The sequence below is a fragment of the Ylistrum balloti genome, unplaced genomic scaffold, assembly GCF_031769215.1.
Source record: "Ylistrum balloti isolate Yb309-2 unplaced genomic scaffold, AGI_CSIRO_Ybal_v1 Utg369562, whole genome shotgun sequence".
In the NCBI taxonomy this organism is placed as follows: domain Eukaryota; kingdom Metazoa; phylum Mollusca; class Bivalvia; order Pectinida; family Pectinidae; genus Ylistrum; species Ylistrum balloti.
The window spans coordinates 1,112,640-1,184,728 of NW_026781862.1; the positions used below are offsets into that span (position 1 = coordinate 1,112,640).

Here is a 72,089-nt window from a genome sequence, read left to right on the forward strand (position 1 = left end):
ACTAATATGACTACAGTTCTAATATCACTAAACTGAACAAAAATATGTCTCAAACATCAAACATAGATGTGTTGATGTTATGATTGTAAATAGGCTGTGATAATTACAAAGTGATTGTGTAAGTTAGATAAAGCACTGGGGTTATATTTGGTTGATATCCTTCTGTGGGCTGGCGAGCTTTAACATCATGACACTACATATTTAAGGTATCATCAACATTTGTGAGTTAAAGCCAGTGGTATCAAAGTCATATTAACAGTTATCATGTTAAAAAAAAAAACTCATCGAAGATAAACTTTGTCAATCTTCTTGATAATTCACAACACGACATAAAAAAAAAAACAAACATGAAAATTAGCACCTACAATTTTTTACAGTACTTATCCAGCATATACCCATAATATCATTCAGCAGAATTATATATTTTAATTCACTGTTCAGTAATAAGCCCATGCCCTAACTTTGAATAAGAAGTATCAAACTGTTGATCCCTAGGCTTAATGCACGATAACTACAGTGATTTGTGGATTTCTATCGAATTGGATAGAAAATTTAACTTAATCAAAAAGATCTGTATAAAATTGAATTTGCTGTTTTGAACAATACCGGTGAATTAAGACTTCAATTATTCATTTTTCTGATATACCCTTGATATAAGTAATGAATTCCAAACAGAAGATATGCCTTAGGTTTTTACAGAAACATTTTCAACATATTCAGGATTTTCAGTTTTAAATGATTCTGAAGTAGGAGTTCAAATTTTGATGGTAAAATTTTAACAGAGAAATCCTTCAAAACAGAACCAACATGTGTATGTAACATTGGTGCCAAATATAACTGGCAATTTGTTAATCCAGTGGCAATGTTGATATCATTATAATGTTGATTCTATTGAAATGTTCATCCTATTACAATATTGATCCGATGTAGATGGTATTGTGAATCGGCGTCAAAATACATGTACCACAGTGGTGAAGTGAACTGCAGGTCATGGCCATGGTAAAGTGAAGCCCCCTGCCTCACCCTGAATTTCCCTACCCAACACATATATTTTTGTTATTTGTGTGTTTTTATGATAGAATCAGGGCATTTAGAAAAAGAATTGGTGCCAAAAATTTAACTAGTAAGAAAATAGTGTAATGCTTCACTTTACCATGGTCATGGTGAATGAACCCCCTATAATGGTGAAATGAACAGCGTTTACTTCACCATGGGCTTCACGTTATCATACTACATCAGCTGCAACATTGATCATGTTATAATGTTGTTCATATTAAAATAATGTTCATCATGTGTGTGATCCTATGACAATCTCTATAAATAGACATTGCTTTAATGATACCATGAAAAACTCACATGTTTATATGTTAAAACCTGAGACACATTAAATAATGAAAACTTAATATCAAATACAGTATCTGATAACAACATCCAGCTTTGACATTTTATCTATACTTTATCTTCTAATATTACATCTTTTAAATGTTAAAATATTTTTCTTTTTATCTTTTTTGCTCATAACGTAGCCATGTATGTTTTAAATTTTCAACATTTTTTCCACAGCTTGATTTTAATCTGCATAAGCAAGCTGTGAAAGAAGTAAACAAATATTGGAATTTTCTAAAAGATTTCCCTACATCTATCTACAATTAAATGGCAACTTCATAAGAATAAATAGAAGCATATTGATATAAGGGATTTGATTTAGCTTTTCTTTTCCCCTCGGAGAAGGTAGATATTGTGGCTGCTGCCAATGGCAATCTTTGGGTGATGACCCTGTCGGTCATTGTCCATACAGTATACACCCTGGGGAAGCTCCACAAACTGACCAGTTGTCTGAAAGGATAAAAAAGTCAAGGTCAAGAACAAATACATACATTTCATGGTCAAACATTGACAATAAGTAATGAGGTTATATATCAAATATAAAAAAAAAATCAATTTTCTATTTATAGTAATGTGACATTGGCCTTTGACATTCCTATATGAATAGCAACCCCCAGCAAAACACTCAGTGGGAGCAATGTTTCAGTTTGGTGGACTCAAGGCCTTCAAGTTATTGTAGAAACTAATTTTCAATTAATTGATTTTATAGTAATAGTAACTGTGACATTTTTACTTGAAAGTCAATTCCAAACTTTGATGTATTCACATTATGGCATGTAAACCTGTTTGGATGACAACACATCAAACAGCTAACCTGACTACAGACAAAGAGATAACTACATACATATCACCTTTTCATGTGACATAAAAACCTCTGAAGGTCAAATATATCAAGGTCAAACAGAAGGGAAATGTTTAAAGGGAGGTAATGCCATATTCAAACAGTTCATTAAAACTTTAAAATTAAGAATAAAGGCTGTGGTTGTAAATAATAAACCTTCACTTTATAATATTTTAACCTTACTTACATTAAGTGTCCCACGGTCAATCACTCGGGCCATATGCATGTAGGAACCACCAGCAATAATACTGTCCTTTCCTAGCCATTGACAGCAGTATACCTGTAACAATAGTCAAGTATCATTAAAAAGCAGTTAGCTGTGAAAAAACCCAGAGGGCTAGATTAATATGTTGATCCTTAAACAGATTAACATGTTGACACTTAAATAAATTAACATGTTGACACTTAAACAGATTAACACATTCATACTTAAATAGATTAACATGTTGACACTTAACTAGATTAACATGTTGTCACTTGACTAGATTAACATGTTGACACTTAACTAGATTAACATGTTGACACCTGACTAGATTAACATGTTGTCACTTGACTAGATTAACATGTTGACACTTAACTAGATTTACAAGTTTGCACTTAATTAAATTAACACATTGTCACTTAAATAGACAATCATGTTGACACTTAAATAGATTAACATGTTAACACCTAACTTATATTATTATATTGATGCTTACCAGACTAGCATTTAATGGTTCTGGAGGCACATCTTTGATAAGCAGTCCTGAAGAGAAGTCCCAAATCTGAAATTCATCAAATGTTTGTTTTTGGTGGATTAAAAACTACCAGCCCTTAATTGGCGAAAGATAATTCAAATTTCTTACACACTTGTTATGAAAGTTTTAAAACAGTTTAAGAAAAGAAATGTGTCAATCCTGACAGAGAAATACATGTAATTTAACATTAACACACAAGATGGTATTGCTGGAAGGCCAATCTCAAGTGCATTTCAATGATAAAGATAGTTTAATGTACTGAACCAAAACACTTTACAATAACTGAGACGAAATTATTTCTTTCAATCTAACTTATTTTGCATCACTGAGGCAAAATAAATCTAACAGAAGAAAGGAACAGGGAACAAAGGAACAATTATCTCTTATTCGTCTAGACGTCTGGATCCTGTAAAATTTTACACTGCAAAGTACTCAGCCATAATTTTGCTCCCTAGCTGATGATACAACCAACTTCATAATGGAGATTTATCATCCTGGATACTGTCATGAATAAAATTAAAATTCCTGGATGAATGTACAGGTACATCTTATAATGTAAGATATTTTGTCCTGTATTAGGCCCAGATTTAGGGCCAACACATAACCTATGAGTCAAAGTGAAGGGGTGGGCTTATTCTGATAAACAAATTGTTGATGATTCTACTTATCAGCCATACATTCTGGTCACCAAGTATTTGCTTATTGTTGGATGATAAGGTACATATAATTATATACACACCTGTAAAACTTTATCATTCCGCCAGGATCCTGTAAGGATGTGATTGTGTTCGGTGTCAATTTCAAGGGAATCCCCACAAATATGTGGGCCATGGAAATGTCTGTAAACAACAAATATTCTAAGCTTTAGTCTCTGTAAATTAGGTTTGATAAATTTAACATTTTTTGGTGTTTTCTTTTTTATAAATGCCTTTATTTGATCCCAAATTTTCAGCTCACAACAGCAAATGCTTCCCTGACTGATATAAACCCAATATTACCTACCCTAATCTACAGACACGCACCTGATTGATATTAACCCAATATTACTTACCCTAATCTATAGACACCTGATTAATATTTACCTGGTGTTACCTGGCCTTATTTCACTTACCTGACAGCATGCCTTTCCCTATCATCCCAGAACTGTAGAAAAGAAGGAAAAAAGTGAGTACATCTACCAATACTATTTTCATTACAAGAGGCTCAAGGGGTCTAATTATTGCTTTCCTGGCATTCAAAGCCATTTACAAATACATTAACATCTCACATTATCGATATTCAAAGTGGGCAATTTATCCAATTAGTTTAAACTAACTTTGAAACCTGGTAGGCTGAACATTATTTCAACTTTGATTCATTTTTGGCAGAAAAGTTTCAAGCTTTTGATCTTAATTTGGTAAAGGTCATTTCTATTTTTAAAATGGATTCATCACAGAAGCATTCAAAGTTTTTGATAAATTTGATTCTAGTAACCTTGAATATAAATATGTATCAAGATCATTTCCATGTCAAAACTATATTCAGATTCATCCTAGTAAACTACTAGCCAAATATCATGTTGCTTGGATTTTGGATTAATCAGAAATATTTTGAAGTTTTCAGCTAATTTAACTTCTGTGACCTTTAATATTGGCCAAAGTAACTTCTTTTAGCAAAATATGTATGACTTTATCTCAGGAATCAACCAGCCATTATAAAAACAAAGTGACTCTTCCTGATGATTATTGAGAAGAAATCATTTCAGTAGAAAAATTGAAGCCGGATGGATGCTATGTGCTGCACCATGGCATGAGCTTATTTGATGCCCTTTTGGTCCAGGTAAGCTAAACTTTCAACACCTCCTGGTATATGGTGTACGTTAAAATACCAGAGTGAAAATATTGTACTGCTTTCTCAGCCCCCAATGAGAGATACAGTATTATCTACCTGTATCATTTTCTCAGACTCCAGGTGACAGATACAGTAATATTTTCCTGTACTGTGACACCTAAGCCCCAAGTGAGAGATACAGTGATATTTATCTGTATCACTTTCTCTAAAACCCTTGTTGATAGATACAGAAATATTTACCTGTACTCGTCCCAGCCCCCAGTGACAGATACAGAAATATTTACCTGTACTGTAGTGATAGATACAGAAATATTTACCTGTACTGTGTCGTCCCAGCCCCCAGTGATAGATACAGCAATATTTACCTGTACTGTGTCGTCCCAGCCCCCAATGATAGATACAGAAATATTTACCTGTACTGTGTCGTCCCAGCCCCCAGTGATAGATATAGAAATATTTACCTGTACTGTGTCGTCCCAGCCCCCAGTGATAGATACAGAAACATTTACCTGTACTGTGTCGTCCCAGCCCCCAGTGATAAATACAGAAATATTTACCTGTACTGTGTCGTCCCAGCCCCCAGTGATAAATATGTTAGGTTTTGTTGGGTGGTATTGGGCTGCGTATACACGTTGACGATGTCCATCCATGATATCTCTTGAGTCACTGTTGTGATAAAAAAAGAAAAATAATGAAAATTTCCATGCCCTGATGGGGGGTTTCTGGTGACATACTCTAGCTTGGCTAACCATGTAAATATATGTATATGTTTTTTTCCTGGATAATTTTACAAAACCTACACTTATGTATTGATTTTGTTTGGCCCACAAACTCATGCACTCCATTAATGCTCTGTCCTTCTCATTATGTTATGTATAATCATTCTCTAGTACAATCTTTAATCTCTTCAGACCATTTGAGAAATATGTAGGCAAAAAACAACTGACACAGACCAATCATCACTTTTCATTGTAATATTTTGGGGATTTTTTTGTTTTTGTTTTAGCTGGATCCATCAACAGTCAGGGTCACTTGGAGGAGATGCCTCCTTGTGGTCACTGGTGACTCCTCAATGAACAACATACAGGAGATCTGTTGCATGCCATCAAGAGGAATAAGGTTGTGGCATTTTACAGATATAAAGACAGTGCACATGACAAAACAGAATAACACCAGGTTTAATATACACTGTACCTATCTTTTTAGAACATATATCATCATAAACTGGTATTTTTTTCAGCACTTTGATCACAGCACACAGTCTGGTTTTCCTACCTTGGTTCTAGGGTGTTGATTTTCATCTTTGTCTCCTCATCATACACATGGACCTGCTGATCGCTACCGGCTGTAACAAATTTCTGTCCAAGTGGATTGACGGCAAGGGCTAGAGTTTGTCGCACCTCGTGTATGGTATGGAGGCATGCTTGAGAGGTGAAGTGCCAGATTTTCACAAGGCCAGAGGCATCTGAATCACAAAAGACAGAATACTGAATAGTACATAAGTCAATGATTAATATAAAAATCCTTAGTTATGTAGAACGACTTATCAGTTTCATTATAATGGCTTTGTCAAAGATAACAGAGACAAAAATTAACGACTGGACACAGCAGTCTGGCTTATAAACTATCAGCCACATGATCAAATGACTGTTGAAGGCTGACAATCATCACTGATCATCACCAAATTGATGAAGGGAGATTATGATATTTCGAAATATCTCCGGGTATACCTGTCATTACATTCTCAGTTAAAATATTTAATTTATTATTATATTTTAATTCTTTCCTCCCCATCTTTTAAATAATGACAGTCCTATCTTTACAATAATTTTGTAGAATTTGATGTTTTATAGTTCAGGTGAGTACAAACACTAACCATTGGAGCTGAATATTGTTTTTCAATATCAATATCGCTCATAGAACCACTGTTTATCAATAGATAATTGTAGGTTTTATTGAGTAGGCCTGGGGCTCCCCACAGGGTAATTTTGTGCTTGGTTGCTCTGTTTGTATTGACAGTCCTGATCGATGAACTGGTAAATGATTAACTATACACCTTGACAATGCTAAATTAAAGGCATACATAGAGCAGTATACTTGTACCTACAGGTAGCTATGAGCATATTCTGATATTCCACTTTGTCCATGTCTCCAAATATTCTGAATCGTATTTGCGTGACAGGGAGACGCATTCGTTGTGTATCCTCGTCCGAAAGGCTATGTAACAGTCTAACATGTACAGCGTCATAGATCTGGAACAGGTCAGAGAATTGACATTTAAATATCATCATTGTTTGTGTACATTATATAAAGGACAGCTATAAATGTGTGTTATATGATGAACTGATAAATGTATGAGCCATCATCATAGTTGTTCAATCACTCTAAAACTGACCTTTAAACCGAGTATCTTTGTTTGCTTTGTCTCAGTTTTAATTCCAAAATATTCATGTTTTGTTTAATTTTTATTATGTTGTTTAATTGTTCAACTGTTTAATCAAAGGATAAGATATTAAAACATCTGGTCCAAGATTACTGACTGATCCAAGATATGCTGTAGCTACTTACTTTGATGGAGCCATCCACAAGACCAACGGCTAGCAGTGAACCGTCGTGATTTAAGCGACAACAGAGTACATCATTGGCACAGTCACTGTAATTGACAAGTACATCAAGCATTTCATATTACTTTGTCTTTATGATGCTGCAGGGTGTTTGTTGTTTATGAGATGTATTTGATGGTCGGATTTTATGTTACTCTGAAACTTTAGACTGTAATTTTTGAAACAGTTTAGTAGCAGTTGAATGGAGGGAAAATGTAAATAATGGTAAAAACACTTGTACTGCTGGCAAAACTGTTTTTGGATCAGATTAAAAAATGAACATACATTATTGAAAGAAAATGAGTAACAATATAGAAATGTACATACATCAATATCCAATCACGCCAAGATTTAGCACAAACTTGAAATTTTATATTAGAAAAGACAAAGTTTCATAAAAATTGGTTAAAATTCAATGGATTTGTTTGTTTGCTGGAGCTATTGACTCGACACCGGTCAGTGTAATTTTCCAGACAGGGAATCATTGTAGTAGCTAGTGGCTACCTCACTGAACAACACAGGTCTGTCATTCATTGCATATGGCTGGTGTAAAGTGTCTTACCCAAGGACAACAATCTTGAATACAGACCAATCTGTTTTTCAACTTCCTGAGAAACATATACCACTATCGGTAGGGAACAATGAACAATATCTCAGATCTTCACCAGTACAGCTGCTTAGTCTGAAGATCTATCACATCATCTAACACAAGAGAGCTCATTGTGACTGTGCCAAGATTAAAATACTCAAACACAATAAAGGGTTATGACGAAATCAGTCTGACAAACCTACATGTCATCGTCATGCCTACCAAGATTTCAACAGATCATATCATAACTATAAAGCCCAACAAGTTTCAAAGAGATTGGTCAAAAACTGAGAGGATCTTTGCTGTAAAAAGGGAAACAACTCTCCTACAATTTGTTACATGAGAATATTGTTTTGGTAAACTCAACTTCCTGTCAAGTAGAAATAAAGCCTTCTTATTTCTAGGTGTGAAGAAATTAGTCAAAAACTGAGTGGGGAAATTTATGGGAAAAAATAAAAAGCTAAAAGATACAAAAGGCAATAACACTTTCAGAAATTGTTGAATCAAAATGCCATAAAAAACCAGCATGTCATTTTGTACATGCAATCTAGGCTTTAAGTATGAAAAAAACACAGAAAAAAAAAATAAAATTAAGAACAAAATATAAAAGGCAATATAACTCTTCCAGAAATTGTTGAATGATGATGTTCAGGAAACAATCTCATATTGTGGTGATAACTTAAATTTCAAAGAGTTTAGTTAAAACCAGAGGTCATTTGGGAGAGGAGAACTCTGCAAAGGTAAATATTTATTACAGACAGATTACAGCACCATACTTCATTAAGTTCTGTCAAATATTGATAAAAAATGCTCATGCAGAGACATATACAAACTTGTTAAAAAATGAGGCAGTTACACATTCTTGATACCTGCCTCAACAGGAATTAAACCTGGGTCTCTGGTGTAATAATCCATGACTCTAAAAACTGAGCTAAAGAAACATGATTTACTTAAAATTATCTTACCAAAATCTTGGTTATCCCTTTCAAAAAAATATTTCAACAAAATTCAATTATTAATTCAACAACAAGGGGCAGTAATTCTTCCCAAATACAGTCAAATCAAACTGCAATTCAGGAAAACAAAACTTCACGTTATAGTGATTAAGCCCACCAAATTTGCTAAAAAAATAGGCTGAAAACTGTGGTAGGAGATCTCTGGACAATTAAAAGTTTATGGTGGTCAGACAGATGGACAATGCCATAACGTAATATGTCCTGTCAAAATGTTTGATATTTGGCATATAAAAGTACTAATAACTGGGTAATTTTAGATAATATCACATTTTAAATCAGGTCACAATGACATTTAATCACTAGACCATATTGGAATTGAAAAATATGATCTCATTATTTATACAAACAAAACCAGTAAAATTAATTGTAAATGCAGATTCTGAAGAATGGTTTGTTTGCAGGTCTGGGGTTTATAGTCTAACTACACATAAAACTTTTGTAATGCAGATCAAGTTACTAAATGGAATAGCCTCGCAAAAGTCAATTTGTCTTACATGTCAACAAAGATTAGCTGATGTAAGATTCGGGTCAATACATCAATCAGTTAATTCAACAGTCAGCCTTCCTGTATGTTTACATATCCACCCAGTAAACTGACAGCTGGTGCTTTTAAACCATTTATAAATAATTATAAGGTAATCTGGGTGTTTGTTGTAGGTAATCAGGAGGTGGGAACACTGATAGTGTTTTGACTGTCATCTGAGGGGCACACAAATTTTTATTAATGATCAACCTTTAGGGTCCATGCTATAAACCTGTAACCAGACAATACATTACCAAGTAAAACAATAGATAAATATAGTTAACATTATTTACGGTTTATCCAATGAAGAAATATAAGCTTTAAATCGTGTGAAATAATAGGGATAAACGCACATTCCTGTCAAGTGGCCGCATCAGGAATCAAACCCAGGTCTCTAACATGATAATTGGCCAGCTCTTCCAACTGAGCCAAAGAAGTATGCCCTGTCACCTGAGTTACAGAGACCATACTTAACACTATATAAAGCCATACAAACCAGCTCCTTTTACACTACTCCCCTAGTTTTATCTTAGATTTCCAAAATCTCAACCCAAGGCACTAAGTACCACAATCCATGGGATTTTGTTTGGCGTCAATGTAAAAGAACTTGAAATATACACATTCCTTTCAAGGGCGTGATATTCAATTTTACCATCTATGTCAAAGAAGCATGAGCTGCCATCTGAGTGACCAAACCATATTTAACACTATGTACAAGTCACACTGACCCGCTTCTTTTACAGATAATTCACTTATAAATATATTTAATAAACAAAAAAAAAAATACAAAAAAATACTGTCGCTCCAAGGTCTCATATATGATATCATAAATGCCACTTAAGGAAAAGAAAAGTTCTGTTCCAACATTATCTAAAGAGACGGAGACATTTGGAAAGGAGTTCAAAGCTCTCCATCATGATGTCCCTTTTAAGTTATAAGTTTTGACTGTAACATATTTCAAGAACAAATATTTATCAAAGGGATGCCTTAATACAACATTCCATTGGGTTACTTAGTTTTTGTTCTCTTCTAATCACCATCTTTAAGATATAAATGTACTTTAGTTTGACATGGTCAAGAAATTCTTAAAGTTAATTTTAAATTCAGAACAGTTAGAATGCACTGATTAATAACCCTGACCCAACATGGTAGAACTCCTCTTTAGCTTGATTGGTTGACTGTAAGATTCCTTAAGCTAGAGGTCTAAATGACTTTTGTTACAATGGGGCTTATAAGTAGGGACTACAGAATAGCAGGTTGTGAACATCTTTGGTTTTTTAAGGTGTATTGGAACTCCAACACATCCTTTTATTACAGAGAACAAGAGCCCTTAGAACTGATGAATCAGGCAGAATGGTGTACGGGTAAGTTATGAAATAATTTGAGAGTAACCACAAAAAATCACATTATCACAATAAGTCTAGTAAATTATACACTACATGGTGTAATCCAATGGACAGCAAGAGTAATATCTTGCACAAGTTTGTGAACCTGTTTTTTTGGAATGTACACACGAGTGTTTTTTTTTCTTGCAAAAGAGTTCACTGTTATCAGTGGCAAGATTGAGTACCAGTGGTGTAAAATGTTGATGACATATCTTTGAAATTTCAATTTGGCAAATATAGTTCATCATGTGAATGAGAAAAATGCCATCTAGTCTGGTTATCTTTAAAAAGCACTTCATGACTTACTTTAATCAGTGCTGGGATTCCTCCTTGGGACCCATTTATCTCGAAAGTTTGACAATGTCATTTGTCAGACTCGTCAAATGTCAGATACGAGTCCCAAGGAGGAATCCCAAAAACGGGTTGGACTCATCTGGACATCAATGTGTCTGAGTTCAGAGGATTTCTCTCCTCTGTAATGAGTGGATACACATGAGTTCTAGGGCATATGTACTATCAACCTGAATAATATGTAGCATTACTTTCACAAGTGTCAGCATATTTGCTATAACACTTCGCAACAATCCTGAAGGGAAAAGTAATTATATAACATTGGTTTGACACCTACCAGACACAACAAAAAGCAAATAATGATAGATAATAAATAGATTAGTTAATGAAAACGGAATTATCATAAATAAAAATTACATTAATATTTAATTTCCACAAAAAAATTATTACTACATTTTCCAATTCCCCTTACCTCGACAGGACATTTAAATGAAACAAGCCAATCTAGTTGTGTTGTTTTTAAATCATGATGTTGATGACGTTACCGTAATTCAATCCGTCTGATAGTAGATCATATTTGTTTACATCGTCTGCTAGGTCATTTTATTATTGATATTTTTAACCATTTTCCTGTTTAGTTTTTTTTAAAAAATCTAAGTTCAATAATCTACAGCTGTTAAGACCTATACACTTCAGTATTTTCAGTTTGCTATTTATGAAAGCGTATCATATCCAAGTAAGACAAAACTCACATTGTGTCCAGCAACTTGAGATTGCCATCAAGGTAAGGTCCGCTTTTAGTGTGCTGGCTATGGTCTCCGTAACCTGAAGTTGTTGACATTCCGCTGCGCGGTCTTTCGACTCGTTGCATGTCTTCTTTTCAGTGTCGGTCAATGACCGCAAAAAATATAACAAACAACTTTCCACGTTACCACTTTCCGAAACTTCAGACACGCACAATATGGCCCAAACTTGCTTCAGAGTAAAACTAGCATCAACTCGTCACCTTGCCTGCATGTAAACGTTGAAGACTCGCACGTAATGACGGACAATGTTTTCATTGGATGAAAACTAACAAAGAGCTCTCGTATTGTGAAGGTAATTTATTCGTGAAAATGGCGGTACCCACGAAAAGAGCGTGTGAAGAAGCAGACAGCAGCAACATTTTATCGAAATTATCAACTGTTTCTAAAGATGAAACAAAATTACAGAACTTTCTGAGCTGGTCCGAAGAAAATGGTCTCTGGCTTTCTCCAAAGGTAGTGAATGACACGCTTGCAATACATAAGATGTGGGGCATTCAATTTCAATTGTGAACCATGGCCAGTCACGAAAGATAATCACTGGTTTCAGGCTAGGTCGTTTTCGGTAACAAGTCGTTTTAAGACAAAGGCGGAAGTCATTTCAGTACTTCATTTAGGCTGTTTCGGGATATATGAAAAAAGTCGTATTTGTACTTTAGTCAAAGGTGCCAAGAAAACAGCAAATATTAAATAAACACATATGTTGTTGATTTTAATTGCTGTGACTGACTCTACCAAAAATACATTTTTGAAAACAGGTACTTGTTGCAATAGATTAATATAAGTCAGACAGTTACTAAAAGGGACGAAGCTTATAAGCAACAATATCAATCTTGGTTGAAAATATCAAGAAAATAAAACACAAATCAATTTTTTGTGATGATGAAGTTATCTGCTGGTTTATGTTTCAAAATGATGTAAGTGTTACTGATATACATTTTATGTTCACATATTAGCATATGCTCAAAAAAAAAGTTTCATCATTTTGGAGAGAGAAAAAAAAAAGAAAAATTGCAAGCATAGGTATTTTGATACACCAATTTCTGATTTCTTTTAGGTTTGTGTCACTAAACAAGGTTCCTGTGCTCAGTATGGTATGCTAGCCACAGACAGTGTGGACTGTGGAGAATGTCTTTTTAAGGTTCCTAGGAAGTTACTGCTTCATCCTAAAACATCTGCTATATCTAAATTGTTGAGAAAAGGTAAATTGGTATAAAAATTATTATATTCTTTTGCTTTTATATGAAAGATGAAAATGATCACAACAGTAATTAAAAACAAATATTTTACATGTTAATAGATATTTGAAGAGTCAAGTTATAGCCTACTGCTATAAGTAAGAAGTTTAATGATACAGAATGGGAATCACTGTAGACAGGAAATATCTTACTTATGATAACTGAATACATAAATTATGGTACCATAAACTCATACTAGTAATTTGTACACTTTATACACTTGTATTGTTGAATAATATGTACATTATATTAAATGTCCTGTTGTAGAAGAAGCATCGTTGGTGAGTGAGAGTGGATGGGTGCCCCTTCTCTTGGCACTGATGTACGAACATAATAGTCCAGAATCTACATGGCGACCTTACCTTGACCTTGTTCCAGACTTCAAGGAACTTGACCTCCCGATGTTTTGGCCTGAGTAAGTTTGATTGTGACCATCTTGTGCCTAGTAAGCCATGTTTTGACCTAACTTTACCTTATGTTTGGACGTGTCCTCCTTATGTTTTGACCTTATTGAGTTTGAACTTGACCCCTCTCTGTTCAGATCTAAGTAAGTTTGAACTTGACCTCCCACTGTTTTGACCTTAGTAAGTTTGAACTTGACCTCCCACTGTTTTGACCTTAGTAAGTTTGAACTTGACCTCCCTCTGTTTTGACCTTAGTAAGTTTGAACTTGACCTCCCTCTGTTTTGATCTTAGTAAGTTTGAACTTGACCTCCCTCTGTTTTGATCTTAGTAAGTTTGAACTTGACCTACATATGCTTTGGCCTGACTATTATTGCATGTTAGCTGACTAGTGTAACGTGAAAGATACCTGTTTGTAGTAAATATTCCTACCTACTTTTCAGGTGTTAATTTATATTTGTGCAAGTAATGATAACATAAGAATACTAGTAGTACATATCTTAGATGAGTTTGATAAAATGATTGATGTACTCCCCTTTATATTTCACTACAGGTCTGAAAGAGCATCTCTGCTTGACTCGGCAAATGGCATCCTGAAATGTGTGGAAAGAGATATAAAATCATTGACAGCAGAATTCACAACAATTGTTTTACCTTTTGTACAGAAGCACAAAGATGTTTTTGGGTAATCTTTTCAAGTGATGTACTTGTATTTAACAGTATAAATGAAGTATAATGAGATTTTTCTAAATTCAAGATGTTAAAACTCTCTGAGCTACAGTTTATTAATTTCATGAAAAATATTTTAGTTATTTTGAATTGATCAAGCAATTTTAGCAGTTTACAGAAATTTGCTTGCCACAACACAGAAATTTTGATATTTCCCGCCTAATTCTTCTCTGTTACTTAAAGGATCTTGTAATGTTTTCAACAGCTACATGTACATGAAAAATAATGATAAAAAAATGATAAGGTATTTAAGGTAGTCAGTTTAGAATGTAGCATTATTTATAAAATCATCATCCCTGAAAACCCATACTTAATCACATCCCTGAAAACCCATACTTAATCACATCCCTGAAAACCCATACTTAATCACATCCCTAACAACTCCTTGTAAGTCACATCCCTGAAAACCCATACTTAATCACATCCCCGAAAACCCATACTTAATCACATCCCTAACAACTCCTTGTAAGTCACATCCCTGAAAACCCATACTTAATCACATCCCTGAAAACCCATACTTAATCACATCCCTGAAAACCCATACTTAATCACATCCCTGAAAACCCATACTTAATCACATCCCTAACAACTCCTTGTAAGTCACATCCCTGAAAACCCATACTTAATCACATCCCTGAAAACCCATACTTAATCACATCCCTATTAACTCCTTGTAAGTCACATCCCTGAAAACCCATACTTGATCATCAGCTCTGCCTGTGTGTATATACCCTGTATGTATTTCTATCATCAGCTCTGCCTGTGTGTATATACCCTGTATGTATTTCTATCATCAGCTCTGCCTGTGTGTATATACCCTGTATGTATTTCTATCATCAGCTCTGCCTGTGTGTATATCTATGTTTTTCTATCATATACCTGCCGGTTTATAGAATTTATATACTTTTGTATTTCTATTACTAGCTCCGCCTGTGAGAGCCTGGAACTGTACAAGAAGATGGTGGCCTTTGTAATGGCATACAGCTTTACAGAACCTACAGGGGATGATGAAGATGAACAGATGAAAGGGGATGTTCCCTCTAAGTCTGCCCCGATGATGGTTCCTATGGGCGATATATTAAACCATGTAGCACACAATAATGCAGAACTGCGTTTTGAAAAGGAATTTTTGAAAATGGTTTCAACTGCTAAAATTGCCAAGGTTGGTTTTCCTGTACAGAATTATGACTAGTTAAATATTCATTATTGTCATAGAGCTCATGTTTTTGATGTCATTTTACATCAACATTTAGTCAGTGAGATAGAAGAAACCTTATTTATTTTGGGTTCAAATATCAAGAGACTGTCAGGCATGTGAAAACTGTTTTGAATTTGAGAATGAGGTATAATATATATATGTATTAGAATTTGTCATGGTGATTAACGAATAAATTAGATGATAAGCTATCAGTTTTAAGGTAAAAGAATGTATAGATTACTTCAACAGTTTTAAATATTATTTTTTTTATTATTAAAGTAAAACTGGGTTAATCATAGAACATGTGTCATAAGAATTACACAATGACTTCTATGGTAAAATAAAGAAACTCTATATTAATATAAGGTTCCAAAGGTGGAGGTCATGGTACACTGCATTAAGTAGTTAAATCTTTGTTGAAATAAAATGTTCATTAATCAAACTGACAGCCTTCTAATGATACAATTTTTGCTAGTAAGAATCTCTTTTGAGTTACAATGTAGCGGGTCATTATACCCACTTCAACGAAGATGGGGAGGGGGGGGGTATACTGGAATCCATCCGTTTATCCATAGAGGAACTTTGTCTGGCTATCCATTCACTAACTTTACAACAGGTCTTTTTAAAATTTTTTTGAAATGGCCAGTTCAATGTGGAGATGTGCCCCCTGAAGTGATTTTGTATTTTCTGTGTCTGATGAATGTTGTATGTTAAAATGAAGATTTACATTCTGGTGTCTGATGAATGTTGTTTATTTAGATGGAGATTTATATATTCTATACTGAGAGGGAGATAGTTTGCACTGGTTGATGTACAATGCTGAATTGTTAACAGGATGAAGAAGTTTTCAACACTTATGGCATGTTATCCAACAAAGATGAGTTACACATGTACGGTTTCTCAGAGAGGTATCCCAACAACGACAAAGATACTGTAAGTTTATAGGAGGTCATAAGGCCTTCAAAAGTAAATGATAGGTTAATGATAAGTGATGTGATAATGTAGATTATTAAGGATGGTGGAGGGGTGTGTGTTAGAATCAGCTGTTTAACTGTCCTCCTGTTTGAGATTGCAGATGCATTTTTAGATTGCAGTGATAACTTCATGGAAATGTCTTGGTGTTATTATAAAATCTTTGTGAAATGATATGGCAGTAACTGATACACTTGGTTTTAGATGATAGGGTATAGGATGTGATATATACGTGTAGATTTTGTCACTATGTCCAGTTTAACATTATCACAGGTTATACTCTATCTGTAGGTAGACATACCAGCCACAGTACTGAAAGAAGAAGCGAAGAGCCAGGACATTAATCAGGCAGATAAAACACTTCTGGAAGAGAAATGGGAGTTTTTAATGGAACAGGTGAACATTTTTTTTTCTTCTTAAGAAATGAAAAAAGAATCGTGTGTTTTTTTAATAGCATTTTACATAAATCTGAAATTTACTTAAGTTGACTAAACATGTAAGGTTTGATATAAAAGATTTGTAGCAGATTACTCTGGACACATTCTTGGCCCCTGTTGGCTGTTCAGCCTATTGGCACTGATAGAGTGAAAAAGGAAAGTGTCTTAGAGAGGTCAGACTGCTCTAGACAATAATTGATGAGTGACAAACTGTGTATTACAGATTGTATGATACATGTAATACAATGTATACACATAAATAAGATGGGTACAGATATTATATTAGGAACATTGAAATTAAAACCTTAAGTAGTTTGCATGTCACACCTTGATATCAAATACTGTGGTGTTTATGATACAGTGTAGTAATAAATTCTACATGGAAACATATAGGATGAATCCAAAGTTACTCATTTTATAGCCTTGATATTTACCGTTAGTTATAAAGGGGCTGCTGTAGCTCAGCTGGTAGAGTGAAGGTAAACACAACCTCAGATGGAGATCTGAGATGTGTTTCCAGGCTTTCTACTTGTTGCTCTTTGTGTTTTTCAGGAAGCTGAGAAGCAGACCAGTTTGTGTTCTCTTGATTGTCTCCTTGGGCGAGAAACTTTACACAAATTATTCTGAAACTTCATGTGACAGGCCTCCAGTATGTTGTTCAGTGAGGTAGCTACTAGCTTCTACAAGACTGCCCACCTCCAATGATCTTTATTGTCTAATGGGCAATAACTCCAATAAACAAACAAAACAAACAGCACAAACTGATAAAGTGTTCCCTATATGATATTAATTACAACTTTGGTTTATCCAGGAGGTGATTGGGGAAGACGATGCGTTTGTGTTGAGTAATGAAGCTATAGAGACGTGTGACGAATTGGAAGCTACACTCAAGGTAAGTGACTCTATAACTATAGATTTACTGAAAATTTCTTGTATTTTGATTATTCAAATGATGATCTCATGGGCTATTATCATAAGATCTTAACCAATTACTGGAGATTTTTTTGTTTTCAATGGAACTGAACAACACTGCCAAAATTTGTAGCTCTACATTATGAGATGGTGGGCATATCTCCTGAAATAATCGTTGTTATCACTTTTACTGGAGAAGTACTGGATTGATCATTCTCCAATTTCATATGTAGGTTTGCCTTCATTGTTACATCTCTTTATAAAAGCCAACAGCAGGTGGAGGTGGGGGTAGTAATTTTGATTGATGGTAGTGGTTAGGCAGTAGTTGGGGGTAGGGGCAGTATGTTGATTGTTGATAGTGGTTAGGCAGTAGGTGGGGTGGGGGCAGTAATGTTGATTGTTGATAGTGGTTAGACAGTAGATGGGGTGGGGGTAGTAATGTTGATTGGTGGTAGTGGTTAGGCAGTAGGTAGGGGTGGGGGCAGTAATGTTGATTGGTAGTAGTGGTTAGGCAGTAGGTGGGGTGGGGGCACTAATGTTGATTGTTGATAGTGGTTAGGCAGTAGGTGGGGTGGGGGCAGTAATGTTGATTGTTGATAGTGGTTAGGCAGTAGGTGGGGGTGGGGGCAGTATGTCGATTGGTGGTAGTGGTTAGGCAGTAGGTGGGGTGGGGGCAGTAATGTTGATTGGTAGTAGTGGTTAGGCAGTAGATGGGGTGGGGCACTAATGTTGATTGGTGGTAGTGGTTAGACAGTAGGTGGGGGTGGGGGCAGTATGTTGATTGTTGATAGTGGTTAGGCAGTAGGTGGGGGTGGGGGCAGTATGTTGATTGTTGATAGTGGTTAGGCAGTAGGTGGGGTGGGGGCAGTAATGTTGATTGGTGGTAGTGGTTAGACAGTAGATGGGGTGGGGGCAGTAATGTTGATTGGTGGTAGTGGTTAGGCAGTAGGTGGGGTGGGGGCACTAATGTTGATTGTTGATAGTGGTTAGGCAGTAGGTGGGGTGGGGGCAGTAATGTTGATTGTTGATAGTGGTTAGGCAGTAGGTGGGGTGGGGGCAGTAATGTTGATTGTTGATAGTGGTTAGGCAGTAGGTGGGGGTGGGGGCAGTAATGTTGATTGGTAGTAGTGGTTAGGCAGTAGATGGGGTGGGGGCACTAATGTTGATTGGTGGTAGTGGTTAGACAGTAGGTGGGGGTGGGGGCAGTATGTCGATTGGTGGTAGTGGTTAAGCAGTAGGTGGGGGCAGTATGTCGATTGGTGGTAGTGGTTAGACAGTAGATGGGGTGGGGGCAGTAATGTTGATTGGTAGTAGTGGTTAGACAGTAGATGGGGGTGGGGGCAGTAATGTTGATTGATGGTAGTGGTTAGACAGTAGGTGGGGTGGGGGCACTAATGTTGATTGGTGGTAGTGGTTAGGCAGTAGGTGGGGGCAGTATGTCGATTGGTGGTAGTGGTTAGGCAGTAGTTGGGGGTGGGGGCAGTATGTCGATTGGTGGTAGTGGTTAGGCAGTAGGTGGGGGTGGGGGCAGTATGTCGATTGGTGGTAGTGGTTAGACAGAGGTGGGGGTGGGGGCAGTATGGATTGGTGGTAGTGGTTAAGCAGTAGGTGGGGGCAGTATGTCGTTTGGTGGTAGTGGTTAGGCAGTAGGTGGGGGTGGGGGCAGTAATGTTGATTGGTGGTAGTGGTTAGACAGTAGGTGGGGTGGGGTCACTAATGTTGATTGGTGGTAGTGGTTAGACAGTAGCTGGGGGTGGGGGCAGTATGTCGATTGGTGGTAGTGGTTAAGCAGTAGGTGGGGGCAGTATGTCGATTGGTGGTAGTGGTTAGGCAGTAGGTGGGGGTGGGGGCAGTAATGTTGATTGGTGGTAGTGGTTAGGCAGTAGGTGGGGTGGGGGCAGTAATGTTGATTGGTGGTAGTGGTTAGACAGTAGGTGGGGTGGGGGCAGTATGTCGATTGTGGGTAGTGGTTAGGTAGTAGGTGGGGTGGGGGCAGTAATGTTGATTGGTGGTAGTGGTTAGGCAGTAGGTGGGGGTGGGGGCAGTATGTCGATTGGTGGTAGTGGTTAAGCAGTAGGTGGGGGCAGTAATGTTGATTGGTGGTAGTGGTTAGGCAGTAGGTGGGGTGGGGGCAGTAATGTTGATTGGTGGTAGTGGTTAGGCAGTAGGTGGGGGTGGGGGCAGTAATGTTGATTGGTGGTAGTGGTTAGGCAGTAGGTGGGGGCAGTAATGTTGATTGGTGGTAGTGGTTAGGCAGTAGGTGGGGGCAGTATGTCGATTGGTGGTAGTGGTTAGGCAGTAGGTGGGGGTGGGGGCAGTAATGTTGATTGGTGGTAGTGGTTAGGCAGTAGGTGGGGGTGGGGGCAGTAATGTTGATTGGTGGTAGTGGTTAGGCAGTAGGTGGGGTGGGGGCAGTAATGTTGATTGGTGGTAGTGGTTAGGCAGTAGGTGGGGGTGGGGGCAGTAATGTTGATTGGTGGTAGTGGTTAGGCAGTAGGTGGGGATGGGGGCAGTAATGTTGATTGGTGGTAGTGGTTAGGCAGTAGATGGGGGTGGGGGCAGTATGTCGATTGTTGGTAGTGGTTAGGTAGTAGGTGGGGTGGGGGCAGTAATGTTGATTGGTGGTAGTGGTTAAGCAGTAGGTGGGGGCAGTATGTCAATTGGTGGTAGTGGTTAGGCAGTAGGTGGGGGTGGGGGCAGTATGGCGAGGGATTAAAACATTGGATATGTGTAATGACCACAGCAAGAAAAACACTTTTTAACACCAATAGTTATTTAAGTCCTACATATTACATTTTTTTCAGACACTTTGATACAGTCTTGCTGTATGCTTGATGTTTGGGACAATGTGTTTATAAAAGAGTTTTCTCTTCTTTAAACTCATAGTTTTACGTAAATGAATAGTTTCAATATTACTTCAGGATGTTAAAGATGTTGTCGCGATAATTACACATTTGTGCAATTAGTAAAGTTACTAATTAACAATCAGGTACTTGAGATGACCAGAAGTGAGTTTGAAGACTACCAGGAAAAAGATGGTTGGAGTGAAGATGAAGGCGATGAGGAGGATGACAGTGAAGAGAAATGGATGTTTGGTGAGTACTGTTATAGTAACTTTGTGTTATACTAAAGTATGAGTAAACATATGAAACCCAGGTTATTCAGGTTAGGTTAATTCCAGTTAAACACCTATCCCACCCCTGGACTCCAGGGTTGTTTAGAGGGTACCATCAAATCAGTTTAAGCAGAAAATTGAACCATGCACAGATGTGATTTATTTTCGCATCCTGTGGTCAAATAGATATTTTACTGGAATAAACCTTTTTTCACCATACTTTTTTGCCACTGCTGAACAATTCTATCGTAGCAGCTAGTGGAATGCTTGAAGATAACATCTGCCATTCCAAAAACTGTAGATGGTGGTTTTATGGAGCTTTTCTGTATTATTTACTTATCTAAAGGAAGTAAACATGTACTATTTATCTGTCAATAAATCTTATTTTTTTTCAATACTTATCTCTAGAGTTTGAAGAATCTCATACCCACATGTGGTTGTATTAAAGATGTAGATAACTTGAAAGTATGAAATTGAAATACCACTTCACTTTTAAATCACTTTAAAATAGGAAAAGAAAAAAAAAAGACAAAACTTTTGCATTTAAAATGAAATGAGGATGCTTACGCTGTATGCATGTGTTTGACATATCAATGATAAATGACACTTTGTGTACTTGACTGAACACTTTCCAGATATAAAATTTTGTTTTAATGTTTTAGTCCCAAATGGAATACCAAAACAGAAGGATTCATGGAAAAAGTTATTGAAAGGGTATGTTTTTTCGTTTTTATTTCCAACAAAAGGTTTTAATTTTCCTCTTTAATCAAAACTACTAGATCAATGATTACTGAACCAGGTATTAAATTCTAAACAAATGAAAGATTCAGGCTAGTTTGTTGGGTTTTTAGGTATACAACCAATGAGAGGTTCAGCTAGTTTGTTGGGTTTTTAGGTATACAACCAATGAGAGGTTCAGCCAGTTTGTTGGGTGTATGGCTCAAAATCAATGAATTCTGTTTAAATAGTGTAAATGACCTCCAAAGGTATCATATGGGTTAAATGAAGAAAGACCACTAGGGGCAGACTGTTGGATATAAGAAATTGAGGTTTAGTACAGCTGATCTGTAGGGCAATTTTAGCTATAATAAACATGTTACTCACACTCCAGATATCAAATCATTACAAGGACACTCATGTAGGATCTTCTGTGTAGTCGTTGTTGCCCTGTAGGTGTTCATCTAAAAATGGTGTCCTTTAGGTGTTTTCCTGTAGGTATTGTCATGTAGGTGTTGTCCTGTAGGTATTGTCATATAGGTGTTGTCCTGTAGGTATTGTCATATAGGTGTTGCCTGTAGGTAATGTCATGTAGGTGTTGTCCTGTTAGTATTATCATATAGGTGTTGTCCTGTAGGTATTGTCATATAGGTGTTGTCCTGTAGGTATTGTCATGTAGGTGTTGTCCTGTAGGTATTGTCATATAGGTGTTGTCCTGTAGGTATTGTCATATAGGTGTTGTCCTGTAGGTATTGTCATGTAGGTGTTGTCCTGTAGGTATTGTCATGTAGGTGTTGTCCTGTAGGTATTGTCATATAGGTGTTGTCCTGTAGGTCTTGTCCTATTAGTATTATCCTATAGGTGTTGTCCTGTAGGTGTTGTCCTGTAGGTCTTGTCCTGTAGGTGTTGTCCTGTAGGTATTGTCCTGTTAGTATTGTCATATAGGTGTTGTCCTGTAGGTATTGTCATATAGGTGTTGTCCTGTAGGTATTGTCATGTAGGTGTTGTCCTGTAGGTATTGTCATATAGGTGTTGTCCTGTAGGTATTGTCATATAGGTGTTGTCCTGTAGGTATTGTCATGTAGGTGTTGTCCTGTAGGTATTGTCATGTAGGTGTTGTCCTGTAGGTATTGTCATGTAGGTGTTGTCCTGTAGGTATTGTCATGTAGGTGTTGTCCTGTAGGTATTGTCATATAGGTGTTGTCCTGTAGGTATTGTCATATAGGTGTTGTCCTGTAGGTATTGTCATATAGGTGTTGTCCTGTAGGTATTGTCATATAGGTGTTGTCCTGTAGGTATTGTCATATAGGTGTTGTCCTGTAGGTGTTGTCCTGTTAGTATTGTCATATAGGTGTTGTCCTGTAGGTGTTGTCCTGTAGGTCTTGTCCTGTTAGTATTGTCATATAGGTGTTGTCCTGTAGGTGTTGTCCTGTAGGTATTGTCATATAGGTGTTGTCCTGTAGGTATTGTCATATAGGTGTTGTCCTGTAGGTATTGTCATATAGGTGTTGCCTGTAGGTATTGTCATGTAGGTGTTGTCCTGTAGGTATTGTCATATAGGTGTTGTCCTGTAGGTATTGTCATGTAGGTGTTGTCCTGTAGGTATTGTCATGTAGGTGTTGTCCTGTAGGTATTGTCATGTAGGTGTTGTCCTGTAGGTATTGTCATATAGGTGTTGTAATGTCATGTAGGTGTTGTCCTGTAGGTATTGTCATATAGGTGTTGTCCTGTAGGTGTTGTCTTGTAGGTGTTGTCCTGTTAGTATTATCATATAGGTGTTGTCCTGTAGGTCTTGTCCTGTTAGGTGTTGTCCTGCAGGTGTTGTCCTGTAGGTCTTGTCCTGTAGGTGTTGTCCTGTAGGTATTGTCCTGTTAGTATTGTCATATAGGTCTTGTCCTATTAGTATTATCATATAGGTGTTGTCCTGTAGGTGTTGTCCTGTAGGTCTTGTCCTATTAGTATTATCATATAGGTGTTGTCCTGTAGGTGTTGTCCTGTAGGTGTTGTCCTGTAGGTCTTGTCCTGTTAGTATTGTCATATAGGTGTTGTCCTGTAGGTCTTGTCCTGTAGGTCTTGTCATATAGGTGTTGTCCTGTAGGTATTGTCATATAGGTGTTGCCTGTAGGTATTGTCATGTAGGTGTTGCCTGTAGGTATTGTCATGTAGGTGTTGTCCTGTAGGTATTGTCATATAGGTGTTGCCTGTAGGTATTGTCATGTAGGTGTTGTCCTTTAGGTATTGTCATATAGGTGTTGTCCTGTAGGTCTTGTCCTGTAGGTGTTGTCCTGTAGGTATTGTCCTGTTAGTATTGTCATATAGGTGTTGTCCTGTAGGTCTTGTCCTGTAGGTATTGTCATGTAGGTGTTGTCCTGTAGGTATTGTCATATAGGTGTTGCCTGTAGGTATTGTCATGTAGGTGTTGTCCTGTAGGTATTGTCATATAGGTGTTGTCCTGTAGGTATTGTCATGTAGGTGTTGCCTGGAGGTAATGTCATGTAGGTGTTGTCCTGTAGGTATTGTCATGTAGGTGTTGTCCTGTAGGTATTGTCATGTAGGTGTTGTCCTGTAGGTATTGTCATATAGGTGTTGTCCTGTAGGTATTGTCATGTAGGTGTTGTCCTGTAGGTATTGTCATATAGGTGTTGCCTGTAGGTATTGTCATGTAGGTGTTGTCCTTTAGGTATTGTCATATAGGTGTTGTCCTGTAGGTATTGTCATGTAGGTGTTGTTCTGTAGGTATTGTCATGTAGGTGTTGTCCTGTAGGTATTATCATATAGGTGTTGTCCTGTAGGAATTGTCATGTAGGTGTTGTCCTGTAGGTATTGTCATGTAGGTGTTGTCCTGTAGGTATTGTCCTATTAGTATTATCATATAGGTGTTGTCCTGTAGGTATTGTCATATAGGTGTTGTCCTGTAGGTATTGTCATGTAGGTGTTGTCCTGTAGGTATTGTCATATAGGTGTTGCCTGTAGGTATTGTCATGTAGGTGTTGTCCTTTAGGTATTGTCATATAGGTGTTGTCCTGTAGGTATTGTCATGTAGGTGTTATTGTTTAGGTATTGTCATGTAGGTGTTGTCCTGTAGGTATTGTCATGTAGGTGTTGTTCTGTAGGTATTGTCATGTAGGTGTTGTCCTGTAGGTATTATCATATAGGTGTTGTCCTGTAGGAATTGTCATGTAGGTGTTGTCCTGTAGGTATTGTCATATAGGTGTTGTCCTGTAGGTATTGTCATATAGGTGTTGCCTGTAGGTATTGTCATGTAGGTGTTGTCCTGTAGGTATTGTCATGTAGGTGTTGTCCTGTAGGTATTGTCATGTAGGTGTTGTCCTGTAGGTATTGTCCTATTAGTATTATCATATAGGTGTTGTCCTGTAGGTATTGCATATAGGTGTTGTCCTGTAGGTATTGTCATGTAGGTGTTGTCCTGTAGGTATTGTCCTATTAGTATTATCATATAGGTGTTGTCCTGTAGGTATTGTCATATAGGTGTTGTCCTGTTAGTATTGTCATATAGGTGTTATTGTTTAGGTATTGTCCTTTAGATGTTGTCCTTTATGTGTTATTCTTAAAATGGTGTCCTTTAGGTATTGTCCTGTAGGTATTGTCCTGTAGGTATTGTCATGTAGGTGTTGTCCTGTAGGTATTGTCATGTAGGTGTTGTCCTGTAGGTATTGTCATATAGGTGTTGTCTTGTAGGTATTGTCCTGTAACTCTTGTCCTGTAGGTGTTGTCCTGTAAATGTTGTCAAGTAGCTGTTGTCCTGATTGTTACAGGTGTGCTGAGAAGTGTCTGGCAATGTACAAGACCAGTCTAGAGGAAGATGAGGAATGCCTGGCAACTGGGTTGGACAAGTTATCTCCAAGACAGAAGTACGTGTTGTACACTAACCATGGACAGAAACTCATCTTACAGAAACTTCTGGACAGTTGTAGCTGATTTCATTCCTTAATGACTTTACATTCTAAATGATCAGAGATTTTGTTGTCTTTGGATCAGATATAAAAAACATTGATTACAACACAAACTATTGATATCCAGAAATTGTCTCTGACTGCATAATGGTGAATGTATATCTGAAGCTGGACTTGACCAGATTTCAACTTGGCCAATATCCTGTTGAAATGTAAAGCAATTTTGCATATTCTCATAAAAATTCTAACATATTATATAACTCATTTTCTTTACAAGCTGATTGGTCAAAAAGTATTGTGATGTTACTCAAAAACAGGCAGAATCAGTACACTCAGGGTGAATATAACAGTCCAATACCCTGTCAGCATTTCGCAGGTGAATGTAACAATCCAGAAATTTTCGACCAATCAGAAGCATGGATTATCACCATATAGTATTATTGACCTGTTTTCAAGTAAATACAAGGATTTATCAACCCTTGGTGTTGATATCCTCACTCTTCAAAAGTATCACCTCTGGTTAATCACTATTAAATATTTTGTGGTTCATACAATATAAGGGAATGTCCATAGTATTTGTTTATCATTTTGCCTACATTGCCTGTTGTGATTGCAGAAGTTACTTTTGTAATTACTTGGACAGTTTAGAAAATGTCATGAAATAATCATTTGTCTCGACTCGTAGTGTCTTGTATTACATTTTGACCCAAAATGACCCTGGCTGTCAATGGGCTGTCAAATAATTATCCACTTACATTTTGTATGAAATATGTATAACAGTACATTGACATAACAACTATCCTGATGGTGGAAAAAATGGTATAAAAAGTTGGAACAAAGAATTTTTTAAAGGAAATACACTCGAATTTTGCTTCTTCCTATACAAGTTATGAAATTGAATTCAATGCTTGTGTCAATGTACTAATGAATTTATCCATATTCTTAAGATAAATTTAACATTACCTGAGCTCTCAAGGAAGATCCTATACATAAATTTACATCTGAGATCTCAGTTTGAGATTACACCTATCAATATATTTTTTAACCATGGTCACAGTCCTGAGTTGGATGTGTGACCCTATCTGGTCAGTCTAAAGTTGGTGTATGATACCCTGACCAATTTAATTGCTTTTGTCTTTAATCTACAGCAGTATCATGATGCATAAATCACTTCATGATCATTAGATGTAATTTGAAACATATTTTAAGAAAATTATAAGAATACTTTGCATGTTCCTCATGTACTGAGTTTGAATATTTTCATAGAGATACCAATTTCAAAACCTGCAGGCGGGATATACTTAAAAATTAAGTATAGCACCTTTATTTTGTTCACAAATTAGCAGATGTATTGAATTTAAGAAATTTTCAGTAAAAGTTAAATAAAATTTCGTGGTAATGAAATTCAGAGTTTCTTTATTTCTTTTTACATGTGATATGGTATACCAAAATAGCTGATATTTCTTGGTATGGAGGACTGCAAATGTAACATCAGATAAGATTGGGACTGCTTCATTTTCAGGACTGGCATCCCACAAACAATTTTAATTGAAGGACAATAATTAATGCCATTTTAAAAATTTAATACAGTAACCTCCAAACGGTTTTGTTTCAAGATTAACATGCATAACTTTTCCTTGTTATTTCATTGTAGATTGATCTATGTACAAAACTGCTTTAATCACTATTTGAAGAACATTTATCTAATTGGCTTTGTATTATGATGTTATTCATACCAATGCATTGATCATTGTCAATCTAGGCTTCTGAAGCCTTCTACACTGCTAGTACACTGAGAATACAACATAATGTTTAGTCTTAAAAAGAACTGAAAAGAAGCTGAAGTCTCTTGTCCAAAAACTCATAAAATTATAAAATTGGAGTCTTCATTATCTTGGCTATTACTTCATTATCTTGGCTATTACTCCTTTATCTTGGCTATTACTCCATTATCTTGGCTATTACTCCATTATCTTGGCTATTACTTCTTTATCTTGGCTATTACTCCATTATCTTGGCTATTACTCCATTATCTTGGCTATTACTCCATTATCTTGGCTATTACTCCATTATCTTGGCTATTACTCCATTATCTTGGCTATTACTCCTTTATCTTGGCTATTACTCCATTATCTTGGCTATTACTCTATTATCTTGGCTATTACTCCATTATCTTGGCTATTACTCCTTTATCTTGGCTATTACTCCATTATCTTGGCTATTACTCCATTATCTTGGCTATTACTCCTTTATCTTGGCTATTACTCCTTTATCTTGGCTATTACTCCATTATCTTGGCTATTACTCCTTTATCTTGGCTATTACTCCATTATCTTGGCTATTACTCCATTATCTTGGCTATTACTCCTTGGCTATTACTCCATTATCTTGGCTATTACTCCATTATCTTGGCTATTACTTCATTATCTTGGCTATTACTTCATTATCTTGGCTATTACTTCATTATCTTGACTATTACTCCATTATCTTGGCTATTACTTCATTATCTTGGCTATTACTCCATTATCTTGGCTATTACTCCATTATCTTGGCTATTACTCCATTATCTTGGCTATTACTCCTTTATCTTGGCTATTACTCCATTATCTTGGCTATTACTCCATTATCTTGGCTATTACTCCATTATCTTGGCTATTACTCCATTATCTTGGCTATTACTCCTTTATCTTGGCTATTATTCCTTTATCTTGGCTATTACTCCTTTATCTTGGCTATTACTCCATTATCTTGGCTATTACTCCTTTATCTTGGCTATTACTCCATTATCTTGGCTGTTACTCCATTATCTTGGCTTTTACTCCTTTATCTTGGCCATTACTCCATTATCTTGGCTATTACTCCTTTATCTTGGCTATTACTCCTTTATCTTGGCTATTACTCCATAATCTTGGCTATTACTCCTTTGTCTTGGCTATTACTCCTTTATCTTGCTTGGAAGTTGGTTGAAATAGAAAATCAGGATAACATGAGTTCACATAAAGTATCTTGTCAGTAGTTAGCTAATAATGAAAACAAACAAAAAGTTTTGAAGACTTTTTTCTTTTAATTTAAGAGTGCTTTATGATCTGGATTCATACCAAATGTTGATTTCCCTTTCATTATCAATAATTGATATATCAGATATTCCTTTACGCTAACATATATGCATCCTGTATTGCATCTCACAACCATTCTCATATGTTCAACTCTCATCAATAATGGGTATTACATCTCAAAACCATTCTCATACGTTCAACTCTCATCAGTAATGGGTGTTACATCTTAAAACCATTCTCATACATTCAACTCTCATCAGTAATGGGTATTACATCTCAAAACCATTCTCATACGTTCAACTTTCATCAATAATGGGTGTTACATCTTAAAACCATTCTCATACATTCAACTCTCATCAGTAATGGGTATAATAAATTACTACCTTTCAGACACACCAACATGTACCATTATACGATATATTTAAAATGTTCTACTATACTAGAAAAATTACAATCAATAAAGTAAATGTTAACTATTATTAACCAATTATAGGAGTTCTATGGGGCCTATAGTTTTTTTTTTTTTTTTTATAAAAATATATTTGCACAAGTTTAATAAATGTTGTCAATCATAAAAAAGGTATAGAATTCTGTCATTAAAAGGAAAATTAAAATCCATGTTATTTTTTTCTAGACTAACTTTGTTGTGTTAAGTGACTTTTTTGAAATTTTCAAGCCTTATTTCTCTTGAGAAGCTATGAAAAAGAAAATGGCTGTAACAGATGATCACTGTGACAGTTTAATGGTAAGCTAAAACACTGATAAAAGTAAGATAGTCCTGATTATAGTTCCTATTTCTGTTTATCAAACCAGAATCTTATACATTCACTAATGTAACACTTCATTTCTATACATCATGTTCAAGGTAATTCTCATGCACAGATTTTACTACTAAACATAGATCTTGTTGTTAGTTTTAATTTAAATGCTTTACAAACAATTATTCTTCTTTTCCATCAAAAACTTCAAAAAATCACATATGTATCTTCTGTTTAGGAGCCATTAATATAAAAATTAATAAAAAGGGAGGGGGAGGTGGGGGAGAGAATAACATGAAAACCAGTTCATTTGTGAGAAAAATCTGAATACATATCTTTATTTTATTGAGATGTGAAAATTACTGGTAGTGACTTAGAGAAATGCAGGTAAACAAGATAATAAAACCAAATTAAATGCCTAGTACATTAATGAAACACAACAACTTTAACTGTATGTAAATTTTTGCTAAGTTGTTAATGACACCAGCTGTTTGGAGAGAAGTTAAAATGGCCACCTAAATATCTCATATCAACAGGTTTACATTAAGTGTGGCTTCAGACATTGTCATTTGATGTAAGACACAGTCAAATGACTTCAGACACTCAAGAAGACACTGTCAAATGACTTCAGACATTGTCATTTGATGTAAGACACAGTCCAATGACTTCAGCAACTGTCACTTGATGTAAGAAAACAGTCAAATGACTTCAGCAGCTGTCACTAGACAAATGAAACTGTCACATGTCTTCCACACTGTCACTTGATTTGAGACTTGATTTTGATTTACAAAATACCCTGTAACACATATGTTAACAACTGGTATCAGATACGAGAGCAGCTGGTATCATAGAATCATCAAACGACGTCCGTGGGAATCGCACACAGCTAGTACTACACATAATAAACACATAATAACAGGTGTATGTTACATGATAAGGATTGGCAACACACATGATAACACCTGGTGACAAACATGATAATAGTTATAATAAATGACAACCGCTGGTATCACAAATGATAACATTTGCTATCACCTTGGATAACAATTGGTATCACACATGATTGTAAAAATAAAACCTGACAGATTGTATCACACATGATAACAATCAGTATTAAAACTGCAGGATAACAGCAGGAATCATACCTAACAACTGTAGGTATAACATTAGTAACAACCAGCTGTAGTACACATGATTACAGCTAGGTTCCAGAAACATCAGGACTTCTCAGACTTTTCATCTCCTAATACTGTAATAGTTGCTGAGTCTGAAATGGATTTCTGGTTACTTGTTAAAAGTTGGTCTATCAAGGCAAACTGTTCTGTCCGTTTTTCCATTTCTTCAATAGGTGTCCATGACATGTCAAATTCAAGTTTGTAAGCTCCGACAAACTCGTGTGGACATGAGGCTCCCCATTCCTAGAATAACAATATCACCATAATGTAACATTGTAGGTTTTATAACATAGACTGTTAACAAGGTTTTATAACATAGACTGTTGACAAGGATTAATAACAGACTGTTGACAAGATTTTATAACATAGACTGCTGACAAGGTTTTATAACATAGACTGTTGACAAGGTAATTCTATCTATGTAGACTGTTTGCCTTGCCTCTAGTAATAAAGACTACAGAAGATATAATTTCTTACTCTGTAAGATTTAATTACTGTACTTAAACCTTAATTAGTATACAAACAAAACCTATATATATATATTTCTTAGTGGAAGGCAGCAATCAACAACATTTAATTTATTAGTGCTAATTTCTAACTGGTTGAATTCTGACTGATAAGTGATAAGCCCTACCTCAGGTGATAGGATGGACATGTACTTCTGGCCTGATTCCCTTTCGTACATGTAGTACACTGTTCCAGGCTTCTTTACCATGTTACATGCTGCATGGTGTATCATGTTATCCCTTTGAGCCTCCTTCAGTGCCTGAAAAGTAAAAAAATTGTCAGCAAATATAATACATACTGTACATATGGCTAGTATCTGTGTGAAATTTGATTTCCCTATAATAGTGGTCGATAAGGATTTCAATAGATAAGCCGTGAATTTGAGTACATCCATTGTTCTCTTTACTTAAGATGACATTGCCCATCAGTGTACATGTTTCTAACTCCAAAAAAGCCAACTGTAAAATATTATACACTGAACACTCAAAATAAAATAAATTTTTATCTTGTGTGAAATTCACTCGCTGCAGAAATCAAATTAAGTGCATTGTGAATTCATTCAGTTTTATTGAGTCATCCAGGAGTACCTTCTATGTCTGTTCTGGGATATCTTATCTGTGAACTTTAGTCAAGAGTTACCTACCTTCCTAGTTTGTTCCTGGAGATATCATATCTGTGTACTGTATAGTCTAGAGTTATCTACCTTCCTAGCCTGTTCCTGGAGATATCATATCTGTGTACTGTATAGTCTAGAATTATCTACCTTCCTAGCCTGTTCCTAGAGATATCATATTGGTGTACTTTCTAGTCTAGAGTTACCTACCTTCCTAGCCTATTCCTGAAGATATCATATTGGTGTACTTTATAGTCTAGAGTTATCTACCTTCCTAGCCTGTTCCTGAAGATATCATATTGGTGTACTTTATAGTCTAGAGTTATCTACCTTCCTAGCCTGTTCCTTGAGATATCATATTGGTGTACTTTCTAGTCTAGAGTTACCTACCTTCCTAGCCTATTCCTTAAGATATCATATTGGCGTACTTTATAGTCTAGAGTTGTCTACCTTCCTAGCCTGTTCCTGGATATCATATTGGTGTACATTATAGTGTAGAGTTATCTACCTTTCTAGCCTGTTCCTGGAGATATCATATTTGTGTACTTTATAGCCTAGAGTTACCTACCTTCCTAGTCTGTTCCTGGAGAAATCATATCTGTGTACTTTAGTCTAGAGTTACCTATCTTCCTGGTCTGTTCCTGGAGATATCATATCTGTGTACTTTATAGTCTAGAGTTACCTACCTTCCTAGCCTGTTCTTGGAGATATTTTATTTGATCAGCAATCACAGTCAACTTGCTGCCAGCTGTAGCTTTCACAAATTCATCAGCCTAGAAAATAAGCAGAGATAATCAAATTAATTATAAAGTATGGAAATAACCCAGAATGCTAATATCAAACTTGTTAAAAATAATTGTTATCATTTATTAAAATAAATGCTATAAAAAGTCCTTTTGATTTGTATAACATAGGCTATTCAATCCTGATAACCAAAAAAGACACCAATCCGTATGTCAAGAAAGACATGAATCCTTGTTATCATGACAGACACCAATTCTTGTCATGAAAGGTGTTCATTCTTGTTATGAAAAACAGCAATCTTTGTTGTCATGAAAGACACCAGTCCTTGTTGGACATTCTTTTTTTTTAAATATTGTGTACAAGACAATCTCTGTGATATATGTAAATGGAAACATGGGTTGTTAACTCAATTTCTTGTTAGTATATATACCTGTTGAATTGAGGAAGCCAGTTCAACAAGGTCCATTGGGGAGGAATGTTTGTTTGTGCGTCTGCTATTGACAAGTTGAACACCTCCTGGTGCATCATTGGCCTCCACAAGCTTGACTGAAAAAGATAAATCTTGAATTATGTATACATATCTCGGTATTGATGTATGTACAGTGTATCTATAATTTTGGAAGCTTGATGCCTACATACTTGCTTGATGCGTTTTATGCCCTGTGAGCATATATCATAGCTTCACTTTACAAAGCAGCTTTACAAAATATTTATAACTATATCTGACATTTCGATCAGCTAGAGTAGCTATCCCTTTTTTCTAATACAGAGTATTTGATTGCTTGATAAATATTTTCATAGGAAAGGAAAAAACTGTGCATAATGTTTAAGTTTTACATAAGGGTGCCATGGGAGTAGACATATTTAAGTTAACTATACATTTATTTATACAGACGAGACTTTGAATTATTAATCCCCTACCAGTGAAGCTGGGGATGGGACTATTTTTTTCTCTCTATCTGTGTTTGTCCCTGCATCTGTGAAAGTTGTCAGCTCTCTAGCAGCTTCATTCTTTGCAAGATTCTAATCACAGAGCATGAAATTATCTTGGATAAGTTTGAGGTCCAATGCTATTGGGTCAGTTCACTTTTACTAGTATTAGACAATTATTGTCAGTGTTCTAGCAGACTTATTCCTTTAAAGATTCTAACAGCTTGTAGGGGTCAGTGGTATAAGGGACATGTATTGCTTTAGCAATACAGTGTTCTCAGTATGCTTGTTTAACCCTTAGGCATAGTATGATCAGGTATTTGTGACACATGTTTCTCCATTCTGCATTTGTTCTGCATGCATGCTTCTGCACATTTGAAATTTGATGTGCATACATACCTAGCAATTGTACGAGTAGAAAAGAATTTGTTGTTTGTGATCTGATCAGCAAGCAACGGAAATTCTTAAATTTCAAGTAATTCTTTACAGTTTTAATTGTTGTTCCCTGACTTGTCACTTCTGCAGTTGAAACTACACACAAGAGCACATGCTATGTTACAAAGCAGTTTTTTTAATTGAGAATAATTTTACAACAAAAATATCTGAACTTTTAAAGAATTAAGTTGTATTTCCTGCATATTGATAGAATGAAACACATGGCCAGTGAAGTTTTCAAAATTCTTACCAATGTAGCTCCTTATTATATACAGTCTTTTAATTCAGAAATCTTATTTTAACAACCTAATGATTAAAGGGATAAGTTTGAAAACTGTCTGTTACAATGTCATCTGGGTATGTATACAATGAATGTATTCAATAGTCTGCCAAACCATCAGAGGAAGGTGGTCAGTTAAACATGAACTCTCTCCCTGTACACTAAATTCCATCCTTACTGCAACACCTGACTGACATGCAGGTGTTCAATAGTATCTGCATGTAATGAGGTGATTCTTATCTTGTTTCAATGTCTCTAATATCCAATTACACGCTGCTGTGTTATGACTTAGGCACCTGTATCTGGAACGCATACGTTTGAAAAATAATGATGCATAGTGGACTGGATTTTTGCTAGTATTGTTTACATTCCAAATGCAGGTGCCTGTGAATTTGTTATGTTTTACTCTATCATTGTTTTAATTTCATGTTGGGTTTCTGTGATAATGTATACAGTGTTTATTGATAGCTTTTGCATACATATGCTGCTAGACACAGAAATAGAATTTCTTCCATGACCACGGATAACATTCTCACGTGAATGGATTTCAGCCAAATAAACAACAGATTAAAGTCTGCAGTATATTGAGATCTCTTTGTTTATGTAAATGCTGTATTAGAGCTTTATCATTAGAATATGTCACTATAAAATCCGATGAAAATCTCAAGTTTAACACACATAATTTTAAGTTAGGTCTATACACATCCCCTGTGGTTTCCATGTTATGAAACAGTCCTGAAACACATGTCAACAACTGACGCCGTGGTCAGAAGTTATGCAACAGACAGACTGTTGCACGTGTCCGTATAACGAATCAGAATACATACAACTTCAATGTGTAATTTATTAACATACCTGCCATCGTGTTTACTCTAGCTGGATTATCCATACTTTATTGTTTCTTCTGTGTAGTGACAGCTTCTGTCAAGAAATCCTACCGGAAGTGAAAAGGGCCAAGCAGCGGATTCCCGATTTTATATAAGGGTTTCCCCGGTGCTGTGACGTCAGGTATTATATCATTCGGTATTTTCCGCCTCTTTCCGGAAGGTCCGAAATGATATTATGTAGCAATCGAAACCAGTCGAAGTTGACATTGAACTGAAATTATATAAATAATCTATCTTAGTCCGTAGGATCCAGTAAGTGTTCAAAACCCTTTACGATATTTTCTTTTACAGTTTGTTCGAGAAGTTGATTCCATACTTAGGCAAGATACCTCGTCTTAGTCCGCCGGAATAAGGTCGTTCTAGTCACTATTATCATTTTTAAAATACTGTATAATATTAAAAAAACTGAATTCGAATAATAAGAGTTTGTAAAACCAAATAGCGATAACTATACATAATTTGACAAATACTTAATTATTTCAATAAATCCGGATAGTAGATAACCTGGTGATAGCTTCTGACCAATCTTTTTGGACAATCCGAGAATTCCGGTTTTATGTAAGAGTTTGATGAGTCAATCCTTATTAAGAAATTGATTCGTACTTGCAAATTAATGGGTTTTTTAAAAAAAAATGATTATGAGTATTTGGTTTCCTTGCTGTAGGTGATACATTTGGCCGTTATTCATATTTTTAAAATTTGTATGATTTATACGTGTAATTTCAGAAGATAATCTACAAGGTGCTAGTTAATTAAGAGCGATTCTTTAATTTACAAATACACTGTTACTATACTTACTTTTGTCCTGCATTCCAAACCATAGAAAACCCCCACAAGATTCTGAAAAAATCCATGTTGTGTAACTTCGTGAAAATACATTAAAGGAAACAGCGACGTCTGTAGAATTCTGGGAAACAACAAACACATTCCCATTTCCTTCTCTGACATAACGGGGAAGTCGGTCAAAGGTCATGAGGGAGTAAAAAAATCTCGATGATAGAAGTTTGTCCCGGATGTCAACATCGTTGTAGTTAAAGAAATGAAGAGATCTTTTGTATATATAGATGTGTTTAGAAAAGAGAGAAGATCACCTGTTTACTGAGTTACTTCTTACGATAATTCAGCATGTACCAGTATACCGTATAGCCGATTGTTTTCACAGGGATAATATCATTTTAAAAGAAAATCTCAGAAATCTTGACTCGCGAAAATGATCAGTTATACAGTATTAATATATAAAATGGATGCTTATCTACAGCTTTCTTCTTGCAGTTGCTGTCGATTGTTCTCTATTGACCATATACTGTATTGTCTTATTTTCTTTGTTTTCAATATATAAATTATATAGAATCTTAGTGAGTATTAAAAAGATCTGACCCGCGAAAATTAGAAGCTATACAGTATTATTGATCCTTATCAATCTGCATTGAAAACATAGAGTGTTACACGTGTTTTATTTACTTGTTTCAAGTTAGATAAGTTGCACACTTGTGCCCAACATATAAAACTATATTATATACCGGGGTAATTATATTATGTAATGACAACAGGGTACATAAATAGATAGATCAGCAGTTTTAAACTGGTATCAATGTAAGATACGAAAATGTAATTAATATTTTTGATTAGTGACAGATGTACTTCATCGCGTGGGGTTGACAATTTTGATATTTTCGCTCGTGCTGCATCCTCTACGAATATTGAAAACAAATTCGCTGGTCGTCTCTACTGTGAGGGTTCCTCACTCAAGTCTATATTGTCTTGAGTTCGCTGAAAAATCGACTTCTTAGTCAATTAGGTGAGAGAATATCCCAACGCCGCAAATCATATGCAATACATCTAATTCTGGTGTTTCGCATTCACAGGCACAATATTTTACACTCTTTATTATCATAATAAGAGGGGTGGGATATACCTGTTTAGTCGCTATTCTATTTATTTTATTGGTAGCGAAAAAAAAAAAAAACACAACAAAACAAAACAAAACAAAAAAACTACGAAGAACTGAGAGCCGAGAATATGATTCAGTAATTTTATACCTAAGTAAATCTAGTATTATAAATAAGCATTTGAAATAATTTTGGTAGTAAATAGATAATTAGTTTTGTAGCAACAATAACAATTTGCAATAACAGAATAAAGTTTATAACATAAATTGGTTTACAAGATATTCCTAACAACACCAAATTCCATATACAATAGGAAACAGTCTCGAACATTGGTTATCAGTCTAAACAACTTAATATTACCATTCAATACTGAATGACCAATTCACATCTATATTAAACCACAAAGAGGTTAATGAAGAAAATATTTAACAATTATGGAAATTAATGAAAGCGTCAGTTTCTCTATTACATGACTTGAGGCAAAGATCTTGTAATAAATTAACAAGAAAATATTAAAGAATTATTTACGGAAACTGATCAATGTATCGATTTCTCTATTGCAAGATCAATGACAAATGGAATATATTGCGATTAATACAAGGGAGGTAACTCCTATTGACATAACAATATCAACTCGGCAAATATTGTCACACTTTTCGATGTCGGGAAGAGAGACCTGAAATTGCGGACACTACTCCGCTATTTAAACTCTCAGCGCCTCCAAATTACCACATAAGGATATTTGGAGGCAGGAACAACCAAGTTGTTCGCGTAAGTTGTTTGCCGCCACCACACTGCAACAGAGTATCAAAAATGAAATTGTACAGAAAAAGCAACGATCTTCGTGTTACAATCTATTAATAATGCAAATTTATTCCATTATTCCTCTGGAACTCCTATTAATTCTCCATTTTCGTTGCCGAACCATATTTTAAACGTACACAGAATCCGGCCGAAATATCAATGTCAACAGTTTTATCGTGCGATCAGAGCGATTGAACAGACTGAAATGTCATTAAAACAACCGTTTATCGGCTACACGTACGTACCACATGTGTGATTTATGCTAGATAGAAATGTTAAAGTCTAATCTATCATTATGTGTAGTTATATATAGATAATACATGGTCAGTGTCTTAATAGCTCGCCACTTTTGTCTTTCATCACCCTGGCCAAAATACGGTTTATATTTTAAGACACTGAACATGTATTCTATCTACCTTGCAATATTGATTGAAAATCAGACTGCTGAAACTGAAACAGTTTTGCTGTTCAATCTGTGTTTACCTGATGTTGACGTTACGCTGAATTTTGCCTAATGATTGACGCCAAAGTAATTGCTTCGCACGGAAATATAATTCCAAACGTCATCGGCTATAACAGCGCTGTTATGAGTTTTGCATAGATCAACATTTTCTTTTCAACATGGAAAATCGTTTATTTCAACAACTGTTTATATTTCTAAACGTAACATTTAAGTAAATTCAGAGAGTAATTCTGTCGAATTTTCGCACGTGCTAAAATTTAGCTGTTTACCGTCACTGCCGAACACAGCAAATCTAAATGTGGCAGGTGTATTCCGACAATGGCGGTGCCATTTACGGGATAAAAAATCAATGGCACATACGTTAGCGAAATATAGAGTTTGACTTCTACCCACGTTCTATAGTAACTACCAATAAAACAATATGGCGGCGACCACATAGCGATACACAAATAGAGAATCTTTACAAAATCAACAATTTTATTTCGTGTAGATAACAACAGAGTAGAAAAACATATACTCTTTCGATCTAAACAATTCCTAATTCATAGTTTACAAAGATTTCATCTATATAGGTCTTGAAATTTAAAGGATGCTTTTGTTAACAAACAACAGCTGATCACTCAACATTCAACAACTCGACATAGGCCTACGATACAGGTATTTCAGGAAGACTAAAAGATTTCCCCCACTAATACACAAATATACTAGTGTTAGATTGATACCTCCCGACTGTTGTTTGCTCCTCAAATTTATATTTCAATTAAGCTTTGATAGGAATCTTATTTAGTTTCATGTTGGTATGAAAAAATAACCTTTTTGCAAACTTAATGAATAAGCGTTCATGATAAGTTTTTTTTAATAGAAGTTTTTCTTTCCTCGAGAAATGAAAAGAAAAATCGTCGAATCAGATAGCTGCGTTTTTCGTATAAACAACGAAAAATAATTTATTCCTAAATATATCGAATACTCATTAGCACCTCTTATATTTTTACCACTTCCCCTGATGTTAGTATGTGTACATCCGCATGTTATCAGATCCCACAACCTTGTTCTAATCAAATCTGAATGTACATTTACAGTCTCGCATTTGTTCCTGGTAAAGCCTGTCGAATGCTTCATTTTGTGCCACTGTAAAATGGTTCTTCCAATCTCCGACCTCTCCTGGAAATACATAAAGTATGGAAGCGGGATTATATGAGGATATGCGCTAGTGTTACTATATACTATCTTACACTGGCTTCTGTGACACTACGGAGACAATGTACCTGTAACTGGCTTTCATCATGGCGGTTGCTTGTTAATAGGACCTCTAAGAGCCTTTCTGTACACCAACTAATGATACTTAAACATTGATATGTTTATTTGGTAAACTTATTATGTGTGGCGAGTAAAGTTTTCATTCGTCTTCTTTTCGCTATTATCGCGATAGGATCTCAAGACAAATAATGAATTCTTTACACGTGAATTACATAAGTTATATTACTGATCTTATTTTGTATCATACCTTTCCTATAGATAGGAAGCTTCTTTTCGTCGGACACTTTATGGATAAACTGCTGGTCTTGTGGTTTGATTTCTTCGATGATGGTTTTCACCATCGTTTTAAACTGGTTTCTTTCAGTGACTTCCTCGAGAAATGACTTGTCGTACTCCACACCTAAAAAGGTCGCCATTTTATTGATTTCGGAAAGGAGATCCTGCAATCAGATTAAGACGTCCAATTACATTTTATTTTATTTTACAATTTCTGTGGGAAAAGAAAATTTCAAATCGAAACATGCTTTCATGGAAATACTTACATTTCAATGTATATCCGATAGATACATATGTAGTTATTTATTTATCTTTAGTTTGTTTAATAACTTTCATTAATAGAAAACAAAGGACACTTTCAGCATGGACCTTACTTGTTTCATTTCTTCGTACACTAAATACATGATATTGTCTCCTTTGTACGTAGTCTTGATCTTCTCCCAGTCAAAAAGCGTATCGAACCAAGAACCATAAACAACTGAAAACACGAAACAAGAAAACTGAAATAACACGTTAAATGAAGTAGCGAAGTGTAAGTTCTACCAGTATCTGTTGTTCACATGTATTTCAGACAGAGGCGTATCAGTTCAGTATTTCGATATCTGGCTGATTTTGGGAAATAATGATGCTATATGACAGATAACTAAAATGATATTTGGACTGTCATTGAATGTTGTTTAATCACTGGACATCGGTGTCAAACCTATGTTAAAGCGACATCTTGTTGAGTCTTTTAAATACTTTTTTCTTCTCCTTTTATATTTGCAGTAATCTGGTAATGAAATAATGGTCAAACAAGGTTTTAAAATACGGAAAATTCCTCGTTAAATCGATGTACTCTTTGTAAGAACTTAAGTCATCAATGTATGTTAATAACACGTACTTTTACCCTCCATATAAAACCTGAGAAATCCCTCCCACGATCCTGAGAAATCCTTGGTTTTTAACTTCATCAAAAAGGTATAAAGGGAAACAGCAACGTCTTTGGGATTCCTGGAAACAACAAACACCTTTCCTTTTCCTTCCCTGACCTGAAGAGGGAGTCTGTCAAAGGTCATGTGGGAGGCGAGAAGTCTTGGTGATGGTAACTTGTTCAAGTAGTCGACGTCGTTGTAGTCCAAGAAGTGTGGAGATCCTATATAAGCAGAATTTCCGGTACGGAGCATACTGGCGATGGTAAACACCCAATGTGTTCCTGCGAATAAGAAAATGATAACAACTCAATTACCATCGGTTTGTCATTTAATCCGTTTGTTACGTTGCTTACGACAATATTGTAAGTGAGTATCTTCTTCAGATTTTCAAATCATTGTCACTAATGGATGACACTTTTAAACAGACATATGATGATTTGTGAATGCAACAATACAAGTCTAAACGTTTTGTCGATAAATGTTTCTTGAATATATTGGATAGGGTGTCATTTGCTCGCCTATTCGGAGAATATGGCGATAATGTAGTTATCCTGGTGTCGGATTCGTTTAACCTTAAAGTGTTATTTTGTTCTTTGCAAGCAGTACTGCATCATTAATGTCAAGGGACTGTTGATAATCAAATAGTGCAAGAATATGAATTATGAAGAATAAGCTGATCCATAAAAAGTAAAAACAGAAAAAACAAGCCGTTGATAAAAAAAAAAAAAAAAAGATCGGACGGGACCGAAAACGTTTTTCAGTGTTATATAAGGATGCTCAAAATGTACATCCTGAGAAGACAGAAAAAAATAACTTTTGTTCTGGTGATAACATTTCGAAATATTAGATTTTGGAAAGTAATTTAAAAGTAAAAAATCAATATCTTGCAGCACTTATTTTTCCGCGTCCATAAACTTTTAACATTTTCGATATCTTCTCAAAAAACCCTGAATCAATTTCAATGAAATTTTGGAGAAAGTCCAGAATGAACCAAAATAGTGAATTATCGGGTCCCAACCCCCAAGGGACCTGAGGGGTGGGGCCAAAAGGGGTCAAATTGACTCAGATTTAAAAAGTCTTCTCAACAGAATCAAATGCTCTTCATAGATGTACGCGTCTTAAGGTGCTGTACGAAAATTTAGAATTTCATGGCCCCAGGGTCTCACATTTCTCTCTGGGAAGGGGTAAAGTTTATTGTAGTTTATTTAGGATAACACATTTGTGTGTATACTTTGATTTATATCCATAGGAAATATTCCAAACTTGGTTAACATTATTTGCAAAAGACGGCAGATTAATGGTATGCACATATTGATCCAGGCTATTCCCCAAGGGCTGATGAGTGGGACCAAATGGGCAAAATTGACTAAAATGAAAAAAAAAATGTCTCTTAACACCCAGAAAGAATATAATCAAACCCTCTTCATGGTTTTAAGGATCTTAAAGTGCTTTGCCGAAATTGTGATCTTCATGACCCCTTGGTCTCACTTTATCCTCGTGGAGGGGTTCAAGTTTATTATAGTTTATATAGGAAAACTTCATTTTTGAGCATAATTTGTTTATTATCTATTGGAAATAACTTGGTAAGAATTATCTGTATACATTACTCTGTAGGATAACAGTCTTACTAGTAGGCATATATTGACACTGGCTTAATATTATGTCACACCTTCGTTTTCATGACACTTAAAGCTACTTACCCTACAACCTTTTTATCAATTATCGCTTATCTCAGGTGAGCGAAGTAACGTTGAAAATTGCCCTCCGTTGAAAACGGACCTGGGGTCCATTTCCGATGTTGAAAACAGAACCAACTAGTCGTGGAAAATTGACTCTGCCGTTGAAAACAGAGTTTAGAAGAGGGTCCGTTTTTCATGGTCAGCACATTGAAAAGTGTCCGTTGAAAAACGACCACTTTCAGATACTTCTTTGGAGATCGACAATATTGCGAAATAAATGTTGTTTCCACGATTGGCTGGTAAGTATGGGCGTCGGGCGGTGTTGAGAGTGGGGATAGGGTAGGGGGAAGTGGGTCCTTTGACTTAAACTTAAAAGTATACAATATTGATTACTATTGATCATTTATTTGACCTGTGACCTAAGATGACCTATACATTGACCTTTGCCATTAACTTTGCGTTGTAATAAAATGTAATAATACGACATTATTGATTGATATTGATTACTTACTTGACCTTTGTTGACCTATATATTAATCTTTGACATAACTTTGAAAACATGCAAAAGAAAAATATGTAATACTAACTGATATTAATGATTTGTTTGACCTGTGCATATATCTGTCTTTTTTTTATATGCGGAATCAAGCAAGTTTGAAAATTGACGGGAATTGATGGCAATTTGAAATATAACATATAGACTTTCATTTTGCCGTTAAAATATACTATATTGATAAACACCGATGGCCCCTATGTAAAAGTTAACAAATCACTTAATTCATCATATATCTGCTTATTTTTATGTCATCTGACAACACTTCTGTTTAAATCATCATCCCTACTATAATCTTCATTTCCTTTGCTTTATTCTACGTCATTGCCCTCTCCTGTCTCAACTCCTTATTCTCCTGTTCTATCATCAGTTATATTAGATCGGTTGTCTCATTCTGACACACCTTTCCTGGTGTTCATAACTTGTCACAGCCTTTTTTGCTATAAGGTATAGAAATAAAAGGATTGATTTTGATATATGACCAATGTGACATGAGATCTTTAGTGATCTATCTATTGACGTGAACGCAAACATACAGTGTAATCATATGTGGAATTAGATTTATTATGTAACCTTCAATGGTTTATAGTTGCGTTAACGCCCTTTCCATAACCTCAGCTAAGACTAGTACCAGGTGACCACGAACGCTTTGTCCTATAGATTTATTTCCTTTTCAACTATTTGAATCTGACCCTGAAATTCGTCAAATACATTTTACGTCTCAGAGGGCAGATCCAGGATTAAAGCTTTGAGGGATGCACTTTTTAACTGTTTTCTTAAACGGTGGCCTATCCCATCCCGTTCCTCAGATTTGTATTGCTTTGTATCTCTATACACAAAGAAGAGAAGTTCCATACTGTTCAAATACAAGCCTATCTCTTTATAAACATGTATTTGAAAATGTATGTTGGGAGAGGGCTCCAATAAGTTGTAATAACTTGTGCCCAATTCCCTTGTTCAAATTTATTTTGGCAATAAAATATGTTTAAACTAAGAAGGTGTTGGGCTGTCCATCTCTCCCTTCCGTCCCTTCAAGGTCTGTCGACCGCCTATATTTTAAAAGCTCCATCGTCTATTCGCCTTTTTTAGGAGAAACGATCCGCGAAGATCACTTGGGGATCTCTTGTATGTATTTTACCGAAATCAATTTCGGAATATTCTAGACAAGTTAAACAGATCGGTATCAAAATTATAGTTTCATAAGCAACGGAATCAACTCGTTTATTTTCAAACGGGTCTGATAATATTGTGATCGATGAACACATCGTATCCTTGTTGACTGTCTAGACGTCACCTACAAAGTTTTGGATATTCTGAAAGGTGAAATTGAATTTTAAGTTCAAACGTAATGGAAAGTGATACATTGTTGAAATGATATTAATTAACCTAACTGATTTGTATTACAACGTGTACCTCGGTTGTATATTCAAGACCCACATTCCTCGCAATATAGTGAAACGAATGACCCAGGTTCCATATTCAATTTTGTTAAGGGACCCCCAGAATAATTACGCACATCCTTGATTTCATAAGGAATTATAGCAAAGGATCACAATCTGCCCATTATATCAGAGTTCATCACAACAAATCAGTCTAGTACTCTAACGTGCGTTTTCGCGGAATTTTTTACACATCGGTGCATTCATCCGCGTGTAGGCGTATGTGGCACCTACACCCGTGCATTTAAACAAAAACGTAGGTTATGTCGTTTATATTTCAACGATATGCTATTTAGTTAATCATATTTAAAAAAAAATAGAAAATCTTCACTGTACGTGCGGCCTACATTGTTTACGCGGCACTATCCAAATATTGTTTAAAAGTGAAGAGGCTGTGGCGTAGTCTGAGGCTCCCACGGGATACGCCAAACTCTGATGAAATATTGAATAATTTTCAGAGTAGTAGGTGCGAGAAAAAGAATCCATTACTTGTAACTGAGCGAGATCCTGTAACATTCTGACCTCGGCTAACTCCTCTGTTGGGATTATGTTACAGGATCTGAACCCTCGACTGAGATACCACGATCTCGCTCAGTTACAGGTAACAGATTTTATTAATCACATGTTCAGAAATCAAGGTTAGGATTATCAGTAAAAGTCAAGGTTATTCCGGAACCACATGTGATAACGCCAGCTAGCTACACTTCAGTGAAGTGTGGGGTTATCTTCACTTCATTACACATGTGTTGTGTTTGTACCATAAAGAATTTTTCAATAGTTTCCACATCTTTTTACTTGATCGTTAATTTACATTTACACGGTTCTCGTGCACATGTTTTCAGGGTGACTCTCGAGCTCTCCCCTGGTCAATGCTATTATTATTTTCTTAATCTAAGTAAGTATCCGAGTCAATTACGTTATTTAATGTTAATGTCGTAGTGTACTTATTTGTTTATACCGGAAATTGTTTACTTATATTTCCAGTTTCCTTTACCTAGGGTAACGCCTCTTTTGTGTTATTAATCTCTGTTACTTACCTGTCTACAGGTCAGTATGGACGATGGTCGGATTACTGAGTGTGATTAGATCTCTGCCATTTCACTGAACTTATGAATTTTACATGGTTGGATTTCCATATGTATGTTTTATATATATATTTTAGATTACCATTATATACGGACTTAATTATTATAACGCTCCAAATTGTCATTATATTAAACAATTCAAACAAAAAGATGTATATGAAAATTGGTGGTAGTAGTGGCTTGTCCTTTCCATTTTTGGAAATAAATACATATACATGTATATACTATATAAGTATATGGTGTAATATTGTGATAAATTTATCAATAAATTTAAGCAACGGCACCGTAAAACGACGCATATTTTTATTGATTGTTAATTATTAGTGTTTCACCTAATAAGTTGGTCTTCGATTAAATCTATATCAACAGTTAGTAATTTTACAAGGAAATCTTTATCTGTTAATCAACAGTTTCGATATGTAATTTTTTTTATATCACGAAACACCGTCACCTATGAATATAAATGGCTTTCATTCCCACTTGAATTTGTTGGCGATTAATGCTACTCATTTCTTAATCCTGAATTGATTTAGACTTATCCAACAAAATTTGCCACACCCATACAAAAAAAAGGGGGGGGGGGGGATTTTACTGACTATGTCACTGCTATCGCTGTCAGTTTTGCCCGTCATCAATGTGTTCGTGTATACAAAATCTCCCTTGTTTCCAAAACTATCGCGATACGTTATCAGAATTATATTTGAGAGGGGTTACCAAAGAAGTATTCAAGCTAGGCATTCGAAATCGACTGTAAATATCGCAGTCTATTTTCAACGAGGGTGCATATCTAACGTTACATTACCAGCCAAGCCGCCAGGCCTCTTCTTTGTTACAGGACTCTAAGAAAACAACCGATTTTATAGTTTGCTTTGTATAACTATACCTGACTTTGGGTAGGACAGAATGAACGTGTCATCTTCCCGAACCTCCAGCTGTTGCAGACTCTCAAGATGATCCTTGATGTTTCCGGGAATGATACTGACATAAAGTTTTCCTTCGTATTTCTTTGTTTTCAAGTAAGTACCCTCCGAGTCCGATTCTTCAACCCACTCACACATTTTTACTTCAACAGAATGAACTGTAATCTTGTTCAAATTACCAAGTATGTTGTATGTTATCATCGGGCAGCATGTGAAAAATATTTATCTATGTTAGATAACACGTCCTATACTAAGCCTTTATCACCTTGTGTGTATATAGTTTCTGATTAAAGACAAATCTTATATTGAATTACCTACTGTACGTAAAATGAGCACGTTCTGATGACTGACTAATCAAACTGATCTATTTCCATTGAGGTAAAAAAAACTTTAGAGACAAAGGAACATTCTATGTAATCCGGTGATAATGCTCTTTCATAATTATCTCCCTTGTCGATCCTGTTAAGCGATTACAGTCTCTAGGTTTTCCCTGTTGTTTGAATCTATTCCTACCATGGCAACATTAAAGATAGCATATAACATTGCTTTTACAATGATTGGTGTTATATACTTATTTGTGTCTGTGTGGTTTTTATGAACTTTTAATTCTACATGTAGTTTAGACAATTTGTGAATAAAAGAATACAAAAATCCTGAAATAGAATATATATGCGTGTAAAGTAACATTGCACCAAAAAGGTATAATTCAAACTGCAATGAAAACAATTACAAAAATCCAGATCAATAGAAGCTACTAAAAGTCTCATTACTTCAGAACGATTTCTAATTTTTGACTTCTGAAACATTTTTTTTAAATCTGGAAAGCGTTTTAAAAGTAAACTCTGGTTCAACCACAGAAAGAATCAATTTTTCTCTGTCTCTCTTTATTTGAAATATAATATTTCCATTATTCAAACCTAAATTTAAACTTTGAGTCGCGCATTTGTTCTTCGTAAAGTCTATCGAATGTTTCGTTTTGTGCCACTGTGAAATGATTCTTCCAATCACCAACCTCTCCTGAAATTACAAATAAAATCAGTATAACAATCAGGATTACTAAAAAAGGTTATATTGATTAGACATAGCTTATAATTACCGTGGATCTTCCACGAGTTTTCATTTTTTTAATTAACAAGTCTAAGAATTTGCAATTTTACTGAGCTTTGTAACAGCTTAAATGCAAGTTTCATACATCTCATTTGAATGGCAATCAATGTAAGATTTTTTATTACATAACTTAGATATTTTGCAAGCATTCGTGAAAACAACATTTTCAAAGACTGATGCAAAATGTATTGTCGATATTCTCAGTCTATGACTTCTTTGTTGACATCACGATGCATATGACGTCATAAAATGACGTCACAGTGGAAACAAGGGGAACCGTCTGCCAAGTATAGCTCCAACAGGCGTTGTCATAAATGTTTCATATGTAGCCATATCGACGTTTATATAACGATGGATAGTTATGTGATAAACAAAAATACATTGGCACAAAACACAATATCAAATACTTACAACGTACACATGGCTGTTTTGATATTGAATTAAATATAAGCTTTCTCGTACACACAACATTTAAGCCGAGCACCTGCCAGAGAGTTCAGGGGTTACTATTGTTTTTCCGTTGAAAATTCTTTATTATCTTTAGACTCGGTAGTCAAATAGTTAACCCCATCAATAAGTATATGTCATCACAAGAAACATACAAATATGTTATAAATTTGGAATAAATATTAGTTGTATGTTTGTTCCGTGTGGATGTATAGCAGCCATTTATGCGTTACATTAAATCGTTATATTACATATTTGTTTGGTTTTAAAGTATTTGTTATATATATATATATATATATATACACAATGACTTCCCAGTAATTCAATACATTTGACTGAAGTACCATACTTAATGGCACATACTGGAATGGAAATTTCACTCTCCTCAAAATTATGAATAAACGATATAGTTAATTTTGTCACAGTATTAGACAAATAACCAGCGTTTGTTATAGCATCACGACATTAATTGATTTCTGTATGTACTGTAACGTAATGTTTTTATGACATATTGATCTTTATAATACCTTTCCTATAGATCGGTAACTTCTTTTCCTCTGACACTTTCTTGATGTATTCTTGCTCTTGTGGCTTAATTTCTTGCATGATTGTCTTAACCATTGTTTTAAAAGTGCACCTCTCAGTGACTTCTTCAAGGAAGGACTTGTCGTGGGTTACACCCAAGAACGATGCCATCTTAGTAATGTTGTGAAAGAGATCCTGCAAATTAAAACAATCAATGCTTATTGCTTAAAATTTACAGATTACAATGTTTAATCGTCAATGATTTGAACAATTCAAATTAAAAATTGATCGGAAGGGCTTCCTCGGTACTCCTGTTTCCGCCCTGCTAACCTCTCTTCCATCCGGGTATTTGTTAATATCAAAGCGGAAAACACCCACAATGCGGAATATCACATTTGCAAATAAAGGTTATTCTAGTATTTGTGACTCTTACAATTGACAATAATATACCTTATCTACCACCGGAGAATTACCTACTTGTTTCAAGTCTTCATAAACCAAGTACATGATATTTCCTCCACTGTATGTGTCCTTGATATTCTCCCAATCGAAAAAGGTATCGAACCAGGAACCATACATCACTGAAACAAAACGGAGACATCAGTATAAAGTTTAAATTATAAAAAAGAGCACAAATAAAAGACACGGTGTCATTCGATGCGTAAGCAGTATTAGTTTCGTCGACAACAGGGTTAGTATAAGGCAGTTAACTGTGATAATACAGTCTCAGGTGTTTGTATCTATATTGATGTCACACTCTTGATACATGTATTATCTCAACATTTTTATATACCATGCAAGTATTCTTTATTCTTACTACAAGTCTCGAACGGAATCGGGAGTCCCACACGTCTTTCCATACATCTTCAACACATGATTTCAACTGAATTCATCCTAAATAGAGGCACATAACGGGTTTTCTACACTTTTATACCTTCAGGTATAATGGTTGATATGGGTTATGGACTAATTTCACTATCTTTCCCCTTTCAATACAGGTCTTGATCCTAAGACATCCAACACGAAGACGTATATCGGCAGGTCAGTTAAACTCTTTCACACCTATAAGTCGACCGATAGGCCGGAGTAAATATTTCGTTACACTCTTGTATGCTCATTATTTAACTACTTTTGTAGTGAAAAAGTGACCCTCGTTACACTTTTGCATGGAACACACTTGGATATGTGTAAATTCGGTTTTGATTGGTATCTAGCGGACCTCTTGATACTTACCTGTAATGATCTAGCTCTGATAACATAACGATTTTAATACATTTTTGTACATTGTGTCGACGTGAGTTACAAAACGGTGGTCGGGAGGCGCAGTGGTTGTCAATAGATAAAGTTTATTATAAACGTCTAAATGCTTCTACTCGGCTTACGGTAATATGACGATGCCTGAGGCAATATTATCTAATCATGAAGCAAAGCACAGTGAACGGCTACATTAACAGATCACATGTGATGTGAGCTCAATCCTCGTTCCTGCATACATCCTCGATACTCTATGTGGTTACGACCACTTTCGATCTCTGTGCCCCAGAAACATGTCATGGCAAAATTCAAGGTTCCATGTGCGACACCTTGTGGACAAGAGGAAAAGTCTAGTTTGATCCTTTGATGTACATCAAACGAATCTCGAGGTCGTATCACGGTATATTGTAAAAGCTTTGAAGTTGGATGTCGCTCCTTTGCAATAGATTAACACCTTTTACAATTACATATGAAATGAAATAACTCTTATATCATATGCATTTCTTTTACAATGTAAGTGTACATAAGTTTGTTCTAAAAATTTCCCATTTTGTAGTAATAAACAATAACCAAGACAAATCTGACCCTAAAATGTAAAGGTAAATTTCCTACAACATTCCACAACAACAAAACGGGAAGTGATAGACATTGACAAGTTGTGAGTTTAGGTATGTGGACAGTGTATCACATGTTTTCCTTGCATGGAAAAGGAACAGGTGCATGATCTACATATATACAAAGTATTCTAAACATGCAAAACTCGTGTTATACACCCCTCTCTCTCTCTCTCTCTAGAGCTCTTACCAAATAAGGTATAAAGAACAGTGAACCAGTCCCTCAATCTAACTCTGATAGGGATATTTCTGTTCCATTTTGATTTGAAAGAAAAGATGATTTGCAAACTAAATGAATGCGGGTGGCTCATTCATGATAAGTTTGCAAATCAGGGTTCTGACACAAACGAATATCGTTTTTGTTCTTTATACCTATCTTCACTACGTGTTTGTCATATGAGCCATGGCGACAATGAAGATCTCCCCTCTCGACAATCTACCCTGAAATCAGCCAAGCGTGACGATGTCATTGTCTGACTTTGGGAGCGTCCTTAGTTTATATCACGCGGCGTGATCATGTCAAGTCGGATTTTTTCAAACGAATCATTTCAACGGATACTTTTAGTTCAGCCAAATTAATTAATGAAATAAAAAAAAGGGGGCAGTGACAATGTAAGATCGAAATATCAGTTATATCGCCTTTTTCGTTATCGAGATGTGTTTTAAAGATATTAACAGTAATTTTACGTTTTTATTAAACTACAGATGAAAATATAATAAGCCATTCGGAAAAGTAACTTAAAGAATGATCAAATATTGATAATAGCAGTTCAATTTCTATGAGAAACGAATGGCCTAAAAAGTTTCAACTGTAAGATCAAGGCCTGAAAAGGTTAGTGAGGCAAATAGTCCTGTTTTGCTTTGAAATGGGTACGTCGTAGGAATAATTGCTTAAGTTTTTAGAGCTTTATCCTTACAATGGTCTTGGACATTTCGGAGAATCTTGTGATGTGCACGGCTTTCGTAATACTATGACCACGGTAAGTCCTCTGAATGGTTTCTGAAAGGCCTTTGATGCCGTAGATGACAACCTGTGTAGTCTTTTCTTTAGTAACTGACGACGTCGTTTACTTGATAAACCTTCACTCTCACTTTCTCACCCCTCTCTCATCCCTCCTCTCTCTTAAGAAAACGTCACAATACCAATGTATATGCATGTTAAATGTTGTCACGTGATACATACTTTTGCCTTCCATGTAGAATTTGAGAAAGCCTTCCCAAGTTCCTGAGAAATCCGAAACTGTAAGTTTCATCAGAAACGTATACAAAGAAACAGCAACATCTTTAGGATTCCTGGAAACAACAAACACCTTTCCTTTTCCTTCCCTGACCTGAAGAGGGAGTCTGTCAAAGGTCATGTGGGAGGCGAGAAGTCTTGGTGATGGTAACTTGTTCAAGTAGTCGACGTCGTTGTAGTCCAAGAAGTGTGGAGATCCTATATAAGCAGAATTTCCAGTACGGAGCATACTGGCGATGGTAAACACCCAATGTGTTCCTGCGAATAAGAAAATGATGACAACTCAATTACCATCGTCTTGTCATTTAATCCGTTTGTTACGTTGCTTACGACAATATTGTAAGTGAGTATCTTCTTCAGATTTTCCAATCATTGTCACTAATGGCTGACACTTTTAAACAGACATATGGTGATTTGTGAATGCAGCAATACAAGTCTAAACGTTTTGTCGATAAATGCAGCAGCAACACAAACATCATGTTTACAAAAATGATATATCACACGAAATTTAAATAATGCAACGGTTCCGATACTATTTCTTGTTGGTTTATTGTGAATTTTCCACTTGTGGATAGGAACATCCCTGCATCCAAAACCTGGTGTTTACAAGTCACAATTGATTTGATAAACAATGTCCTGCTCCTATCTTTACAATTTTTGTGCAAGATGTCATCAGCTGACGGACAAACTCGTAATACAGGCTTTTAAAAGTATGGGGGAAAGTTTAACGATCGTCATTTTGTTTCTTTGTGCGATATGAAGCTGGATGTGTTTGATGATTGTTAGTTTACTTGTTTGTTCCGATGTTGTATACCTTGTTCTCAGTTTAGATTGACCATGGTTTACCTGATGGGTGTCGCTGATGAAGCAGAGGACGCTAACGTTTTGGAACACCCAGTCTTATTCTCCTTGTACTTTCTCAGGAGTCTCCGTGTATTTATTTTGTTCATATTTTGCCCTAGTTTTATTGAATTAGAGGTTGGGTGATGATTATTAAAAGTCCAGACAATCTTACAAAGTAAAATTGCTTAACGACATGGATTTTACGCTGAAAGCTCAGTGGAAGCTGTTAGTCAATGCAAACTCACGTCACAACAGTCAAAATGAAGTTACACCTTCTATCAACCGTGTCCATGCATTCATTGTAAGAGCTTCAAATGCGTGTTTCCAAGATATTTAAGTAAGTATGAATTCTGCAAGGAATGTTAGTAAGTTAGTGAAATAAAGTTTGGCAGTTATTCGTTATTCAATCTTCAGAATAACGAATAAATTTATCGGGGACAAAGAAAAGTTCCTATTTTGAATTATTTCCTATTTATGAATTTGTATAATAACTTCTTTGTTCACTACTAGGATGACGTCAACAAATTAAATCTTACTGACGTCTAAAATCTGCAAATTGACAATTCGATCTATGGATTGTGATAGAGGAACAGGATAATAACTCCTTTTTTGATCAGGAAGTCTGCTGTTTCAATCTCAGCCCCACCTCCTCAGTCTATGGTCCGTTGTCCGTCGCCTATCCGTCCTTTAACAGCTTTTACTGTCGCTATTTTTTGTATTGGTTATTCCAAATTTCAAATCTTCTCTTTCGTGCTTTTGATCATTGTCCTATTTTAGACTGATGTTAAAAACAACATCGCCGATAGGCACCAATCTTGGATTTTGACTGTATTTTTTTTTCATGAGAAGTGGTAGATCTCAAATTTCAAAAGCAGGTTCCCTTATGTTTCATATCGTGCACTGACAGATGCGAAAAGCAATATAGCCGACATGATGGTTATTTCGGTACGGGAAGATCATTCTCAAATTTCATAGGTTCTTGTTGTGTATTGTCCCATTTTCGGACTGATCTGAAAAACAGTATGGTCGACAGGTAGTAATCTTGTATATTTAAAGTTATAATTTGTCAAGTAATTTCTTGATAAGTACAGGAATTATTCTCAAATTTTTACGTAGTTCTTTTGGCTCCCATTTTTTACATTTTGAGCTGACTGGGAAAAAATTAAACGGTCGACAGGCAGCTATCTTGAAGTTTGACAGCTACAGATTGCTCTCGCTATTTTTGACATTAAATGTTTCTTATTGCTATTTATAAGGATATATGTATAATCATTAAATTTCATATGCAGATTCCCAATACCGCCTTTCGATTTTTAGACTGCTTGATTAGCTAAACCAAATGGTTGTCTGGTTGCCATGTTCGTTTTGGCAGTTGATATTAGAATGGTTATTTCCTGGAGAAGTTCAGGATGAATCTTTCTCAAATTTCGTATATGTATGTTTCTTAATATTTATTACATTGCACACTGTTGTTCATTGTCGTTTGAGTTAGTCATGTAGTAATGAAATAATAAGCAAAAGAACTGGAGAGATAGATAAAGTTGAGCTAAATCATGTAGTAACCTGAACCATATATCGGTGTCGGCCTGCTCGGACTCATCAGTGATGCTACATCATACAGCTGTCTCGTCCTTCTCGGACTCGTCCATGATGTTAAAGGACAAAATTTTGAATCCTAAGTAGGGAAGGAAAGAGTCAGAGGGAATGTAAAAAAAAAAAAAAAAAAACAAAAACAAAAACGGCAACTTTCAGAATGTTCAAGTACTTCTCGAGAAAAAGAAATAAATTAATTCTATTGTCAAAATCCACAATCACCGCCTGTCAGCCATTTTGTTTTTGTTTAGTATTCAAATCGGCCAATGCATCATTAATATGAACCTTTATTTCTTTGAGATTGATTAATCCAGTATTCCTCGGTAAATAACGAAAATGATAAATTGATGTCAAGATCTTTTTTTCAGAAATGGGACAATGTACAACTAGGGACTAATTGAAGCTACTTATGCACCTTCAGAATGATTTAACAAGTACTTGTCAAAATATTTAGGTCATGGGATATGAATGTATATTTAAGGACGCGCTAACAAAGGACTCGGGATGATTTGAACAGGTGACCTGATGATTTAAGGATGAAAAAGTGTTGTTTTCTCGCTTGTCTTGCTCAATTTATAGATCAATAAATTGTCAATTGATTGATTCTAGCCTTCAATAAAATTAAATTTGGTGACGTCATCCTAGAAGTAATCAACAAGAGTTGTTATACTGATGCATATTTTACTTCAAAGTTAAAGTAAAGTTAAGAAGTTATTCGTTATTCCGAATAACGTTTACTGTGCTGAGTAAATTACCCACTTACTGCTGTCATGAAATCAACCGAGTATCACATTATCGGAAATAAACGTGTGTGATTACATAACATGCCACTGATTCAAACTCTATCACCCGTGTATCCGGTTTTAGCGACAAACGTATACAGCCCTGTAGGTCTAGGTCAGACACATATCTGAATCCATGCATAACGGTTACTGCTCTTTTTCAATTCTTATCAAATTTGTATACATGAACATGTGAGTGTATATAAGAATAATTGCATTTCATTTTATTCTGTAACGTGATCCCATCTCGACTTTGACTTTAGGAGTTGATATTTATTCACGTGTAATAGATATAGCATGCGTGTATATTCTCTCTGATGTATTTAATATCATGACCCAAACCGCATTATTGTGTAGCTCATAACCATAACAATAGGCTAACATTGCAGGTCCGGGATTTTAAGTTATGAAAGAACCTGAAAGACACATTCTGTTATATAATGCATTTCGGCTTAGTATTTTGATTGATATTTAAACTATGTCTTAAAATTCAACAAATCACAATACGGTCCAACATTAAAATGCTTTAAAAATATTCATTTTACAGTATTTGTCCATGCAATAATCTATATCGATTTTCAGGAGGGGGTGGGGTTAATAAATACAATTGCAATTGCTATTAATTATCTTCCAATATTCTTTATCATCCATATGTTAGATTTAATACATCGAATTTGTATAAAAATGCTATTCACTATTGTGCCTTTTGTACAATCTTCCAACCATAATCATAATGACAAGTAAAAATGAATTTCTGTTGGCATTTTGTTACTGAAGGCCACTTCCATCGCTTCTTATCAAAATTAATGTTTAGGTCAAACATTAGATATAGACACTAGTTGTGTTCATGGTGTATATTTTAGTAATTTTTTAAATGTTTCTGTCTTTCAAAACTCGGTAACACGGATATGAAACAAGAAATAACAGTCAAGTTGCCCATGTAGTTTGCAAGTGTACATACCTGACTTTGGGTAGGAGAGAATGAACGTGTCATCCTTCCGAACCTCCATCTGTTGCAGACTCTCAAAATGATCCTTGATGTTTCCGGGAATGATACTGACATAAAGTTTTCCTTCATATTTCTTAGTTTTTAGTGTATTACCCTCCGAGTCCGATTCCTCAACCCGCTCACACATGGCAAGGATTCTACAAAATTCTTGTCTGTATTGTATTAGTCATGCGCAGAACAGATAAACTAAGGCACACTATATCAGTGCACATATGAATACACGTTAACATACTCTGTAATTTAAACGCAGTGTAGCGATATGTAGTGAACATGTCTCGGTGCTTTCGATATTCGAGTAACTATTCACAATATCATTATCGTTTAAGATATCGGCAACCGACAAGCTCACAAATACGGGGTTTTGAGAGATGCATGTCGAAGATTTAAGGTCGTCATAATGATCTCAATGAAACACATTTCTTTGTATGATATGAAGCTGGACGTGTTTGCTGTTGTTCTGTTGTTGTTTACCTTGTTTTTATATGGGAATGTAGCAATACGGCGTGTGTCGGCGAAGAACATTCAGAAAGCAATTTTTCTAACATGTTGGTGTTTGTTAGTTGTAATCGTATTTACTGTCGCAAATGAATTAATGAAGTCCTTTTTGTGACACATTGATTATGTTCTATTTATAATCCTGCGTGGAAAGAAAATTCGCTTTCTGACATTTATTTTTGATCCTGGATATCAGATACGGGAAATTTCTATGGATTGTTCATATTTACGCGTCATATCGTATAGAATTTTACGAGGAAAAAAAACAAGAAAGAAATATAATTTCAATATATTTAAAATTTATAAATTTACTGGGGCCATGTAATTTTAATTTATTTGTTTTGATTTCTGTCGATGTCAGACAGAAGTAAGATTGGCTCTGAATAGGTCATAATTGAGTGAGCTTGCTCTATTTCACAAACGACAATGAAGAATATTTAGCTGACGAGGACCATATGATACCAGGGTGGCATCTGGCCTTCTAGGTCAGTATGGCGTAGTTTCGTTCACCTTTGCTCCAAGTATGTTATTATGAAATTTTTATATATACATGTTAATGAAATTAGGTAAAAATAAACGGCTTCCCTATTCTAAAAACGGGTATGCCAAGATTTTACAGCCAACTTGATTGTTTGGTATTCTTTTCTTGGCATTTAGAGCAAACAGAGCTCGAGGTATAGATCATTTCTTTTATACTTTAGCAGGACAAGAAGCACGATTGAAGCTTATTGGTGCTTCTTATACAAAGTTTGGTTTTAAACAAATTCAGTGAACCAAAAGTTTTTAAAGACTCACCTTTTCCATTCCAGAGTTCAGTTGTAGAAGGGGAAATGAGTTACACATAGATTGAAGACGGTAAGTTGGCTGTCGTAACTGATCTGCGTTTCTTAATTTATACCTAGTGAGATTGCCAATATGTTCAGGAAGAAAATCAGTGAGCAAAAATGGTGCAGTGCCGTTAATTACAGTATAAAAATTAATAACTTTCGATGTTGATGTCTTAATTTAAGTTCTTCCCAACCCGTTTCTCTTAATAGCAAGCCAGATCTAGTATATATGGGTAAACCAGTCACAATTCGGACTGCCTCTAATTGGATTTTATTCGATATTTGGTGACACAATAACTCCACAATTATCCCATACTTCGCAAGCGTATTCTAATAATGGCCTTATGTATGCGAGATACATTTTTCCAAAGTGTATATGTTCAGAATTAATTAAAGTTGCTATATATTTAGATGTCCTTATAATAATTTCTTCTACATGTTAATTCCCTGTTCCGTCACTACTCAGTACGAATCCTAGATGTTTGTGTTGATATTTGTTGCCCACAATTATGGCCCTAGTGCTTCTTCTAATCTAGAAAGAACATGCTATCTTATGAATAGGTTTCTTATCAATATCCGCACACATATTGAAGTAATGTAAATATAGGCCGATTTACAACCTTAAGATTGCAAATTTGAACCAATGTGATCGTTACTGAGAATTCAGTTCAACTGACAAATATCTCAGAGCCAGGTTGATTTTATCTAACAGCTGCTATGTTTCAGCAGAGTGTCCCATATTCATGACTGATAGATATGTGAATCAGATGGTTGCCGGCAGGCGTGGTGTTTGTGAGAACGAACGAACCAAAAATAAGTTTGTTGCTGCTGTAGACCTGAAATGAGAACAATGTGAAAAAAAAACACATGGCTCCAAAACAAAATGAAACAATTTCTATCCGATATCCTTCTGATGAAGGCATTTGTAGTGTTTATTGAAATTTTGATGACTATAACATTGGATAGCACGTGTGTTCCGCAATGTCTTTGCGTCCCAATTTTAAATTCATACTTGATTTTCAACAGATTAAATGTAGTTTCATGATCTGAATTTCAAAAGCAAATATACATATAAAAAAAGGCAAGAACTTTCCCTAAATTTATGGTATGTGTACCTGTTGTGAAAAAGAATGATTGCATGGTTTGGGTAAAGTTTGCCTTGCATATTGCGTTTTAATGCATAAAATAACAAGTATAAACAAAATCTTTTTTACAACAATTGCGAAACAAATTATATCGCAACGGGAGGGGTTTTATTGTGAAAGGAAACCGGAGTACCCGGGGAAAACTCACGTGGTTGGACAGGTGAACGTATACCTTTTCACGTCCGTTCTGATAATCGAACCCTTGACTGGTAGGTGAAAAGCGAATAGTGGCAAGGTTCAGACTATATATACACATGTATTTGATATTCATTGGAAATAGGTAATGGGTATGCCTTTTTTTAAATGTAGGGTTAATGCACCTCACCAGTCGCCTAAAGCAACACTGCCCAATCCTAGAATGATGTAACAGCAGTACGATGGTATCTAATTGTTCATATGAGTGTAATGTGTCTTATTATTAATTAGTATTGAAAGGTACGATTCCCTTGTAAGTCTTTCGAACAGTCCTTGGACCTACGTTTAAACTTGGCAAAAACAACAATATCGAGAAAAAGGCAAGTTGTAACTACGAACATTACCTGTGTTTGTTATTGAGTAATGTGGAATGTCTTTAGGAGATAAAGCTGTAAAATTTGTAAGCCACACACTCTAGTTACATATCTTGGTTTTAAGTTCGGCAATATGCCGACGTGCTGATATGAAAAGATGTGATTTCCGGAAACGTATTTTTAAATCATATGTCATATTGACTTTTATTTGACTTTTCCCTAAGTAATCTCCGTCTGGTCATACATGTATAACAACCTAAGTAGATCTTGACTAGAAATATCATGTATTCGATATTTTGATGGCTGCTATCGAAACTACATTAGCTATAAAGATGTAATAATGAAACAATGAAATTATTACCAACTACTGTGTTACTTTAGTAGGTATAAAAGTTGTCAATATGAAATTATCACAGACTACTGTGTTTGAGATACATTAGTTTTAATTTTATCACAATTAATACTTCACCAGCTACTTTGTCTAAGATACAATAAAAAGTATAAATGTCGGCACTATTGATACATTACTTGTTCTAATTGTTACGGAGACCGTTGACAGTTCCCGAACTAGCCTTGCTTGAAGTAGGAAATAATTCATCTCAACAGCTAAACCTGTCTTCACTAGACTAAGATAACTGGCCTCTGAAGTAGATATTCTAGACTACTAGAGCAAGGTAACTGACCTCTGAAGTACATACGCTAGACCAGATAGACAGTCATGCAGGTGTCGGACATAGACAAAAATGCGCTAGTTCTGTCAGACAACAGGGCAACATAACAAGACCAAGACAAGTTCACAAGAATTAAGAAAACATTTAACAATAGCTGCAGCATCTCAAGCTTAGTGCCCGTTATGAAATAGACACCCCGTGAAAATGATTTCACAGAGCTGAAAACCATTCTGTTTATTCACTCTGAGGATCGCGATTACTGGTCGACGTAGACTGAAATGTCTCTAAATTGAAAATGTAATGTCAATATTCACATTTGTTATGTTGTTATTGATATTTTCATGTTATTTTTATCATGTTATAAAATACACGTAATTAATAAAAATGTAAATATCAATAACAACATAATAATAAATGTGGATACTGACATTACGGTATCACTTGGATGGGATTGAAGTCTAGAAAGTAAATTGTATATCAGCAACATGGCAAACAAATCCTCATTGAGAGCATTGAATGGTGAGGTCAACATATATTTGAATTTAACATTAGCATCGGTCCCCACTTGGAATTTCAAAATATGATAACCATGTGTATCCGAAGCTTAAATAGGGAAAAGTTAGTCTCGGAATTGATTTCTTGGGAGCTCATTGACTAACACCTTGGTGGGTGTTAAAGTAGTTGTTATGTAATTCCTTCTAGTGCATTATTATGAGTTAATTCCAATAAAACTATGTCATTAATGTGTGCACATTGTACCAACCAACATGTTGATACCACATATCACACTATTTCAGGAGACACGTTTCTTTTATATTGAAAAATGCAGTCAAAATTTATATAAAAAAGCCATTACTTTTGAGAAAAGTACTGTTTTGGACAATTTTCATACTTCCGAAACCAGTCTATTTTTCATAGTTGCTTAAAAGTTGGCCACAGATGATATCTTTCAAAAGGAGGATTCCGGGTAAAAATGAAAACTGGCAAATTTATCATTTTACACATTTGCTTAAAAACCAAGAAACAAATATTTTTTTTTATTTTCTTTTAATAGTGACAGCTTAATGACCAAAAATCTGTAGGGCTTGCTATTTGACAAGGTGGTTGTTCATGTCAATTTGTATTAGTTTGGTTAACTTTGCCGAACTTGACCTCTGTTCAAGGTCACACAGATGAAATTTGTTAAAATAAAAAGACATTTTGTGCAAGTTTCACAATTTGAAGATTTAGTTAGCAGCTTTATACAAATATTTTGATGAAGGTCAATAAAGTGACCTTATTTGATAGATTATGTACAGTAATAGTGACGGGTTTTGCCTTTGTCAGTTCCGATCCATAATTTGTGACAATTTAAGAAGCTGATAAGAGAATATGTGCAGGTTGCAGCACAGTACATTGCGTTTTAGATTAGCAGAACTGCTCAAGTGATTGCTTGTTTGAACTTGAGTGTTGCATGGACTGGGTTAGTTTGGTCTTGATGCCGAATATGGCCGAAGAAATACAAAATGCACGCAACAAGTACACTCATTCCAACGGTTCCCTTGCCCGCTGGACAGACACAGTAGTAATCTTTGACAGGGTCATCTTGATCATTTCTGTCAAACGCAATCCAAACATTGTATTTTGACTGTGATTTGTGCCTTAAATGGATTTGGCCTCGCAGAAGATTTTCATCATGCTGATAGACCCAAACTTCAAAGTCTCCAGCAGGAGTCAGATGCTCAGCAATATATCTGGGTGCTTACTTTCAACTGGTATGATCCGCAGGTTACTGTTTCTAAATATTACATATCCAGTACTGGAAACTATTGAACAGGCATCAAGTTTCACCCAGTTGGCCTTGTTGCGCCAAGAAAAGTTAGGTTCATCCGCAACCCTTGAGGCCAAGGTGTTGGGCAGAGCCAAACGGGATTGCATTCGCTCAGCAAGGCAACAATTCCTAAAGTCACTCTCTAGTGTGGACACATAAATTGGTCCACGTACAGCATTCAAGGAAGCAGTAGCTACTTTAACCAGTTCCTCTATGACAATAAGGAAGTAGTTTGAACTGAGCTGTTCTCTGAACAGTTTCCACTGTTTCAGTCGACCATGGTAACTCTCCACAACCCATCTCGATTTAGTACACTGACGGTCCTCGTTGGCAGTAAGCGTATCATGCTGTGTCTGACCTGACAGAAGATAGGAAGGCATGTACACAGAAAACTCTGAACCTCACAGCAGCTCCAACACATCCCTAAACCCTTGGTCAACAATCACATTGTCATCTTCACTGAGCCACAAGGTCAGGTTCTCAACTGTTCATAGAATGTTTGTCAAGATATTTGCATCATTTTCATTGCCATAAAAAGGCCCAATAGTGTCTAATACATAACCATCTAGAAAGACAATGCTCATGAATTTAACATAGTTGTGCTTCTTTTGTCCACAGTATGAGGATCTTTGAAGGAGGTGATCAGTACTTTTTTGGACATAAATATAGGTACCATCAAGGATTACAGTTACTTTGTACAGGCAGTGTTGTTGCACTTAGCGTTCTCGGAGATAATGTGTCTTGGACCAAGGAAACGGGGCACAATAGTCTGGCTCAAGGCTTTTAAGACACTATGAAATGTGTGAGACACATACTTTTTTGTCAGACCACACAAAACACCAAGCAGAGACCATGAAATATTGGGCTTTAGTTTACCCCAAAAAAGAAACAAAGCATGGAATGTAGAGGAACATGATCCTCTATTGATGTATGAGGAGCAAATGCTATGGATTTGCTGCATTTGTTCAAGTGTGTAACCAGTCCATGCTATGAATTCTGCATTTCTGAGATGGTCTACATCTATGCCTGTGTTGGTTGGAGTACCAGCAGAAAGGAAATGGCATAGTTCAAGAAGGTCATTGATAACCAGATTATCTCTTTCTTGAAGATGAAGAGCTAATGGTTCCCTTGTTTGCAGATCTAGTGGCAAAGAATCATTCAGAAAGTCACCAATTACATGGTCAAACACGAGTATCAGGAGGACACCATAGAAAATGGAAAAATATCAAATTTGTCTTGGCACACATATGATACATCTTTTATGTGAATTGCCACCATGAAATAATTTCTCAACAGAGATTATTGGTAGTTGGTTGGATGACATGAAATCAGTGTAAGCATCATCTGCATCATTGGCCAGGTCATCTGGAGTGCTCATACCAGAAGGTTCATACAAATGCTTAATGTACCGCTTGTAGCACTTTCCACATAATATGCTTTCTTCTGTTATGCTAATGATTCCAGCAGTCAGCAGCTGGTACAGCCAGTTATACTCGGGTAAATATACATATCTTACTTGAGCTCGGGCGCCTTGAGATAAATCTTTCAATCTGGTTTTGCAACCACGACCTATGTAAACGTCTGACATGATTATTAGTAAACTTGATGGGTGCAGTTATCTGAATTTAATACAGAATGTCTGACATAAGTGTAACTTTGTCTATGTAATTGTCTATAGATACTTAGCAAACATGGTATGAATACTTTTTAGTAATACCTTTATATGTTTAAGGAAATTCACGTACTTGCACATTCAGGTGTCAGACAAGGTTATCATTTCTGGCCTCATTTAGTAATTATTGATAAGAATATCTAACTAATTCATATCCATAATTGTTATGTTTAATGATAAACGAAGGAAAGTGGAATGACGATAACATGGTGTCAGTAATACTGATTATCTAATCATTGTTAAGTTTTTACAAACTAAACTGTCAGTTGTTCTTTAGAGGATATCTTTCTAGTACAGAAAACACGATGTTAAGTTAAACTTATTGAATTTAACTTAAAAATACAAAATACTTAATGTGCTTTGATACTACACAAAACTGGAAAATATAGCAGTATTTGACACAAAACACAACGAAAATTAAATTTTCATGAATACGGCAAATTATGCAATAAGCATGTTTAAATTGCTAAAAATATATTTTACAGGTTTTGAAATCGCTTAAAATTTATTCATATAGCAACATATATATTGCAATATATTGACAAACATTGATATATTTTGTGAAAATTTTGCATTTTTATTAAATCAAAGTTATCAATATGCTTACATTTTTTTTATGCCAATATAACATATGTGGTATTAAAATAACGGACATTTTATGTACATTAGGCTTGTATAAAATATTTTCATTTAAAATTCTCATGTAGCAAGTACTTGTCTTTATGTAAGGGTACTTTGTCACTCAACCTGGTGTTATACAAGGAGGTCCAATATGACTATAAGTAGTTATAATGACTAATCATTTAAGCGGTTGCAGGTTATTTTCCTGTGCTATTTAGCTTTCTCTTTCTTCATCCTCGACACTCCAGGGGTTAAGATCGCTTTCGCTTACTGCATCCCTAGAACCTTTTATGGCTAAATTGCATGCTCCATGTGTGACCCCTTGTGGACAACACAAAAAGACTAGTTTAAGTTTTGATGTATATCAAACGAATCTCGACGTAAAATAACGGTATATTGTAATGGCTTTGAAGTTGGTTGTCGCTCCTTTGTAATCTTCAAAAGAATCGTATCAGCCTGTGATTTGTCATCTTTTCCTCCTGAAACCAATCAAATTATTTCGATTGTGCCTTCAATTATGCTATGACATGCTCCAGGGTTGCAGAAAGCGGAAGTGATCGTAACCCATGGAGTGTCGAGGATGAAGAAAATTTTTGACTCTTCACAAGAACAGATCCTAATACCGGATTACATACAATATATAGGTTAGCTGCTTAAGTACTAATGAGCAAAAGGTTAATAAACTAACAAGAAACTCGGTTATGGCTATAGGTTTTAAGCTCTGCTGTGACACTTTCTATTTTCTGTTTTTTTTTTTGATCTTGTTTCATATTTATTTACTTGTTTTTCCTCAAGTCTTATGTTTTATTTTGAAACTGGTGAATACCAAATTATCTATCAAAGTCCTATCCCAGAACACATTTTTTGTTCACCGCGACCACTTGTCCAATATTAGGATTCTTAAAAATGTCATTTCCTATTTAAAATACACTGATATAAATATGAATAAGCGGTCAACATGGGAGAAGAAGAAGAAGAAGAAGAAGAAGAAGAAGAAGAAGAAGAAGAAGAAGAAGAAGAAACGAAGAATGAACCAAGGTAAAACCAATAAGTTTTCATTTTGGTGATTTACCTTTATTGTAAAAGATACACGGGAAGGTAGCAACTGAGTACACTGAAGCTGTTCGTCCATTAGTGGGCATAGATGGTATCACGTACAAATACTAAAGTACACATACAGTTAATATGAGGACAGTATGAGGTCCTGTCTGAAGATATACGTAACTCTAAAACTACTACTAAAACAACACCTGATGCTTTATTGAATTTTCTCACCATAATTAAAGAATGGAGTGTATTCAATAGTTAATCATTACATGATTCAGTGTTTTGAATGTTTGACTTGGATATCTTACCTAGTATTCTAATCACATGAACATGCATGAGCTCTGACCAAGGTCACAAAATGGGACTTGGGATTTTCGTGCACAAGAACAGCTTGCCTTGCCACGTATTTCGGTCAACATAAAGGTATAAAAGACAAGGCAGATGCAGTCGTTGCATTACGACTTATTATCTAACGACGACGTGTTTCTCAGTCAGCATGAACACTCTTACCTGTTTCGTTCTAGCAGTGTGTGGTAAGTATTATCCTTATGTGACCATTCTGTTATTGCAGATAAACCACTTGATAATTACTTGCTAAATGACATGTAAGAAAGGTTTGGATCTGCAATGAAGTTTGCATTCAACCTAAAACTCTGCAATGATCAATATACAAATAATGAAATTGTACACCAGGTTCTTGTTCCGAAACTTATTAAAAGTCCGATTTGATTTTTATGTGATATATAATTATGTTGATGAACAAATGTTGCTCTAGTATGAATTTTACCTGCAAATGATAAAGTCTTTGTACATCTAAATATTAAAAATACCAGAAAGATGTCAATTTATTCAAACTTTTCCACAAACAGTATTTGTACATCTAGAAGTACTAGATCAATTTCAATCTACTGAACTTTTTGCACTTTTCTAATAAGAGAGTTTTTGAAATGAATCAATACGCTTTGAAGATTGGTTCTCAAAGCTCTCCAACTACATAGTTGAAAGATAAACAAGCTGGTCAAAATTATTTTTGTTCGTAATTATCTGTGTCATACATCCCAAAAAATCTAACAGGCACTTTAGAGCATTATGTTTTGGGATAATTCTTCTTGGCGTTGGATTCATATATTTCAAGTACCTGGTTTCTGGAGGAAATACATGCAAAGACTGCCAGAAATATGCTTAAAATATATTCCGTATCACCAGAAGAAACCATTGAAATTGTTGAGGCTTTTAACCGAATCCTGACGTCAAATATACAGTCACAAATTGTATTCCTCAAGCAAAACAATCTACAAATCGTCATATTAAGTGCCCTCATTTAGTCTATTTTTTCATATCAACCACATATTTTTTTTTATATATAAGACTAACGAGACAAAAATGTAATACATATATCGTTCAAATTAGTTCTATATTAAAAAATACCCTATTTCCGGTCAATCCAAACTTTCATATATCTCTAAACGAATATTCGTATAGACACAAAACAGCAGTTCGTTTTGACATTGAGAATGAATCTAGAAATAAAAGGCGGTGGTGGTACCGGATCTACAAATTCCGAACTCATACACAACTTTCAAGCTGTTGTCTATGTGAAGTTGCACTTTACATGTATTTACATGTATTACAATTTTAAAAAAATTAATATTTTATGGAATTATAGTTGGAGATGGCTTACACCGTTAATTCATGTAAATTATACTTCCATTGAAACAACAATTTGATATCTATATTTACCAAGGGTATTTCTGTTGATAATAAATTGAATCAAAGAGGTCAATGCAAATCACAAGGCCCGTTGATTGCAATGTATATCTTCAAACCCGAACGCGAATTTCCAAATATTTCACGCCATCTTTTTCTTAATATTGTGAAAGAGTTTTGCTTATAAAACAGATAAGACGTTTTCCAGCATTTTATTTTCACAAATGACATTAGTACGCCTAAAGCAAAAAAAGTATCCAGTTGCATTCACAGGCTCATAATTACATTGACTGTGTGGCTAGAGTTTTTGGATAAACATGTAATTAGGTTTATTACAGCACAATGGTAATCATTTTCAACAAAAAAAACTCAAGTTTCTTATTACAACCCATAATTTTCCATTATTTTTTTGTATAGACGTAGAATGAAAATCACGTTGAAAGTGTCCGTCATCAATTGCTACGTCGTGTAGTTTATTGATCATCAGTCTCGTTTCCTAAAGTATCGAATTTAGGGTGCGCTTATACAATAATATGTACAGTAATAAATAAAACAAAAAAAATCAAATCTACCAATCACAAGCAGGGGCAATCCCAAAATAAATGCGGCATGTTTCAAATTACTGGAAAAACAATGGGACCTTCCATTAACATACATGTCACATAGTTATTGTTACGAGCGAAAATATATGGATTTAATTATATCGTTTTACGTTAACAAAGCATAACACGTGAGAATGATACAAGTTGTATTAGTGGATTTACTTGTTCATATAATTTTCTTTTAAGTGTTGTTTAAGATCCTTATTTGCACATGTAACTACGGCCATCTTTGTTTTTAATTGATCTTGTTAACAAACATTCACAGTAAGACACGTGGATTTTACCGTCACGTGTTATTCCGTTTCACCAATCATACCTCACCATATAATAAACACTAACCTCTTTTGTTTTACTATTACTCCAGTATCTATTCAATAATTACAGCTGCCTTAGTGGTCAGTGAAACCTGTGACATCCACGATGACTGCACCGCAACAACATGTCAAAATGGAAGCCCAAAATGTGTTAATATACAGGGAACTCATTTATGTACTTGCATCGTTGGCAACGATCATGATCTTCGTAAGTTATATTCACACCTTAAGACTTCATATTTTAGTAGATGTTTCATTGTTTGGTATTTCTATAAACACTTGAAAATCTTGTTAGGTTTGAACTTAGTCATTACATTCTATCACTTCGCAGTTAGGACGTCAGTGTTTCCTGTTGTTTTTAATTCATACTCAGTACAACCGTATACAGATTTACAAAGGAAACAATATCAGGTCCAATTGGTCTTTTTCGCTTGCCTAGATATTTAAGCTTTTACTCAACACATTTCATTATCGAACATATTACACCCCCTCCCCCCCACAACAAAAAATAAAAAATATAAGAAAGTTTATAACTTTTAAAATTTGACCAAAAATACCTGAGAGAAACTTTTAACTCTATTTTCCATATTAGGCCATGCTCCTTGCAGATCCATGATTTACAAAACAAGTTGAGTTGCTTTCATTAAAGGATGTTTGAAACAGAAGGCGATTGATTTAGGATGAGGGTTAATGAGATCTATGTTTACACAGAATTTCCTTCATTAAAGGATACTTGTTGTTATATCTCTTGAAGAAGAGTTCAGATTATAGAGTATTAGATGTTAGCTGAAGATCTACCGTCAGTAAATTGTTAGTTTAATGAGAACACCTCGTGAAATACTTAATTCAATGCGAGATGTGGAAAGTTCTTTACACGATTAATTGGTTTTTAAAATTGCACGCAGTTCATTATAACATTAATTGGATTTGTTGCCGAAGTGATTACAGTACCTTGTTAGTATCTTGTGTATTTCTTTGGTCTTTAATATGTTTGGCATCTCGTCACACTATTTTCGACCTTAGCGTACATACTATTATAATAGAGCCATTTATGTCAAAAAGGGGGAAATACCGTTATATATATGTAAAGTCAAATTCTAATGTATATATCAAACCAGCATTAACTTCATTTCAAGTATAATGTTGACCTTGTGTTTCACTAAATTATATGAGTCATTTTACATTATAGCATGTAAATTATCTTGTAAAATATAAAAGAAATCCAAGATATCAGATATATGATACAGCATTATTGTTATTATCGTTTGTTTGTCTTTGTAGATTGTCAAACCAAGGACAACTGTGATAACGCTAACATTCTACATTGCCCAACTGAGCACCGTCATTGTACTGACAATCGATGTGTATGTGAGGGCACAGGACACAACCACCCTCAGGGCCATCACCAACCAGGACAAAATCATCACCAAGGATAAAAAACAAGGTATTCTAGCACCTAATGTATATTTCTTCAGTCTCGAAGGCTGCTTTGAATTTTATTACGACATGAAGATCTTGATACTTGTAATGTACAGCGTTACATATCCATTTTATTTAAATAACCGTTTTTCATACAGGTTGGTCCTGAGTATATTGTTTAATGATGTTCAAAATTGGAAATGCATGAAAATAAATTGTTGACATGTAAAATAGACCATACGCACAATTATATTAGTATGTAACTTTAGATGCAATAATACAGATAATTTTCATATGTTTGAGATATCCGTAACAAACGTCTTACATTTTCCTAACAAAAAATGTCATTTTTACGATGTTATCGAAAGAAAAAACACCCCAAAGACCATCTTTCTGCTGCAACACTAATTAACCCTTTCTATGTATTTTACCTGTTTATGTCCGACTTGAAATCTTTCCGGTATCTCCACTAATTACCAGTTCCAGCTCGTCAATGTCATTTGTAAGGGAAGAGTAGACAAAATGCCTAGGTACACCCACAGAAAAAAATCTAACGGATGTAACTCGGGCAAGGGTGGGGGTCATTCAATGTAAGAGTGCAGTGGTATAAAGATTTCGGGTGGTCGGATGGCGGGCAGAGTCACAGAGACGAGAGACCTTCATCATCATCTGGGTAGGGTAGTGGTATAAAGATCTCGGGCAGTCGGGTGGCGGGCAGAGTTACGGAGACGAGAAACCTTCATCATCTGGGTGGCGCAGTGGTGCTGAACTCGCCTTACACCTAGCAGTTCGGGGTTCGATTCTCGGAACGGACGTGAAAAAGCTTTGGGGTAACCTGCACGACCACGTGGGTTTAATTGGGTACTCCTGTTTCCTCCAGCGCGCCAGTATCGCCGAAACCACACTTCATTCATATTGATCCTTATTCGTATTAGTTCAGCAACAAATTTTTTTATCATTGTCAAATCACGCCTAGATTTCAATAGTTGTTGTCTCGTCATCCGCTTCATAAAAGAATGTCCAATAATTCCAGAACTACTTTGTATGTGCTTCCAAAACGTTTATGTAATGGATTTCTGTTTCCCAGAATTACGTTTTACGCCAATCATGCGTAAAGTCGGCTTCATCAGAGTTTGATTGTATATGCATTCATATGGGAAACAAAATATGCCTCCAAGTCTTTCATTACGCTTCCATAATTTCTTAAATTTTGTTCATCCAGATGAGTCCTTTTTTTCTGTCCGTAATTGTTCCATGTTATCAAAACCTGGAGATAAAATCTCATTTCTAGTTAAAAGATGTGGCATCCGGAAGAAGAATATTTCACAACAATATGAATTACATTAATTTTGACAAAATTCCCTGAAACCTGATTTTTTGATGATGTCCCAAATGACGTCATAATGGTCATACATGGCAGATTTCGTCCTAATTATATCTTAGCAAGTTATGATGACATATATTCTCTTTGATTTTTTATTTCATATAATTGATTTTTTGCAAAAAAAAAAAAAAAAAAAATAATCAAAAAAATAGATATATATACATATATACATATAAAAAATGTAGATAAAAATGTTGGACATATTTTCTGAAACGAGCCGTATTTTCATTTTAATTTATTTCTATTCTTGCAGATAAACGTCTAGCTAGCAGCATTGACGATGAGTTGGTTGTCTTGCATGTAATTGATTCAATAAAAGAGTTAAATTATATGTGCACTTCGTCTGATTTTTCGTCTACTGGCCAGTAATTGTATGAATCTTTCCAATAGTAAGAACCCTCTCACTTATCGCTTACAAATTAAACTTGGGTAAGGGTTTTTGAGTGATTAGCTTCACAGATACACCTGTCAGGTTTTGTTTGGTATTCAAGAGAAAGACAATCGTCCACTGTCATTTCCATAAAGAAATTGGAGACTGAGAATTCAACTCGAGATTATAGATATATGAAAAACAAGAGGTCCATGGGCCTTAACGGTCATCTTACTACAAAACTTTCAGCAGGAAGAAGGGTTATTTTTTCTACTTTGAATGAACTCTTACTAAAAAGCTGTTTCCATGATGCAGATGGTAGTTTTGGTGAGAAGTATGTAAGTGTAAAAAGGTATTGCACAGGAAAATCATGACTGCGCAATCATGTTTTAGAATGGCCTCCCTGGCTGCCGTGTCAAAGTCTTGACAAGGTCGAAAATCAAAAATACTTTGTTGGCTACCTTTCCTTTCCCAGATTTCTGAATTAGAAAAATGATCCCCAACCCCCAATGATGTTTAAGACCAAATTTGGTTGATAACCGCCTTGACGTTGTGCAGGAGTAAGGCTTTAATTAATATGATTATGGACGGTGAACAGCGAGCGTTCTGTCAGATGACTTAAAATTAAAAAGAGACCTGACCCAACAAAGCTGATCTGACAGACATTTCTTTGTTACCTTTAATTCCAAATCCAAAAAAGAATGAAGCTGTCAGACTTCTAAAATAAGTAACAGTGACCCTGACCCAACAAGGGATCCTCAAGGAGTGAAGCCGTTTGAGATCTGACAACAATTTTCTAAAAATAGCACCACCGACATAGGCCTTGACCAAACAACCATGAAAATGGTCCTCGTCCAAGATAATGTGATATTTTATGTGTTTGTGAAGCTCAATGAGAATTTCTTAAGAAATGAAGATGCTAGAGCACTGACAATGGTTTTCTCATAAAAGTGACTGTAATCTTGACATTAAGCAACCTCTGAATCTCAAACTTATTCAAGGCATTTTGATGCTTTTTAAGAGTGTGAAGTTTGTTGAGAATTTCTCAAGGAATGAAAACATTAGAACACTGACAATTTTCTAAGAAATACTAACAATGCCCTTGACATTGACCAAACGTCCCAACTCTGCAATTCAAACGATAACACTTAAATTGACACTGTTCTAACAACTCTGAAACTCAAACTTGTTAAAAGCATTTTAATGCTTAATAATCGTCTAGGGTTTCATGAAAAGTCCTTCAGTAATGATGTTATTAAAGCGTTGACAAAATTTGTCAGAGACAAAGGAGATGGACGGACTTTAACAGGGGAATCTATCCCCTTTCCCCCTCAAGTTTCACTGGTAAGGGACTTTTGACTGACCTGACCTCTGAGGGACATTCGTAGTATTGGTGAATAGCCATATAAACTGGGATTTACCTCTATAGTAGTGAAATGTCATGCTATTTAAGACACAAAATTGAATCTTTTTTTATTCAAATTAAGTCGGCTTGTTCCGAGTCTTTAGAGTCGTAGAATTCCTTATTGCTATGTTGCACTGGCTGCCTTTTTCAAGTTGGTAGTTCCACATCATTCATAAAAATTGTACAAAAGACACACAAGAGAATAACACCTTTTAATACAAGATTGGATTTAACAAGGCTAAGGTAGAGCCAACACCTTGGTTTCCTTGATTTGTTTAATGATCTGGTGTTTTGCTCCTTGTTTTCTGAAATTTCTGAAATAATCTCCCTATTTAGTCCTGGGCTTATGGTCAAACAGAAGTCAGATTCATTATTCAT

General features: G+C 35.4%; 5 protein-coding genes across 5 annotated transcripts; 1 reads left to right on the forward strand and 4 right to left on the reverse strand.

Annotated features, from left to right (window-relative positions):
• Positions 1 to 1,702: 1,702 nt before the first annotated feature.
• On the reverse strand, positions 1,703 to 12,072 carry LOC132549865 (WD repeat-containing protein 5-like). Its single transcript, XM_060213870.1, has 10 exons — positions 11,954 to 12,072; positions 7,363 to 7,447; positions 6,902 to 7,046; positions 6,070 to 6,259; positions 5,352 to 5,460; positions 4,076 to 4,107; positions 3,704 to 3,803; positions 2,926 to 2,991; positions 2,415 to 2,507; positions 1,703 to 1,836 (listed from the first exon to the last, which is right to left on the reverse strand). Exons 1-10 carry the CDS (start codon positions 12,070 to 12,072, stop codon positions 1,705 to 1,707), a joined length of 1,071 nt encoding a protein of 356 aa, XP_060069853.1. The 3' UTR covers positions 1,703 to 1,704.
• A 244-nt stretch (positions 12,073 to 12,316) lies between these two features.
• LOC132548495 (N-lysine methyltransferase SETD6-like) lies at positions 12,317 to 27,042 on the forward strand. Its single transcript, XM_060212394.1, has 11 exons — positions 12,317 to 12,460; positions 13,062 to 13,206; positions 13,510 to 13,657; positions 14,198 to 14,329; positions 15,298 to 15,535; positions 16,406 to 16,504; positions 16,835 to 16,939; positions 17,792 to 17,872; positions 20,882 to 20,987; positions 21,670 to 21,721; positions 25,501 to 27,042. The coding sequence occupies exons 1-11, from the start codon at positions 12,317 to 12,319 to the stop codon at positions 25,661 to 25,663; spliced, it is 1,413 nt and encodes a 470-aa protein (XP_060068377.1). The 3' UTR covers positions 25,664 to 27,042.
• A 3,599-nt stretch (positions 27,043 to 30,641) lies between these two features.
• Positions 30,642 to 35,073, reverse strand: LOC132545370 (uncharacterized protein C1orf50 homolog). The gene is made up of 5 exons (XM_060209088.1): positions 34,992 to 35,073; positions 32,922 to 33,037; positions 32,434 to 32,520; positions 31,262 to 31,393; positions 30,642 to 30,870 (listed from the first exon to the last, which is right to left on the reverse strand). The coding sequence occupies exons 1-5, from the start codon at positions 35,023 to 35,025 to the stop codon at positions 30,670 to 30,672; spliced, it is 570 nt and encodes a 189-aa protein (XP_060065071.1). The 5' UTR covers positions 35,026 to 35,073; the 3' UTR covers positions 30,642 to 30,669.
• A 4,157-nt stretch (positions 35,074 to 39,230) lies between these two features.
• LOC132550343 (sulfotransferase 1A3-like) lies at positions 39,231 to 46,440 on the reverse strand. The gene is made up of 5 exons (XM_060214427.1): positions 46,266 to 46,440; positions 40,596 to 40,907; positions 40,087 to 40,190; positions 39,684 to 39,876; positions 39,231 to 39,340 (listed from the first exon to the last, which is right to left on the reverse strand). The coding sequence occupies exons 1-5, from the start codon at positions 46,438 to 46,440 to the stop codon at positions 39,231 to 39,233; spliced, it is 894 nt and encodes a 297-aa protein (XP_060070410.1).
• Positions 46,441 to 47,209: 769 nt separating this feature from the next.
• Positions 47,210 to 55,840, reverse strand: LOC132549959 (sulfotransferase 1C2-like). The gene is made up of 5 exons (XM_060213983.1): positions 55,666 to 55,840; positions 51,433 to 51,744; positions 48,859 to 48,962; positions 48,384 to 48,576; positions 47,210 to 47,319 (listed from the first exon to the last, which is right to left on the reverse strand). The coding sequence occupies exons 1-5, from the start codon at positions 55,838 to 55,840 to the stop codon at positions 47,210 to 47,212; spliced, it is 894 nt and encodes a 297-aa protein (XP_060069966.1).
• Positions 55,841 to 72,089: the final 16,249 nt, after the last annotated feature.

Coding starts and splice junctions, on each gene's coding strand:
- LOC132549959 (XM_060213983.1), bottom strand. CDS start 55,840: ATGTGTGAGCGGGTTGAGGAATCGGACTCGGAGGGTAATACACTAAAA. Junction 51,745..55,665: donor TCTCTCCTACCCAAAGTCAG/GTATGTACACTT, acceptor TCTTATTCGCAG/GAACACATTGGGTGTTTACC. Junction 48,577..48,858: donor TTTATGAAGACTTGAAACAA/GTAGGTAATTCT, acceptor TTTAATTTGCAG/GATCTCTTTCACAACATTAC.
- LOC132549865 (XM_060213870.1), bottom strand. CDS start 12,072: ATGCAACGAGTCGAAAGACCGCGCAGCGGAATGTCAACAACTTCAGGT. Junction 6,260..6,901: donor GAATATGCTCATAGCTACCT/GTAGGTACAAGT, acceptor TTTGTGATTCAG/ATGCCTCTGGCCTTGTGAAA. Junction 2,992..3,703: donor GGAATGATAAAGTTTTACAG/GTGTGTATATAA, acceptor GATGAATTTCAG/ATTTGGGACTTCTCTTCAGG.
- LOC132545370 (XM_060209088.1), bottom strand. CDS start 35,025: ATGGATAATCCAGCTAGAGTAAACACGATGGCAG. Junction 32,521..32,921: donor TGGCTTCCTCAATTCAACAG/GTATATATACTA, acceptor CTTATTTTCTAG/GCTGATGAATTTGTGAAAGC. Junction 30,871..31,261: donor TGTCCATCCTATCACCTGAG/GTAGGGCTTATC, acceptor TTGTTATTCTAG/GAATGGGGAGCCTCATGTCC.
- LOC132550343 (XM_060214427.1), bottom strand. CDS start 46,440: ATGTGTGAGTGGGTTGAAGAATCGGACTCGGAGGGTACTTACTTGAAA. Junction 40,908..46,265: donor TCTGTCCTACCCAAAGTCAG/GTATAGTTATAC, acceptor TCTTATTCGCAG/GAACACATTGGGTGTTTACC. Junction 39,341..39,683: donor GCTTCCTATCTATAGGAAAG/GTATGATACAAA, acceptor ATGTATTTCCAG/GAGAGGTCGGAGATTGGAAG.
- LOC132548495 (XM_060212394.1), top strand. CDS start 12,317: ATGGCGGTACCCACGAAAAGAGCGTGTGAAGAAGCAGACAGCAGCAAC. Junction 17,873..20,881: donor AATTGGAAGCTACACTCAAG/GTAAGTGACTCT, acceptor ATTAACAATCAG/GTACTTGAGATGACCAGAAG. Junction 20,988..21,669: donor TGAAGAGAAATGGATGTTTG/GTGAGTACTGTT, acceptor TTAATGTTTTAG/TCCCAAATGGAATACCAAAA.